Genomic DNA, 70,425 nt, shown 5'->3' with positions numbered 1-70,425 from the left:
ATTTACCTTTTTTGGTCTTGTCTTTGCTGCTTGATATTAACAACCTTCTTTTTCCTTTCTCTCCAGACCTCTTTGATTTAATGGGTCCAATTATTGGGATGTCACCAGATAAGAAAACGGAAATTCCGGGTATGCAAGAGGAGCGGGCAGGGCTCAGAGGTGTCTGCGGTGTAGGAACGCTGCCCGAGGCGGAGTGCGCATCCAGTCCGCTGGCAACTAGCGTGGATCGTACCGGAGGTACCGAGGATGAGGAGCTTACTAACCTCAACTGGCTCCACGAGAACCTGCTTCAGAACTTTACTCTCGGGGGCCCCGAAGCTCAGACGAGCGGCAGCCCCCTCTTTGACATAGAAGGAGACTACGGGTCGAACCAGGGCCCGTCATCCTCTTCCTCATCTTCGTCACACAACAGAGGCAGGGAGAGGGATTCGATGAAGTCGAAACCGCCTTTCTCATTTTCCCTGCTCATCTACATGGCCATCGAGCAGTCTCCCAGCAAGTCGTTGCCTGTCAAAGAAATCTACGGCTGGATACTCGAGCACTTCCCGTATTTCTCCAACGCTCCCACTGGCTGGAAGAACTCAGTTCGTCACAACTTGTCCCTGAACAAATGCTTCCGCAAGGTCGAAAGGAGTTTGGGAAAGGTAGGTCTCAAAGTGACTTCAAACTTTTATCCTTCTGTAGTTGTCAGCATGCATCTGTTTGATGATGTGACATTTACAGTTACAGTGGCTTTGTTTAGCACTGTTAGCAAACAGTGTGCTAGAGTGTGAAGCTGCCACATGGCTCATGTGACACACAGCTGCACAGACCTCTGACTCGGCTATGATAAGGGTGGAATCCAGTCAAGGTCAAAGATCCTCCTCCTCCAGAGGATATGCAAACACCACACACCGAGATAGGACAATATCTTTAGAAACACTTCAAGGTAGTGCAGCTAGAGAGAAGCCTCCCACAGTCTGAACCCACACTGCACAAAGGAAGCAAACGCAACCTTAAGTCCTGAAAGTGCACAAAGAACAATCTTTGTCTACCTGGTCCTGGCAGACATGCACATCATTTATGGTAGCTTGTGTTTCTACAAGTAGTGGCGACAAATAACAAGTGGAAAAAAAAGAGAAGCTGGCCTACTCATGTTCACATGCTTGTAACAAAGGGAAGAACACGTACTGCATATAGTGTGCACACATTTCTGTGAATTTGTAAAGTTAGTAAAGCTGTGAATTTACTCACTAACGGCTGTTATTACGGTTTTAGTCTGAAAGGGTGTGTGTGTGTGTGTGTGTGTGTGTGTGTGTGTGTGTGTGTGTGTGTGTGTGTGTGTGTGTGTGTGTGTGTGTGTGTGTGTGTGTGTGTGTGTGTAAAAAGTGTGGAGAAGTAGATTCCTGGATTCTTCTGTGTAACGGTAAACGGTGGCGGTGGCACAATACCCTCTAAACACCCAAGAAGTCTGTGTATCATGAGATTTTAATATTGTGAGAGGATGTGGTTTGAAGCCCCATGTCATGGCTGTATCTGGCTAAAACCTGATATTTGCCCATCTAGGGTGGGAATGGCAGTTTCTGCTCGGTGTGTAGCAATACGATGCAGTATAGTCCGCTTAGCATGCAGGTGCATAGCATGAGCCCTCCGTCTGCTGAGACACTAGCACCAGTTTCACATGACACTGGCTGGTGGTTTCCGTTGCTATGGAGACATTTCCTTCTTCCTGCATCAGGGCTGGTTGGTAATCTGAGTCAAGGTTATTCTCCTCGCTCTATTCTCCCAGACTGGGCAAGAATACGCCACCATCAGATAAAGTGACACATGCACACATCACCAGCAGATACAATTATTCTTCACAGGGAGCTGTTGAGTAAAAATTTCCTCTCATTGTAAAAGCTGTTATATTGCAAAGTTTGGTATTTGCTATTTTTCACTGTGGGGCTGTAATGAAATTTGAATCATTGCTGCGGTCACTATAGTCCTACCAGCTCTGACAGCGAAACATTTCAGGAATTCTCATCATTTTTTCAATATTGCCATTTGAGCGTGTTGTGTCTAAAAGGCGCTGTGAAGCTTATAATTGAAAAGTGATTTGGAAATGAAGTGCATTTCCACAGTGACTAATCTCTAAAAGGTTTGAGTCACACTTGACTTTTTTTCCCTGATAAATGATGATCTTGTCATTTGTAGTTCTGTGCAATTACTCAGCTGTACAGATCACCCAAATTGATTTTCAAGTCCTCATTAAGTCTTTAAAGGTACCCTGTGGATTATTATCTCCACTAGTTGCGGGCCCTGTTTTGTTTACATCTTGCATGAGGATACACATACCAGCCACATGTGGGATACATGGCCACACTGTTCTGCAGCAAAGCGGTGAAAAGGATTGTGAGCTACCAAACAGAAATATGAACAAAGCTTGCATTAAAATAATGATTATGTAAAATTTGCTGAGGTGGGAATTGCATGCAAATTGTTTGTAAGGCTGCAGTGATTCAAAATTAAAATCGTGTACATTACTTACAGTTTTAATTGAACTCATGTGATCAAATATTTACTCATACAAAGTGACAAAGCATGTTATTTTGACTAAAGACCTAACTCACAAACCTTTATAGCCTGTTTTCGCTCTGATTTCTATTTATTTATTTGGATTTTTTTTCTGAAAAGCCAGACCGAACATATTGTGTTTTTGGTGTTTCTTTCAGGGTAATGTTCTGCCTGCTGCTTTTCTTTTGTCAGTTTTGTTCTCTTGCGTTGAACAAAATAAATGACGTAACAGCTTTTGCTTAGTTCATGGGGACTGGGAATGTTTGGGCAACAGGATAAGACGCCTGAAATAATCCTCTGAAAAGAAGATCATATGACAGGGTTTTTATTGTGCAACATCAACAGATCACCTCCCTCCTGACCTCTGCTGTGAAATGTTGAATTAAAAAAAAAAAAAAGTGAACTCCACAGGGTGCCTTTCAATTTTATTTTAATGAAATATTATTGGGTAACCAATTTCTTGTAATAATAATTATTATAACAGCACCTATGACAAACATCTCAACAAAACTAATGCTCTTGAATCCTTGTTTTCCACTTAGATTTATTGTAAATCAGAATTGAGCTCACAGTTTCTTATGTGAACTTTCTGGCAGCTTCATTACTTTGTAACAGGGGTTTAGAGATTTGACTGTCCCTGCTTTGTCCTACAGGCCAATGGAAAAGGGTCGCTCTGGTGTGTTGACCCTGAGTACCGCCCCAACCTAATTCAAGCTCTTAAGAAGCAGCACTTCCCAGCCGCACATGCCTTCTGCACACCACCCGCCTCCCCACCCAGGTGAGCGGTCATCACTTTAATCATTCAATTCAATTTGTTGCTTATGATGGTCAAGGGAATTATTATGTCTCAAATATATTTTGCAGGGATTTGTTTTGGACGTAAAAGGAAATACCTGAACTGCAAAAGACAGTGAGCCTTTATTTAGAGCAGGCTTGTATTAGCGATTGGCTTTCAGTATGATTAGAAAAAGTGAGCTTGGTCACATACCAACTCCAATATGCTTCCATTAGCTCCTTTAGACTTACAGCAATACACTTAGTGTACCATGGTGAGTGATGACTCACCCGTGACAGGTAGGAGCACAACAGTTTGAAACTCTCTGTTGTTAGTTTAACAACAAGAAGAGCATTATTCTCCTCACACTCGTATGTATATCAAACCAGCTACTCCCTATGGTCACAATGGCACAGCTTTGCCAAATGTAACTCACACATAAGACGAGCAATTGAACGGTAAACATAATGGGGAAAAACTGAGAACAATTCATTTTGACAGAAACATGATAATGCCCAGAAGCTACTGCAAACCCAGAACTTCCCCAATACTCACGCTTCTGGGAAGCTACAGTACAAACACTTCATGTAACAGTTTCATATACACCACCATAGCATTTAGTAGACAGAACCCATATTTTCTGCTTTTATTGTGAAACATTTAGAGGTATACCATAAGGAGCAGCCAGATATATGACTTTTTCTCCTGACTTTGAAATCACTTTTTTTTTAAGCTGAGGAAATATTTTATCTTAACAGGTTTGTAGTCATTTGTAATTATTTGATAAATAATCCTTAATAAAAACACAGTTTTGAAAGGGCAGAATTTGGCTTTTCTGTCTTCTCGTCAAACGTATCATCTGACTCTTAGTGTCCTTTGTTTACTTTCTGCAGTGCCTCCTCACCCCCTCGTCATCTCTTTCTACAAGGTTGCTCATTTAAAGGTGAGAGAAAAGCAAATTGATCAAAGTTTTCATATTTGTAAGCTGTTTTCCCAGCAATGTGCAGATGTGTAGTGCAGTTTTGTTAGCTTGTGTTTGTGCACTGTTTTGATTATGTTGCCTTTGCACATTTCAGTCCCAGAACATTCAGCATCACTGTGCTTTTATGCTCAGCTCTTGGTTTGATTTGTTGCTTTCAAGTCATTGATGCCTCATGTTGACCATAATGTTGACAGCTCCCGTCGATGTCTCAGTCCCCCCCCCACCCTTGCCTCTTGGATTTGTAACCTTGACGACAAGCAGAGGTTCTGCTGGTGCTCAGTATCGAGCACTCAGTCTCACTGTAATCATTAATAATTTAGAGCCCTAGAAGTGAGCTGTGAGGCTTTCAGACACTTTGTCAGATCTCAAGAGATCAGATGCATTCTGAAAATCATGGGCTTATATTTACTCTCTGATTTGTTTTTGCGAGTCCTCTGCATATCCCGTTCGTTCAGTAAGCACTGATTGGATCGCCGAGTGTGTAGCTTAAAAATAATGGAGCCCAGTCGGTCATGCCAGTCCTAGTAGGGATGTCATGCTACCATGCTTTCACACCGTAGGACTGACCATCGTGCATGTTCTCTCCTCTTCCAGAGTCTGACATTGATGCTGCCACTGCCATGATGCTCTTAAACTCTGCCCCTGGGCACCACGTTGACCCATGTAAGACAACCTACAAGTAGCCATACTTTCACCTCTTCTTTTAGCTTTGTGTCCAACCCCTGACATACCACCCGTCATTGCTTAAATTTTCTTTGATGTTGTGTGTGTTCAATTCTGATGTACACAGCTGCAAGAAGAAGTTTGAATGTCTTTGAGTCATCAGAATATCTGCTTTGTCTAATGATAGACAATGTGGTTTTTTATCTTCATCCAAGCTGCAGTAATAGACAGACAAAATCTCACCAAACTAAAACCACACAAATAGTTGTAGTTCACACTTTACACACTTAGTAATGAAAAATTAACAATGAAGCAAAATGGATTCATCCGTGTTTCCAAGATGTCTTGATTGAATGGCCCTCTTTAGGTCATGTCAGTGTGTTTCAGATGGGCTAAAGTTAGGAATCAAAAGGTAAAAACATTTGTATATAAAGAAAAGGTAGATGAAGAATAAGGGTTTTGTTAAATTTTAAAAAGGCTTTCTGTAAAAATAAGTTCTGAGAAGTGATTTAAAATTGGATATACTGATTTTGGTAAGTTCCTCTGGTAAATAGTTCAACACTGTGAGAGGAAATCAGAAAATTTTGATTTCTTTTTGTAATGACGCAGGCTATAGGGCGGGTTAGGAGGCTCTGACCTGAAGAGCATAACCAGCAGCTTGGTTTATAAAGTCATTCGAAATCTGATGTAGGTAGGAGCAAGCCTGGGTAAGGCTTTAAAAGTAATGAATAAGTTTTTAAAATCAATTCAGTATCTAACAGGAAGCCAGTGCAGTGTAGCCAGGATAGGAGTGATGTAGTCTGGTCTCTTTGATTTTGTTAAGAATCTGGCAGCTGAATTTTGAACAAGCTGGGGGCGGGAGATGAACCTTTGGCTGAGACCCGAGTTGAGGGAATTACAGTAGTCTAAACATGATGAGATGGTGGCATGGATGACTTTTTCAAAGGCCGCTTGAGATAGAAACAAAAAAATGTGTAAACTTTTGTAACGTTTCTTAATTGTAGAAAGCAGGATTTTGGTGATTTGTGAGTCAAAAGAAAACTTTCATTAGAACCAGGTTTTGAGTGGAATTCTTGAAGTTGTAGGACAGATTTAAGTCGCTTTAATTCAAACTTTATATTTAAATAGCACCAAATCACAATGGTCATTTCAAGGCTCTTTATATTGTAAGGTAAAGATCCTGCAATATTAAGAGAGCAGAGGGCACTAAGAAAGAGGGCCAGTGTTGAATAATTCAGAATGATTAAATGCAATAGTGGTGTACAAATGGGAAGTGAAGAAGAAACACATGGGAATCATGGGAAGCCCCCAGCTGCCCGGTTCTATTGTAGCATAACTATGGGTGGGCTAGGGTCACCTGATCCAGCCCGAACTATAAGCTTTAAAAAAAAAAGGAAAGTTTCAAGTCTGATCCTAAAAGTAGAGATAGTGTCTGTCTCCCAAACTGTCATAGGCTCTTTAGAAACTCTAGCAAACGGAAGCAAGTCAGCAGTCTGAGAGCAAAGTGCTCTGTTAGGATCGTAAGGTACTAAGACGTCATTAAGATATAATCAGGTCTGATTATTCAAGATTTTAGATGTGAGTAGAAGGCTTTTAAATTAAATTCTGGATTTTACAGGTAATGACAGGGAACATAGTTCCTGTATTGTGACATCTATGATTTAACGTCAGAGAGGCTTCTTAAGATTTGAGACTGTATTTATGTTGATACTTAGTAGAACAAACAACTGTGTATTATCTACGTACATGAGGGGAAAAAAGCTTTATTTATGGATTACCTGACCCAATGGAAGCATGTAGATGGGGAATAAAAAAGGATCAAGAACAGACCCAGTGGAAAGCCACATAAGAGGTGGACTGAGAATTCTTCCATTACAACAGAAAAAGGATCTGTTTAATAAATAGGAGTGAAACCTGGACATTACAGTTTTCAACATACAACTGTTTGTGCTATTAGTTCATTGTTTGTCTATAACAAACAATCAACTAACTCAACTGAACCTCTAACTCTGAGGCTCATTGAGTTTCTAACTCAATGAACTGCATTTTATGGGAAAAGGAAATCAATGCAGAAATGCCTATTTTCAAATTCAGAAAGCTTGTTAATTTTTTTTGGTCATTTTCTCTGATTCTTACAGGTTCTCTTTTGGCAAAAAGAATTCTTGTGTTTGCGTCTTCAAAATATGGGATTTGGGTAGTTTGTTATCATTTGGAAAATGCAAGAGCCACCAGTTGTTTGGCTTATTTTGCTCAGTACAAAGACTGAAAATTGGAGGAAACAGTTAGCCTCTCTGTGGCTTAAGTTCACCTATTGGGAACTGCAGTCCATCTGGAGTTACATATTCTTTGTGTAATCTATGTAAACACAAGGTGTACAAATCGAAGTTCAGTGTTTTGGCTACAAAAGGTTACATGTGGGACTATTTGTTGTTTAAGGTTCTAGTTCTTGATATTGGACCGCTAGAGAGGACCTTTTTTCCCAAAAGTTGATTTTTTTTTCTTTAAAATATATAGCAAGACAGCTTTAGAAAGTGCTTTTAGTGCTTGATCTTTCAACAGGGCAAAAAATACCACAACAAATAATTTCATGTATTTATTAAGGTGTATTTATTGAAATCACCGTTAATTTTAAAGTCTCTAGTTTAGATTTTGATTTATTTTCTCAATGCAAAGTTTATTTTTCTTCTTGCAAAGGTTCCCACAGAATCATTACATTTTTACTTTTTTTTTTTCCCCCCCCACGAGTTTTAATTCTGCTTTCACATTCATGCAGCAAGCTATTTTAAAACTACGTTTTCACTGCAGGTCCTAGACAAATCTTAGTTCTGCTTTAAACTTGTAAACAAAACAAGTTAAAGCCCCCGAGTGTCTTAATGATGGTGTCGCTTTTTTTTTTCTTTTTTTCAGAAATCTTATTTCAAACCAGTCATTTATCTCTCTGTAACAAGACATCCTCATGCACTGAATGGTCACTTATCATGCTTTCATCCTCTCCTCAGGCAATTCTGACAGCCCTCTGGACCTCTCTCGGCCCGACTCTGTCTTGGTGAGCAGCGATCCAAAACAGGACCACAACTACAGCAGCGCAGCCCTGCAACGCTGCTCCTCTCGCTCCTCCTCTTCTTCTCTTTCCTCCCTGGACGAAGGCGGCTGCGAACGTAGGCAGTCTCGCCGCGCCGGCAGCGAGGGTTTCCACAGCGACGAGGACTCCGACCTCTGGGACGAGAGGGGCGTTCACCAGACTTCTCGCCGTCCGCTCGCCGTCAAGTGGCCCCTTAGCAAGAGGGCGCGACGTGAGGTCAAGCCAGAGCTGGACGAGGAGCTGAAGGAAGCCGCGGGCTCCTTGCTGCACCTCGCCGGTATACGCAGCTGCACGGAGGGCTCCAAACGCACTGTCAAGAGCACAAAACTTAGCAGGAAATGAATTTTCTTTTACCCCCATAAGACCCTGGACCCAGTGAAACCCTAACCTCTGACCCCCTGTGTCCCAGTGTGCCTCCTTCTCCTAATCTGATCGTTCACTGGCCATTTTGAGCCTTTTTTCTTTTCCTTTTTTTTTTTTGGTTTGTTTGTTTGTTTGGGAGTATCTCTGTCCAACAAAACAAATGGCAATAGTATCGTTCACACAGGAGAACAAAGCCATATACAGTAACTCGGGGGTAACTTTTGAGGGTGGGTGTTTGGGCTTATGGAGAACCATCAAGATACCTATCCAAAACGACCTGCCTGCTTTCTGTTGGATTAGAGGACTGTGATTCAAGAAGTTTCCTCTCAAAGACAAAAAGTGACACAAGAAGAAAAAAAAATAAAACAAAAAAAAAAAAGCTGAAAGCTGGTTTTATAACTCAAAGCGTTGCATGCTTCCTCTTCAAACCCGTATCCTCTTCCAAGTGAATCTATTTATGAAGCGAACGAGTGCATGTTTGTAACAGATGAAATCTAACCTCCTGGTGTTGACATTTTCTCCTTTTATTTTTCCTTTTTTGTTGTTTTTGTGCTAAAGGAAAAAAAATTACCACTGTTTGGAAAGGAGTTCCTGCTCTTGTAGAAGAAAAAAGAAAGAGATGCAATAATTAATCCTCAACCTTAACTTTCTGACATTATTCCATGGTGGCATTTGTCAGTCAAGTATGCTAGTTAAACTTTACAATTAAGCGAATGAACGGAGTAGTATTATGATCTTGTTATGCGATAAACTTACTACACGCGAGCTGCGTCTCGTTTTCAGGATTAGCAAAATGTGGATATAGTATTACTCTGCCACTGCCAAATTGAGTTGCAAAGTTAGCTAGGACTTTGCTTGATTTTGTGCGGCCATTACAGCACAGCTGTTTTCTTTCTGTTTGTTTTTGTTTGTTTGTTTTCTTCCCAGTCCACTGCTAATAGGACATCTTTTCTCATGTTTGGCGACAGCCTATGCAAAGGGAACATCTGCCTTGTTTTGCCAGTTGTTCGCTGCGTGTTCATAGGTTATCCTCCATAAATTTTATTTTTTGTGTGCACGTACACGTGTGTATCACAGTGCATGCCGACATCAGCTCGACCCTTGGATGACAGTCACGAGAAAAAGAGTTTAAAAATTTTTTTTTAATCCTTCTACTGACAAATACGATGAATATAATGTACTATCATAATGACACATCTCCCTGCTACTGCTGTACTGTAAAAGCTGCTCGGTGCTCTGCTTGCTTTGGGCTTTCTGAATGCAGAGTTGGCTAATAGTGAGGCGGGGGGTGGGGGGGGAGCGAATGGTAAATGACCGCCACGTCTCACACCAATATTTGGATTTGCAGTTTGATTATATCTCTGGTCTTGTTTATGATACCTTGTACTTTAGAAAATTACTAAGTTATACAGGTAATTTTGAGTTGGCTGATCTTGTGGCCAAGTTAATTCGCATCTTGAAGGAAGGTGTGTGTGTGTGTTTTTTGTTTTGGGGGTTTTTTTTCTGTTCTGAGACCCACAGCATAGAGCATCCAAATGTAAATAACAAGAAGGGGGACAGTATAGTCACAAAGAAGTCAACTCTGTACACGCAGTTGCTCGCAGGCGAGATGCTGTTTGTGCTCTGTGCTGTGCCCTCGGTTTTGGCTGGCTGCTAGTTTTTCGTCCTTGCTCTTCCTCCTAGAACAAAATAAGGAAGTGCACGTTCTCTTCTCAAGCTGTGAAATGGAGTGTTTATTGTCAGTTGATTGCACGCGGTTCTCTTAGGGGAAGTTGCGAGCCACTTGCATAGAAGGCCACAGTTTTCTGTTTTTTAAAAAACAAACAAACAAACAAAAAAAAACCCAAATAGAAGCAGCGTACAGTCAACAGTAGCATAGATGAGTGCTAGGATAACAAGCTGGAAAATGTTTTTTTTTTTCCCCCACTGTACTGGATCACATGGTGTCACTGTGACTGGTAGTATAGCGTGCATGGTCGGTGCCAAACATTTTGTCGTGCCACTGATGCAAAACTGCAAACTGGCTGCTTTGTTTTTTTTTGGTTTTTTTGTTAATATCTATAAACCCCTCCTACTGCCACGCTGTAATTGTGATCTGGAGTTTTTGAATCAGGAAACGGGCGATGACTCTGGTCAGTACGGTGACATAACCAATCTTTTGGTTTACATTTGTCGCTTTTGAGTGGGAACTGCTCTTTGCAGACTAAGCCGCAGTTCTCAGCTGATAACTGAGTGCATACACTGGTCTTGTTTAGCTGTGAAAAAAAAAAAGAACAAATTGTTGTTCATTAATCATCACCTTATTTATGACTTTAATTTATGGGATTTTTTTTTTTCGAACGCATCAGACACTGGTTATTTAAAATAAATGACTAGGCACAGTAATTTTTTTCCCTTCATTCTGTGAACTTCCTTTAATAAGTATTTTTGTTTTTCTCCTTGTTTATTTTCAGCAACACACCTTTTTTCCCCCCCTCTTTTTCTGTCTTGTTACAGTGATTAAGTATTTTGCCAATGTCTGTTGTCTTTAGAGCGGGTGTGTTTTCAATTTAACCATGACTGCCAGGTTTTCTTGATGTTTTTGTTTTGCTTTTTGTTAGGCTGGATAGAAAACAGTTAATTAACATTGATCCTGAAACCTTTTTTTGTTGCCAAATCGATGTACAGCTGGGGTGTAGATAAATTTAAGATTGATGCACCCAATCCCCCCCCCCCCCCCCCCCCCCCCCCCCTCCACACACGCGCACACACACACACCACCCCATGCGCTGTAGAAGTTCTTCTGGGCTCATTTAATCATATGGTTTTGTTTAGGTATTATGACTTAAGTAGTCAAAGAAACTGAAGATTAGCTGTAAGACTCTTTTATAAAAGTACTGCCACCCCATAACTCATGCTTCCAGGTTTTGTTATTGAATGTTTTTGAATATCACTGTAAAACTGGATCTGAGTAACTCAGTCTTCAAGCAGCTGCTGTGTAGTTTTCAGACCTACTCTTGAGTGTCGGGACAGCCGCAGAGAAGTTTTGGAGGGGCTGGTAGAGATAAAAGGAATAAAAAAATCACCCTCATCCTTTCTGTAGCACTTGAGAAATAAAAGAAATGTTTGTCTCAAGGTGACACCGAGCCAGTCGAGCCGATCTGTGGGTGAGCTACCAAAACATTTCTGGGTCCCAGGACTTGCACAATTCCAAACCCAGTTCCCTTATTGCTCAACAGCTGTTATTAAATATTAATTATGTGATTCTGTTGCATTTCCTAATTTCTTATGGGTGTGTTGAGCATTTTTTTTTCTTGCATTTGACAAAGCTGCCAACCCAGTATGAGTTTGTGTCAGTTGTCTGCCATGTCCATTGGACCGACACACCTTTTTGGTTTTTGTATGCTAACCTCTGTTGATAAAATGTTTATAAGATTTATTTTCGCCAAAGATATGCAATTGCATTATATATGGTATTACAAAAATATTAATAAAAACCTGTTCTTGTTTATCGCCGTGTGCATCTTTTGGTTTCTTTGTGGAAAATGGGGCTTGACTTGAGCGTTTTTTCGCCTGAGTGGGGGTTTTTTTGGTTGATTTTTTTCTTTTTTTCCTTCTTTCTTTTTTTTTCTGTAAGAATTTTTTGGATCGATCTTGTCACCTGCTGCGAAACCCACAAGATCAGCGATCCTTGACTCTGTGGTTCTCGGTTTTCACATAACAGTGCTACAGCTGGGAGATATTTCCCACCAAGTCCAGCAGTTTCTTTTGACTGCACAGGCTTTGCTCAGCACTAAGTGTGGCAGCACCACGACACTTTCCCTTTTTGTCTTCTCCTTCATGTTCTTTTTTTCCCTTTTTTTTCTTTTTTTTAAATGGCCGGCTGCCAGAAGTGCACCTCGCATTAATGTAAATTCCAGGGCTGCGCCAGTGATGGATGCATCATCAGATGTGCTAACGACACTCTTTGCTGTAAGTTAATTAGTCATGGAGGACTGTGGGATGAACACAGTGTGACCCTGAACAAGGGCTTGTCTGACTAGCCTCAGGCCCACTGGCACAGCTCTATTGTTCAATAGAGTCCTGTGTGTCGATGGGGAAGGGGAGGGGATGGGGATATTGGAAGGAGGGGGGACTTCTCCCTACTGACTGCCTCAATTCAGCTGGAAATCAGAGCAGCATCACCTCCCCTTCCCCTCTCCCACACGCCCCTAGCAACCACGCCACGCCGACAGTTGCCAGGCAACCAGACAATGCTGGAGCCACTGGCTGTGGTGTGGTGTGGTGTGCGTGTGAGAGAGTTTGTGTTTGTGGCCGTATACATACATTTAAGATCGCTGATGGCGGAGACGACGGCAGAGGAAAATAAAGAAATAGTATGCGGCCGAAAATCTAAAAGAGATTATTATGGATTAGGTGAAATTAATCGTGTAGGATTTGCGCAATGATGGGTGCATTAGCAACATGTCATTTCACTTCTAGTCTAAATGAGGTCATGTGCGTTTTAAGGGGGGAAATCACATCCTTGACAGTGCTACAACCCGCTTGTGATTTCTGACCTTGTTTCTGTTAATGCGACACACACGGAGCTGGGAAAAAACCAAAACAAAGCGAAACCGAGCAGTAAATAATTTATCACATCATTTTTATTGTAAATGGCATTAGGTCTCCTAATGGGAAAGCTAAGAGGAGAGGAAAGGATGTCTTAATAATGGAAAGTGTCTGTGTGTAGGCTACAGTAGGGAGAAAGGAAATGTATCCTATTGAAATAAATGATATTTAAAAAGAAAATACACCTAAATACACATTTGTACCCTTATAAATGAAAGCTTATAGTTATACACCATTCTGAATTTAATCATTAGTTATTATTAAACTCTGGCTCTCTTCCACAGCGTGTCTTTTGTCCTGTCTTCCTTCCATCACCCCAACCGGTTGCTATACATGGCTGCCCCTCTACTGTTTCTGACCGAGGTCTCTTCCTGTTACAAGGGAGTTTTCGTTCTCACTGTCACCAACTGCTTGTTCATATGGGTTTGTCTGATTGTTGGGGATTTCTCTGTATTATTGTACGGTCTCTACTTTACAACATAAAGAGCTTTAAGACAATTGTTGCTGTGGTTTGGCACTATATAAGTAAAATTGAATTGAATTGAAGAGAAAGGTGGTTTAAACATACTACATCTACTTACCTACATAGGTGTAACAACCCTGTGCTATGTATCAGAAGAATCATAACTTCTCTCCCTCTTTCACTCAAACATACTCACACATACATAAAGCAATAACCACTGGTATCAATTCCAGCTTTTGATCAGCTCCATGGACAACAGCTAAAGTCAGACATCAGGGGAATTAACACTTTTATTTAGGTTTTTGCTATAAACTCACACCATCTTTCTCAACTAGACTACCACACACCCCAATCAGATTTAAACGGCTTGGTAAAGTAACATAACGACAACTCTGATGTATATAAGCACGGAACAAAGAAGACAAGCCCGTTAGCCACAGGTCTTCACAAACTGATTGGATTGGGAGACTCATTTCTAGAATTCCTCATCATTTCCAGAGGACCAACTTCCAGACATGTCACATACACAGTATTATAGTAAGAGTATCTAATTTCAATGTTTGAAAAGTAACAATATTTTAGTCCTTTACAAAAACACTAAACACAGTTTCATCATTCGGGCTATGTGATCAGCTGCTGATACCCAAAGAACTGGCAGTATGCTGATTCTGTTCTCTCTATCCTTCCTCTTTCGAGCACCACTTTTTTTCCCACTTTGCTTGCTAAACACAATTTAAAAAGCTGCTGCACCAGCTAATTACTTTTTAAGACACCAAAAAACATACTGTTGCATTGTTGATGTCAACTGGTTCACAGTCATTTTGCGAGCTGACAGGAAGTAAGGTCAGGAAGTACAACTAATTCATTTGCCTGCATGCTCCTTTGTCATCAATACTTTTCACTAAAGAAGTCTAGTTTAATCAATGGAGTGTGAAATGACTGAGAAAATCTTTGAAGAGCAATAATCAAATTCAAATTCATTCAAATATATACTGTATAACAAAAAGAACAGAAAAAATAAAGATACAGTGTGCAACAATTTAAATGACAGTAAGTACATGATAAGTATCTATCTATCTATCTATCTATCTATTCAAACGCTAGGTGGCGCCCTGCTTTCTCCTTCTCCCTTTTTCTCTGTTTTCTGCACTTTGACCTCGGTGCTCGCCTCTCTTGTTGGCTCAGACTTCAGGAGGATTTTGCGGGTTAGCTAGAAAATGAAAGTATTCCTTCAAATGAATGGGGATTTAGGGCTGTTTTGCTAGCCGAGCAGCCGCTACCTTTACTCTCTAATAGGATTTGCTTACGCCGCGGGTCACCGGCTCCTGTCAGATAAAACCACATACATGTGTCGCTCCTCGTCGGGGTTTGTTTTGCTACATAGCCTCTTCGCTTCGCTTAGCTAACAGGCTCTGTCGGCGTTACTGGTGCTAACTTGAAAAAAAGGGGATATTACTGTTAGATCGGAATAAACACGTGTTTTTGGAAATGAACTGTTGACCACTGTCCGTTTTATTTTCCGGGACTGATGACAGACCTACTGTCACAATGTACCCGAGGTCAGTTCTCACAGGTAGCGGAAGAAGCCTTGTTGGATTAGGAAATTTTACCAGTGGGCTAACCGACCTGAGTTAGCCAGGTTACAGCTCACCGTGTCCGACGTCAACCTTGCAAGTAACTGACACCGTGAACTACACACTAAGCTAACCGGACAGCCTTTGGCCAGCCCGGCTACTGAGGATTAACGTTTCCTAGCATCACCGGTTGGCGACTAGATAGCGTCGCCATGGCTAACGTTACAGACCTGCAGACAAAATACAGCAAACTGGCACAGGAGTATTCAAAGGTAAAACACCGCCTCTGTTTACTGCTAACGATCTTACCTGTTATTGCTAACAAGGCTACTACACAGAACCTGTCAGTGAGCTATCAGCGTCAGCTACCCGGTGTTTTCTGCCTTGCGTGAACTTGAACTCAATGGAAAACAACACCTGAGATATTTATGATTAGTGAAGTGAAGCAGATCAGCTTGTCAAAGACATACACATAACTTAGACCATAGAACTTACTTTGTTGGGTATAGCAGAAACTAATACAGTTCACCTGGAATAAGGTAGATTATCACAGATGTAGGCTAGCCACCGAGGCTACACACACAGGTGTCATTATCAGCCTGTGTGTAGCTTTAATGATTTGTTTGGTGCATTTTCCTTAGGCTGCGTGGGAAAATGTCTTGCATACTGCATTAGACGTTATAAGTAACCAAAATAAGCGGTGTTCAAAGGATGTAAACTATTGTTTAATGGTTAAACAGTTTAGTGACAGTAAAGCCTGTGTGGCCTTTGTTTCTGTGTCAGCTGACAGCTCCGGGAGCGTTATAGCTGTTTCCTGTTAAACTCTGATCCTCCCCACCAGCAGCCAAACAGTGTATGATCCTCAGGAAATGCTGACTGTGTGATTGTTGCACAGACTCTTGCTGTAATAAGCATGTCTTTAGAGGCTAATGATCATACAGTAAAAAGCACTGAGTTCGGGTTTCTCCAGTAATCACAGTTGGTCAGTACTCATAATTCATTACTTATAAATGTGGAAACGTCACTCAGTAAGCAAACTTTTCTTGACTTGAACTTGAAGTATATTAAAAAAGAACTGACACAAGCATGCCACAGTCTGACAGACAATACGTTTCTTCTTCATATTTATCTCAAACGTAATATTTTGGGCTTATAGAGAACGGTAAAAGTCACATGATTTATAACAGAAGGCAAAATGAGAGCAACACTGAAACACACTAATGGATTCATCTCAATTTTCTTGTTTTTGGAGTCATTAGGAGGCAAAATTGCAGCGGAGACTATTATTTGATTACCTGCTCTGATCTTGTCTACATAGAATTGAATAAAAAGTCAAAACTACGCATAATTATAGAGCAGAGATTTGCCGTGTACTCTTTATTTTAAAATTGCATTTGCATCTCAAACAGCGGTTTGTACTTTTTACATCTGAATGTTTTTTTTTCCTCTGTGTGTGTACTTCACAGCTACGTGCCCAGAACCAAGTGCTGAAGAAGGGGGTTGTGGATGAACAGGCCAACTCTGCCTCACTAAAGGTACAATGATGTGTATTTAAAAAAGAAAGCAAAGTATTGAGAAAGCAAGCACTGAAATGACATTGTAAGCAACTCTGTTTTTCATATTTGCAAACCAAATGTGATCACCAAGTCTGACCTGTACTTGTTGCAGTGTTTCCATGAGTTATGTTGCTGTCGCACAATGACAACAGAATGACTTCATGTTGTTTTAAAGGCTGTGATTTGCTTGCATGTGTTATTCATCAAAGTCATTATTTTTTTCTGCCATTAGGAGCAGCTGAAGCAGAGAGACCAGAGCCTGAGGAAGCAGGAGCAGGAGATGGACAGTCTCAGCTTCAGGAACCAGCAGCTGGCCAAGAGGGTGGAGCTGCTACAAGAGGAACTGGCTGCTAGTGAAGCTAAGGGCAAAAAGGGGAAGGTGAACATGAGGGGAAAGGGGGAAATGTGGGAGTGGCTACACGGTGGACTAGAGGGAGCAGCATATATTTATTTCTTTTTTTGTAGTGGTCTTAAAGTTATGGTAGTTACACAGTAATGTTTGTCTGACAAGTTGATAGTTAACAGCCCCCCCAATCTCCTCCAGAGTAAAGGAGACTCTCCTTCACAGCACGGCCTGCAAACCCAGAGTGTTTTTGATGAGGACCTGCAGAAAAAGATTGAAGAAAATGAGCGACTTCATATCCAAGTAGGCAGCCACGCGGTGCTTAGAGTGCATGTTTAAAATACAAATTTTACAGTGAATGTGTCTGGATACGAGGGGAGGTCACGTATGTGACAGCTGTGCTTCCTGCTGTGTCTTTGTCAGTTTTACGAAGCAGACGAGCAGCACAAGAAGACGGAGGCCGAGCTGAGGGAGCGATTAGAAAAGCTGGATAAGGATGCAGAGCAGCACCAGGCCATCGTGGACGGGCTCACCACAAAGTATGCAGAAACGATCGAGCGGCTGCAGAGTGACAAAGCACGTTTAGAGGTGAGGGCTCAGTGGGAGAAACACTGAAGTTGTTCACACAATTGCCAATTTTTATAACATTTAATTTTAAAAAAATGATTTTTTTCCCCCTGTTTTTACAGGTGAAAGCACAAACTCTGGAACGAGAAGCAAAAGAGTGCAGAATGCGAACAGAAGACTGGTAAATATACATTTTATTCGTAGTTTGAATGATTTAATTCTTCAGTGTTATAACATTGTTCAGCATAGTAACTGTAAGTAACCGTATCAATGTGAGTGTTAAACTGACTTTGACAAATACAAGATATGTACATAATACATTTTCATAGAGCTATGATGCAAATCTAGCAGTACACATTTCTGCACATTGCATTTTTAAACTGAATTACACCAAACTTGAAATGCATGTTGGGAGCAGCTCAACACTTCTTCGATCTCCCTCTGCAGCCAGCAGCAGCTGAGGCAGTGCCAGTCGGAGCTGAACAGACAGGTGAAACAAAGCAGCAGTGTTATCCAGGAGAAAGTGCCCTTTAATGACACCAGTGAGTATCTGGTACTATTTGAGAACATTTCCATCCTTGTCAGTGATACTATAACTACACGCTACCCTGGAGTAAGCACTGTAACGCTACACATGACTGTAACACTGCGCCGACGCAACCAATTAAACTGTGTTTGCAAAGTTAATAAAAGTTCATTGCGGGGGTTGAAGTTCTGCTCTAGTTTACATGCTTCTTTTTTTTCTCCTTCATCTCTGCAGAATTTAGTGACTACAACAGCCTAAACGTGCCATCACACAATCGAAGGCACCAGGTAAGTGAGAAAACAAACACATTCGGGTGTATTGCAAGTACAGATTCACATCTCAAGTAACCACCTTTAAAAATATTACCTGTACAGCAATGTAGGGATAACACACTGAGTTGCCTTTAGTTAGAAAGGGTAGTAAAATAGCAATCTGTGAACTGTGCTGCCTTTCAGCTGAAGGCCCGGGATGTGGCAGGCCAGGCCATGAGCTTCATCCAGGATTTGGTGGCTGCTCTGTTGAACTTCCACTCCTACACAGAGCAGAGAGTACACATATATCCCCTGGACTCCTCTATTGAGACCATCTCCCCTCTCAACCAGAAGGTGAGGCAGCCAATACAATGCATGCTGGTGTTCAAAGCCATTATAGTTTTGCATTTTCTAATCAGCTCTTATTTTTTATTTCATTTTGACTTTTTATTTGAATTCGGTCGGTTTCCCGAGTGGGTTCCTTTGTTTCAGTTTAGTTGTCATTGTTTGAAAATATTTAGTTTTAGTTGAGTTTTTATTAGTTAGGTGTTGATTTTGGGTTTTTTAAATGACTTTTTAATGATTATTTTATTGAGGGTGTATGTCAGAGGGAAGATTTTAGGAAAATCAGTCTAGGTATTACAATAAAAAAGCGGTCTTGCAAACATACAAGATGTCAGTAAACACATCCATCAGTGTCTCATCTAGTAAGTTGCAATAAAATTTCTACCAAACTAACAAAGACTTTTCACATCTAGTTTTAGTTAACTATACTAGCCTTATTGGTGCCACATAAGGAGGCGCATTTCGTTTAATGTATATTCCTTCTCTTAACCCAGTTTTCTCAGTATCTGCATGAGAATGCAGCCTATGTGCGCCCCCTGGAGGACAGCTTTCTTCAGTTATACCAAAGCATCACAGAGGACACTGTCACAGTACTGGTGCGTTTTGGATGGAGGGTGTGTGGAGGTCATACGTTTGTTTAGAGACAGAAAAAAATTGACACTAATTGTGCTTTTCTGTTTTGAATGAAAGGAAACTGTGGTCAAGCTGAAAAATTTCGCTGACAACTTCTCGTCATACACCCACTTTCTCCAAAAGATTCTTCCCTACCAGTTAAAAAGGTCAGCAGTGTGTGTGTACACGTGTGTGAGATAGACAAATAGAGTGGAGGAGGCTATTGTGATGGGTGTATTCTGCTTTCAGCCTCGAAGAAGAGTGCGAGGCACCTCTTTGTACTGCTGCCCTTAGTGCGAAAAACCAGGAGCTGCAGAGTGACATCAAGCGAGTGACATCTGTGTTTGAGAAACTGCAGAACTACATTAACCTTTTGGCCTTACCCAGTAGGTTATCACACAGCATTTGAGCTCTTTTTGTCTAAAAGCTCTCAGTCTGTACTGTGCCAGAATAATTATATACATGCATATTCATTTAAATGCTGTTTTTCCTGAAGGAATAGGGGAATTTGGTAATATGTAAATACAGCAGAGGGTTTATGAAGTGACGAGCAGACATGTCTGACGAATGTGCGCGATGTGTCTCAGGTGTTCAGCAGGATGCCATGCCACAGAGCAACACGTCAGCCGTCTTCACCCAGCTGGCCGCCTGCCTGCACAGTCTTCATGATGCCATTAAAGGTGGGTGGATCTGTTAGACGTGGCTTTTCGTACACAAGGTGAAGATTTCTTTATGTACTTCATTCATAAATAGTACAGCAAAAGCAGCTTTTTAAGGACTAAATATCCAGAAGGTTCAGTGTAAAGTTTATTCAAATGAATCAGCAGACGGAAGCATCATTTTTTGCTCTTTGGAGAAGAGTCACTTTTGTAGGCAATTAGCTGTGAGAATGGGTTTCTGTAACAAGCGCCTTTGTTTGGGTATTTTAGTTAAATGTTCACTCAAATCCTGCAGTTTTAGTGTATGAGAATATTGTGAAAATCTGTAGGTTATTGTTAAAAAAACACCGGTCAGGGAGCGAGGCACTGATTGAGTTAAAGTTGAAACATAAAGCTAATCCTGCTGTTCTTTTTTGCTCCTTGTGTGTCCAGAGATGTCAAAGCATTACAACCAGAAGGCCGTCATTGAGCGGGAGCTCCCCACCGTCACCCAAAAGCTCTGTACCACCACAGAGTGCCTCCTGGGATCTCTGGGCTCTTTAACTAGCTGCACCGGCAAGGTATGGCCAACAGGGGGCAGGCAGCAGCCAGGTTTATATTTCCTGTAGTGCATGTTTAGCTGCAATACATAAAGGCTTAATTGTAAGTAGCAGTGAGTTGTCTCTGCAACTGGATCACATTGGTAAATTGCCACAAATGGAAGAGCACAGAAGTGCGGGACTCAGGTGGGCAGCGGTTAAACGTTGAAAGCCACAGTCCAAATTGCAGTCTGTACAGCTGCTCCCCAGCAAGAGCACGAGGATGAATGATTTTTGTGAATCGAGCGAATTGTCGGCTGAAGTGTGTGTGTGCCGATTGGATGACACTCCACTGGGTTGCAGCACAGCCCACGACATGTGGAGTGAGCTGCGTTTTGCAAGCAGGCAGAGGCTTAATTGCTCCAACATTTATCTTCCTCAACACTTGGTGGTGGAATTGGCTCTCTGCTGTAAACACAGCGGCTAATCTCAGGGTAAACAGAATGCTGAGTGTCAGGGTTTCTTCAGCTGAGGAAGCTGCAGAGATATCCGTTTTGTTTGAGAGATCTGACACGTGATGTCGCTGTAACTTGCTGCAGATTGCCACCTTCTTCAGCAACAACTTGGATTTCTTCACGTCATCGGGCTATAGTCCGAGAGGCAGCACGGCAGCTCTTAACCCCATGCAAGCAGAGAGTATGCTGGCCAACAAAAAGAAGGCAACAGCCTATATCCAAGCTGTCAAAAAGGTTAGTATGTGTAGCATGCTGTTCCCAACTTTCTTCCCTTTTCCCTTAAATAGACTTTACTTGGGCTGGCTGACATCTTTCAACTACTTTTAGTATTTATTATGCTTTAAAATTCATATTTCATGTTTTTCCTACTGGCTGGACTGTTGCAAGTGCTTAATATCATTTAGCCGCTTCCCAAAAGGGGATCTGGACTTGCGTTCGGAGTCTAGCTCCTCCGTCTTGTCCTGCAGCTGGCAGCACAGGAGCAGTAGTCCCCTCCCTCTCACCTGCTCTGGAGAGCCGCCCTGAGTTGGAGGGCCGCTCTAATCGACACCTGCAGCAGGTGGAGAACTGGTTCACGCTCCTCTGCGCTGACTTGCAGAGTAGAGCGAGGGCTACCGTCACCAGCTGCAGTCCGAAACGGTGGAGTTGGAGTTGATTTGCAGGAGAAACCCTCATCGGAGCAGCAGCTGATTATATTGCTGAGTTATTTACTTGTCACAGAGTACTTGGCAAATAAAATATATGCAGAGGGGGGACGAAATGAAGCACATATATGCATGCACACGTCTCCCAACCACAAACAGGATTTGAATCAGTAGGAAACACTGAAGCCTTTCAACTTACAGCTCACAGACTTTAGATCAGTGTGCTCAGTGAGATTAAAAACACTGATTTGTAATATCTTTTCAAAAACATTAAGAAAGTCTTTGTAAGTGTTTTATCTCTCAGAGAGTCTCTAATCTACATTTTACATCTTATAAATGTTTTGATCTGCTTTTACATTGTTTTTATATTTTATAATTCCATTTTTTTTAATTTACCCTTTAATCAATTTGAGTTTTATTTTAAGCCTACTTCTGCAGAATTCAAATTCTTTATAAATATTACATGGATTTTTTTAATGATAAATAAATGACTAAAATACATGTTTTATTCACCCATTTAGGCCAAGCCCCAGTCTGTTCCATACAGAGAAGCCCTGTCAAACCGTCGCATACTAACCAGCTCCACTGAGAGCAGAGAAGGTCTCACTCAGCAGGTAAAAATACAGAGATATGGATAAATTGGTGATAAAAGTAGAGAAAAAAACTGTCCTGTCTTAACACAGTGGTGTCATGTATTATCTGAGGTGTAGACAGCTAGCAAAGTTGTTGATGTTTTACTTTTTAAAGTGCCCAGTGTTTCACATAAATCTGTCACTTTATCAAAGTGCGAAGCCATATAATAAAACCCAGTGAGGATTATTATATAGTTTCCTTCTTACAACTCCCAACCTTTGCTCATCTCCGTATCCACAAGCTCACTGTCCACTTCTCTCCTTCTCCCCATTGGCCTCCTGCAGGTGCAGCAGAGCCAAGAGAAGATTGCTCGTCTGGAGCAGGAGAAGGAGCACTGGCTGCTGGAGGCCCAGTTAGGGAAGGTGCGGCTGGAAAAGGAGAACCAGCGCATTGCGGAACTGGAAGCGCAGCTAGCAGCAGCTCTCGGGGGAAGTCCGAACTCGCAAACGGCTGCAGCCGGCACACTCACGCGGGGCCCCGAAGAAGCAGCGGCAGAACTGAAAGCGGCTGGAAAAGAGCCGACGCTGTGCACGAGCCTGGTACTTCTCCGTGACCGCTCGGTCTGCTGTTTGCTTTCACTTTGCAGGGGAAATTTTGTGTCCTTGGCACTGATTTGTTTCAACAAAGGGAGTATTATTGTTGTTTTCTTCTGGCTTCCACAGTAAGCCAGTTAATAAAACACAGACGTCCAAGAGCTGATGTGGCAGAGTAGGAGAATGCTGTTGTTATTCAGTGCTGAGATTGCTCTCATAATGTTTGTTTCAAGTAGCTGTAACACGTGTGTTGTAGTTTTTTTGTTTTGTTTTTTATTGCTATATCCTGCATGTCTGTTTTTTTTGTTTTTTTAATATATTTTACATCTGTCTTACTTTTCTTTTTTTTGTCACCAGGTTGGAATGTTGTGCACAACACCTACAGATGAGCATGTGAGTGTCCGTACATTTAATTAAAATATTTAAGTGCAGAATTTGTACCCATGTCATAATGCTCCCTCCAAGGACAACAAAATCTTCTGTAGCTGGATGTTGTGTCTGTCTTTGCAGGTGGGAGACGAGGAGTCTAGGGAGCAGCTGATAAAGAGCCACTACATGGCCAGAGTAGGAGAGCTCACCACCCAACTCCAGATTTCAGATAGCAAAGCTGTGCACTTTCACTCTGAGGTGAAGATCTTACTGAAAGTTGTTTATCAAAGTAACTGTGTGTCGTAAGAAAGACCGTTAGTTTGCCTATCAAGTATATATTCTCTTTGTGCTTTGAAAATGGTTCTCGAGTCGGGGTTATTACCATCTCCACTGAAAAACTGACACTAAATATTTTAAGTAATATGTTGAGTCTTACCCTCGATGTAAATGACTTGTTAAAGTTACTGTCACTTGCCTTAGTTTGGCATTATAGCAACAGAAATGCACCTGATGTCGAGTTAGACGTGACGGTTTAGCAGCAGAGACTTTAATATTGTGGATTTCCTGTAACTTTGACACTGTTCTTAAATATACCTACTTTTCAAAGAAATCCCTCCTGTTATTGCAGCTTTTGAAACCGATCTGTAAAGCGTGCCAGACATGCTTTAAAATCATCATGGCACAGCAAGTTGTTTACTTTACTCTTTCCCTTTGTAGTGTCGAGCTTTGGCTAAGAGATTAGCCATTGCAGAGAAGTCGCGGGAGACTTTCAGTGAGGAGGTCAAACTGGCTAATCAGAATATCACACGCTTGCAGGTATGATGCACTGCCAAAGAGCTTCCAGTTATAGCATAAAGCGTAAACATTAGCGTCCTTTCAAGTCAAAAAGCATTCACTTTGTAACTGTTTGGGCCTGACACGCAGGATGAGCTGGCTACGACTAAGAGGAGCTACGAAGACCAGCTTAGCATGATGAGCGACCATCTGTGCAGCATGAACGAGACTTTGAGCAAGCAGCGAGAGGAAATCGACACGCTCAAAATGGGCAGCAAGGTATAACCTTTTGAATTCCAGCTTCTTTTGTAATATTTGCTTTTTAAAATCTTGGTTCACTCTCAGGGTTTGCTTTCAGCTGTGAGGTACTGCCAGTGTCCAGTTAGGTCTCTGAAATGTTTGGCAGTGATATCATTTGAATGCGTATGTAAACGCAACAACAGTTAAGACAACATTAATGTGTAGACTTTAATTACGTATACACATTCAATTTAGCATTAATTAAGCAAGTAAAAGTTCTGGAGTTGATTCTAGTTCACGCTGGCATTTGCACTTTTCTGTGAACACAAAAATGTGTGGTCAATGTCAGCTGGTCCAAGTGAAGAAGGTCATCGTTACAATGAGAAAACAACACAAATCCACCAGCCGAATAAACAATTTGATATATTTTTGAGAGGTTAAATGGTGAATGATCACAGGATCATTTCCATAAGCAGAGAAAAAACCCTTTAAACATCCTGCTGAGTGAAAAACACTCTTCCAGGAGGTAGGCGTATCGTTTTCAAAGTCTGCCATAATGAGAGTAAAAGGGTTCACCACAAGGAGCAAACCAGTGATTAGCCTCAACAGTAGAAGGTGCAGATTAGACTGCCAAAACACATCTATAAAAGGCAGACCAGCTCAGGAACAATATTCTTTGGACAGATGAAGCTAAAATCAACTTGTAGCAGAATTAAGTGGAGAAGAATGTAACGGGGTGGGCTGGGATCAGCTCATAATTCAAAGCATTAATGTGTGATGGTGTGGTCACGCTCGGCTTACAGTAACGATGGGTCACTCTGGTTTATTGGCGATGTGACAGAAGGTAGAAACAGCTGGGTGGATTACGGAGTGTATCGAGCTATACTCTCTGCTCAGATTCACACAGATGAAGCAGAGTTGATTAGATGGTGCTCCTCACTACACATGGACAGTGACCCAAAACATACAGGAGTTTTTTAAGGTAAACAAGTGGAATATTCTGCAGTGGAAATCCCTCACCTGATCTCTACGAAAGTGAGCGTTCATGTCAGCGAAGCAAATGTGTTTGGCACGTGAATAAAGCTGACTGTAATTCCTCGTTGAACATTTACAGACCAAACTGTACCACCACCCTGTCCCTCCAAATCTCGAAAGAGAAGTGATACGGCCACGTGGAGTGTGAAGGATCAGCCGCTAGTGAAGTGTGACATTGTAAAGTCTCTCAGTTATGAGGTGAAGTGGGAGGTCAGCGGTGGCGTTGCGGTTGTTGCGAGGTTTAATGGGAAAAGCACCTGCCGCAGACATCTGAAAAAGCCATTAAGCTACAGGCGCAGTAAAGGAGAGGGCTGTTTTTTAAAGAAGAAGAAAAAACGTGCATGCCCTTGCATGTGCGCACACAGATGGCTGCATGCTGGGAAGTTTCAGGACCCGGCATGTTTGTGATTTAAAGGTGGTGATTTTTCTCTTGAAGGCCAGCACACCAGCCTCAGCATGTTTTTCAGTTTTTGAAACGGAATATGAATTTTGTCTGTCTTAGTCACTGTACTGAAATGCAACGCAGAGCGTTAGCTTTTGCACCAACCCTGGATATGGTTTGTTTTGAGTTTAGAGGACTGAGCTCACTTTTGTGTGTGTGTGTGTGTGTGTGTGTGTGTGTGTGTTATTTCTTTAGGGAAATGCCAAAAAGAACAAAGGCCGCTAGTGCTGCTCCTCAAAACTCAAGCTCCATTTGACGCCACTATAAAGGCACCCTGGGAGAAGACTGAACCTCGGAGCCTCCCTGCAGCGTCTTGGTACCAACACTGTCACCAAACCACAGGATAACCACCTGAGCCTGCAGTTCCTCCACTTGCAGGCAGTACAAAACTGTTTGGAGGCTCAAACACATTTGACTGAAAATGCTTTGTTTTTCCTTCCCCCCCTTTCCTCGTCACAGAAGTACATGAAACATAACAATTTGCTTAAAAAAAAAACAAAAGCTTTCCAAAACTGGACCAGAAGTTACTGCTTGACCTCTGCGTCAAACCACGCTGCTTTCCCAACAGAAGGAGCGGAAAAAGATAAACAGCTGCAGCAGCTGAAGTTTTTAATACTCACTGAAGTCAAGACTTGAAGACCAAACCCTGTTAATCAGTGTGTGTAGTCGTCCAGCTTAATGTGCGTATGAGAGACGGTGGAACTGTGCATTCTTATTGCTTATCTGTGACAGTACGTGTGTGCGCTCAGACTGTTGTGTCCTCGTGTGACTGTAGCACCAGGCTTTACAACGTGAGTAATGTTTTACAACTACCTTTTATTTTGTTTCTTAGATCAAATTTGAGATAATAATGCCCCCCCGTCCCTTCTGACACTAGCATATAACACAAGCTTCTGAAAAGAACGGCTTTAAAATCCCAACCGTAACAAAGACGTGCTTAAATTCATTCCTCATTTTTAAGAAATCTTCAGTCGTCTAGGAGTGGAGGAAAAAAAAGATGTCTGCCTCGAAGCACTGATTAACCATGTTTATTTTAATCGGAAGGGACGGACAAGTTGGAGCTTGTGAAATGATGTCAATTTCTCTCTGTGAAATTATGCCGTAACAAGTCATTTTTATCACCAAAGTAAGTGTGGATGTGCACTCAGAAGCCTGGCGGGGAACGGCAGTCTCTCGACGTTGTACGACGTGTGGATAAAAAAGGGTTTATGTGAATATAACCTCATTTAAAATCATGATGTAATTGTACTGTACAATGAGTAAAAAAAAATGATATAGGCGTATATACAAGAGGCATTTATTCAGAGGTTAAAAAAACTTTTATTTTCCACAAATTTTACAAACTGACATCTGTGGCTAGTTTAGTGTGTGTCTCGTCTAAGGCTACAATACAGAGATGTATGGCAGAGGGATCGGCCCACACTTGTAACTGGTGCTCAGAAAACTTTTGAGTCATGGTAGAGGGCAGTTAAAGTTTACACTAAACTTGTACTTACATGAGGTAAAAGGAAGAAAAGCCCAGAAGTGATTGTGAGCAGTTCATTTAAATCCTTTTGTTTGCCAGTCTACAGCTGCCAGCAGACCAGCAGACCTTTGATCTGACAGGTTTGCCAACGCCCTCTAAACACATAAAAAAAAAGAAGCAAGAAACTTGTATTCTCACATTGTAACTTGTTGAAAAGCACACATAAAATATGTGACGCAAAATAAAGAGCTTGCTCAAAACATAAATGTGTCATGTATTTAGAGTCACTTGGTTATTAATCACTCCTAAAATTGACCTAACTTTACCTGCTGCGTTTATGGGAGGTGAGGGAGACTGGGAATTTTAAGTTGTGTATAATTTAAAAAGGCGAAAAAGCAGCCGCTAACACACCCAAACTACTGGGAAATGACATGTGAGGACTAGAAGAGCAGTTTCTGATGCCGTCACTTGTTTTGAAAGGAAAAACGTGTCGTTTTATAGATATTCGCGATGCTTTCAAGTACTCTTGGTACATGACTGAAGAGTACAGTAGCTCTAATAAGAAGTTTGTGTAGGCTGCAGAATTACTATACGTACATAATACAAAAGGCATTTACATTACTGTAAAGTTAGGCGATTTAAACATCCTGCTTGAAGTTGTGTGTTTTATACAACTTGTTTTTACGTGCTTTTGTTTTGTAAACAGCGGTGAAAGGGCAGACGAGATTCTCTTTTTTTGTGTGATGAAATAATGATCCACTTGTCTTTTCTTCTTTTTTAAAATTAATTTTTTAATCTTTTGCTAAACTGAATAAACGCTACCACAAGGCCAAAGGTTGTAATGACACACTTTATATAAATGTGGCAGTTGAGTGCTATGTTTATGGTTAGCTTTGAAACAATGACAACCGTATCTGAACTCTGATACTTACTGAGTGAGCATATTAACATTAATTTGTGGAAACATGAACTTAGTAAGTTAACGTATGTCCAGAAATAGCCAATGTTCTGATGTGTCCCACTGCAGTGAACGCAGCACTGCTGTGTTCAGTCTCACAGTGTCCCGTCGGAGGACAACCATCAGTCTGAACTCGGGAGGGGGAAGCGCTAGGCTGTGCAAACTCCCAGGATTTACACTCTGCCATTTTGATCAGGACCGGGCCGACGTCGGAGTTCAGACGTGTCCATCAAAAACAAAACAAAACAAAGCAACAAAAAGTCATGGCCTGAATTAGTCACTGTTGCTGCTAAGTTTGTGAGTATGTTTTCCTTTTCGCTTGCACTCAGGGAGCTGTGTTTAGTTCAGGTCACGTTGTAAAAACCAAATAAACTGTTTTGGTGTACTTTTTTTGTAAGTGTCGACCCGGTGTGCTGTCGTGTCGTCGCTCGGTCGAGAGTGACTGGCGCGTGTGGTGCTCACTTAAAAGTGCGCAAAGTCAGAGCACGATAAAAGTAAACTCAAGGTGACAACTTCACTCCTTCGAGCTCGTGCGTCAAAACAAAAGGCGCGGAGCTTCATCCCAGGAGTGGGCCTCTCTGTCCGGGACGCGGGCCTGGCTCTGTTGTGGATGACAGCATGCTTGGTACTGTTTTGTGTGTCCAGTCTCGAGTTGCCATGGGGCGAAAAGAAATGTTGTTTTCCAGCAACTAGTGTTTGTGTCTGGCAGCCAACTGACCGCACGCTGGGTGTGACAATGAAATAGTGTATCAAATAAGTGTGATTTAACAGGAGGCATACCGTTTATCTGCGCATGTAGATGATATTAATAGGAAATGTGTAGCCTTTTTTTAATACAGGAAACTTTTAATAAGTATGGCTAAATGTGGGATTTTGTAACTTTTGCTGGACTGTAGCCACTTTAGCAGTGAAGGGACCAGTGCGAGAGTCATGAAGTCAGTAAAGTAGCCCAATCTTAGTCAACTAACATTAGATAACAGCCTCTAGTAGCAATCAAAGCTGCTACAGCAGGAATGTTAAACTCATTTTACAAGTATTTTGATTACATGTAAATCTTCCCGTTTAATTTTGTTACATAAGTACAATTTATAAAAATAAATGCATTTAAAGGAATTTGGACAAGTGAAATGTACTTGATACAGGGATTTCCAACTCATTTTACAATGTAAGCCACATACAGCCCACTTTGATTTGAAGGGGAAAGAAACTGTTTAACTATACATTTAATCTCTGAGATATTTTAATGTAAGAATAAGAAGTGCAGTTTAAACAGGACATGCCAGATTGAGGAAAAAAAAATGCTGCTCTAGTTAACGAAAGGGATCTGTTAGCATGTCTTTTTGGGCTTACTTGTAAGAAATGAAGGTGTAAAATTAAATAAAAGGTTTTGGTTGCTTTTGCTCAGAAAGTTTTTGTTAATTCACAGTATTTGTTTCCTTGTGGACTCACTCTGAAATTTCTATAGTAGATTGTGGGGGGGGGGGGAATGGGGTTTTTCCTTTATTGAGTGGTTTATTCATTACTTAGGAGTAATGGAGGGGGTCATTATCAGTAGGAAAAGCTGTAAAACCAATGAAAATGCAGTAAAAAAAAAAGTTCAAAATTTATGCTGTCTTTTACATTTTCCAAAGCAGTTCAGTGGGATGGATTTGAGTCTTTTCCAGGCCAATTCTGGCCTGTGGGGCTTATGTTTGTCAACCCTGTACTAGAGACTGCAGCTTAAACCCCCTGTGTACTAGAACTAATATCTATACATTTTAATTTATTCTATTATTTGTTTTCATACTTTAAGCACAAGTTTATAATAGTTTATCCCTTCATTCCAGATGAAAGGAAAGCATAATTAAATGAGTAAACTACATCCACAAACATCCCCCCATTCATTCCTCCTCATTCTGTTCCCAGTCATGCTTGTCTGAACTGGAACAAATCTCCACAATAAATGCGGCAGGGAATCCCGGGATTAAAGTGTATAACTAACATAACACCGATTCATTCAACGTGTGAGGAGACAAAGAGCTGCGGCACCCACACTCGCTCCTGTGCTTTGTGTTAATGGGAGCTCACTTTGTACACGATGCCACTGCTGCCACTGGAAATGGGTCATCACATTTTCAGCTCTGCAGTAGTCCATGCTCTCATTGTGGTTACAATGGTAGCAGCCTGCCCTCTCATTTTAAAGTGTCTTATTTTGTTTATTTATATATACACGTTTTATTTCGAAGGAAAAATATTCCAGGCTGTGGTGTGAATGTACAGGAAGTGGCCAGAGAATCCAGCAGGAAAATGTCTTCTTTAATCAGGAAGCATCTGTCTGCTGAGTTCAAGCCCTGGTGTGTGTGTGTGTGTGTGTGTGTGTGTGTGTGTGTGTGTGTGTGTGTGTGTGTGTGTGTGTGTGTGTGTGTGTGTGTGTGTTATTTTTTTTCCAAATTCAGCATTTTTATTGTTGAACCACAAGACTTTCCACTCAGTCATCATTTATCAGTAATTAACCATATAAGCAACACTATTTTCAGTAGTTTCATGGCTGTTCCCCTTTGTGGATTGCATGTTCTCATGCTCCATGCTTAATTTTTCCACTATCTGCCAGCTGATCTGTTAGCGCGTGTATTCATCCTCCCATGCAGCTTTGAAAAAACCAATATCAAAATGCTCTGCACGACTGGCGCCTTTTAAAGCTTACATTTAAGCAACTAGCGAGGCCAAATAGCTGTGGTTAAGCAGCATTAGACCTTGTTAATGTCCGTGAGGTGTGCAAGTTTTTTTTTTTTTTTTGCACCTACCCTTGGTTTAGCAAGCAATTTAAATAACTACAGTAATGATCAGTAATGATAAACTTGAGAAGCCGGATGGTCTTTGCTGGCTGTTTGTCATAACTGCAGGGCTGTAATTTAACTGCAAACCAACCTGTACAGGGAGCCTGACGTTGCCCTGCAGAATTACAGGTCTTAACTTTGCATTGGTTTTTAGCTGGTAGAAATCTGATGAGGTCATCTTAAGTCTCGAGACAATAATAAATCAGTGTAAAAATCCTCATAGTAGTTCCGACTTGTTTTTATATGTTTTTAAAGTACATAATTAGTTTCATAAGGCTCTCTTAATCCCCAGTCTCTTTCTTTTCGCCGCGCTTTGGCAGTAATAAATAATCAGACCAATCCAAATTTACGACCTGTAGAACTGGTGCATTTTTGAAGTGTGATAAACTGACATTAAGATAATATTTGTTGTCAGTTCACACGAATACAGCAGCCTGCTATTTCCTGTGTGCAAAGCGGCTTGTCCCAGAGGAATGTGTGGAATGTATTCTTTTGTCCTCTGTTGATTTAGCAGAGTCTCATTTCTGTATTGCCTGCTGGAGAGCCCAGGAAGAGATGGCTGGCTTGGAAATGAGTCTGAAAGACTGTCAGTAACCCCCTGTGGAGATTTCCTCCTCCTCTGTGAATCGAAGCAGATGGATTCTATAAGTTGGAGAGACAGATGAGCTCGTGGAAACGTCTGCGTAAAACCTCGCAAACATCCTCTCATTAGAAAGATGTTCTTCACTGTTTGACTGAAGAGTTGTCAGTCCACTCCTCTGAATCAGAACGCCCTCCCTTACTCACACACACACACTTCCCTGTTTATTTGTAGCAAGAGGAACTTTCCACTCAATGTCTCCTCCATGCAAGTCATGGCTGCGTCTTGGAGCGAGGAGGGAGCCTGTAATTGAGGCTTTCTGTCCCCCTTTTTTTTATGGGAAGATGAAGCGTCTGTATTTTGTAAGGGGGCTTCACTGAGCCGGATATTACTGAGAGCTGAACTGCCAGCACATCAAAAGGCAGATTGTGATTGAGTAGCTGGAAAATTAACTGCGAGATCGTATAAAGATTAAAACATGTTTACTCTCTAACCGCTAGCAGATTAGCCTGAACGTCATTCCTGTTTAGCAATATTGCCATACTTTTTCAATATCTCATTCATATATTAAAATACCATCCACCATAAAGATGCCATGCACACTTTGTCCCTTTTTGAGGCCTCCTGTGGAACTAGATGAGCCCCAATGTACCTGCTTCTCTCATCTGACCTCATGGTTTTTTAACGAGGCTGGACTTTTTCTGCCATGGCTAACTTTTCTCCCACGCAATTTGGAGCACGCTGGCTTTGAAATATTTAGACAGCACAGCAGGACTAAAATACACCTTTTTACATTGCAGCAGCTTTGAACTGCCACATCTCTGAAGTCTTTTTTGCTTTATCCTCTATGCATTAAAAAAAAAATTCTGTGCTACAGAGAGAGAGAGAGATTCTAAAAGTTCTTTGAGAAACTGCGATGCAGTGTTTGGTTTGCATCGGCAGCTTTCCAAAGTCTTGCTATTTTGACTAAGAAGAACAGATTTCTTCACCCATTTCTCAGGCTGACACTTTGTATTGGGATATTGTTAGAAGAATAAAGACTGTATCATTTCTTGTATTGCTTGCACAAGTGATCTAAATGAAGGAGGTGGTGTGTGTGTGAGAGTGAGTGAGTTTATTAAAGTTGCATAAACATGCATGAAATCCCTGTTATAATTACTGGTGTAAAGACGAATCTGTCAGTGCAAGAATTCCCTGCAGTCTCCTGTCACCATTTAGTTCTCATCTTTATAGCTAAAAGATAAAACTCTGGGAACGAGTGTCCATGTGCTATGATGGAATGACTTCTGAGAGTTTTCAGTTAATAAATGTCTATAAAAAAAATTAATCTGTGGTGTGAGAAATTCGACTCCCTCTTCGCCAACACTGGGCTGCAGAATGCTTATTCAGCTGTCACGTCAGCGAACCTTAGGTAATTGTAATGGAGAAAACAGAAACGGAAATAACTTGTTCCGGGTCAGGTGTTGATTAAGCTTTAATGGAGTACTTTAAAGACATGTTTTATTTATGTCCTCGAGGGCTCTCTCTTGTACTGATAGCAAAGGTTTCTGTTGTTCGTCCTTTGAGATGGGAGCTGACTTTAGAGATTTGATCTAAATTAGTTTTACATTTGAACTTGGGTCAATAGTGTCTCATTCTTCTCTTTCTTTTTCTTCTAACAGAGAAGAAGACTTTTGAATTTGGGGACAGTTAATCCAACAAAGGAGGAGCTGTCGTTTTGAACCGGTCTGCAGACCTCTTTGGCCATGTGCTCCACAAATCACTCAAACTGGGTCACGTTTGAAGATGACAGCACGCCGCACTCGTCACCTCAGAAGCCTCTGCAGTCCCCAGGACTTATCAAAGCATCAGTGCCGCGTCCCAACGGCCTGAAATTAGTGCTTCCTCCAATCAAAGATACTTCCTGGAGCTTCAGTAGTTCCCTGGAATCGCCTCAAAGTCACTCAAGTCTTAGCGGAAGTTCCTGTGCACCATGTAGCACACCGTTTTGCACTCCTGAAGGTGGGGTTCCTAGCAGCTCGTCCCCATTTTACTCCAAAACATGGGACAAGAAGGACTTCTCAAGGAGTTTTTCCAGCCCAGCTACCAACTCTGTTTTCTCTCCCGCACCACAGGCCCTGAATCAAACATCAGATGGGCCAAGCCCTTTCCCTTCTTTCAAGGGGAATTCAGGACACTTTAACCCGTTCTGGGATGGACCTAGACTAAATACGGATGTGGGTAGCTCCTCCTCAGACTCTGAATCGGACAACAGCCTTCCACGTTTCTTTATACGGACCAAAGATGGCAGTGAGCCTCAGCGTGACCAGCTTTCCTTCTCTGTTGTTTGCAACAAACTGGAAGGCCTACATACAGAAACCGACAGCCAGATAGAGACAGACAAAGAAGGTCAGAGGCGGCTAAGTTGCAAAAGTGAGGTGTTCAGTGAAGGTACATCTCAGTTTGCGCCTCGCGGTTTGTTTCGTAGTCAGAAGAGAGACGGTTGGTCTATCATGCTCAGGATTCCTGAAAAAAAGAACCGCATGTCCTCGCGTCAGTGGGGACCGATCTATCTCCGCTTGTTGCCGGGAGGTGTGCTACAGATGTTCTATGAGAAAGGGCTTGAGAAGCCATTCAAGGAATTTCAGCTTCTCCCTCACTGCAGGCTCTCGGATCTTAAACTGGAAAGCTACAGCGAGCCCCGCAAAGTCCTCACAGTCAAGGTGGAACATTTCTCCTACACAGAAAAGAAGCGCTTTCACCCAAAGTTTGAGGTTAGTCACGAAGCTGAGGTAGAGCAGCTCCTCAAGTTTGGCTCCACGGTGCACGATGAGATAGAGGACCTGGTGGTCTCCATGGAGGAGGAGATCTTCAAACTGAGTGTCCCCCACCAGCAGAGGCGGCACTACGAGGAACAGGAGCTGTCGCTGCAGATCACCGATCACATCTGGATACAGCTAGATAAGTGTGGGGGCGTAATGGAGCAAACAGCCTTCACCCAGATTCACTGTCTTGCTTTTCTGAACGGACTAGGAGACTGTTTTCTTGCCCTTAATGACCTCGGGTTGCTGCACTTTGACTCCAGCTACGGCTCAGAGGAGGGCAGTGAACTCTGGATGGAGATTGCAGGCTACCATTTCCACAAATGCGTGAACGAGACGGAGTTTCAGAGGTCGCGACTGATCAAGTTTTTGCCTCCTGATGCATGCAGAGTGGAGCTGATGCGCTACAAAACAAGGGTCCTGGGTTGCACTGAAATTCCCTTCTCAATCAAAGCTACGGTAACGGTTCAAGGTGCCTACGTGGAGCTCCAGGCCTTTCTCAACATGTCAACCACATTCCTTTCTTGCATGAGGGAGTCTGACACTCACTACCCGCTGTGTGAGAACGTTGTGATCCGCGTTCCGGTGCCAGGCGACTGGGTCAAGGTGACACAGACGGTGGCCTTACTGCGACAGAGGTCTTTAAAGGCCCGCATGAACAGAAATGCCTGCTTGGGCTCAGTCACTGCTGCAGATTCACAGCCTGTCATGCAGGTGTCGATCGGCACCGTCAAGTACGAGAATGTATATTCGGCAATCATGTGGAGGATCGACAGACTGCCTGCAAAGAATATGGGTAACGCTTATGACAGGTCAAAAAGGAACCTGTTGCACTTTTCCAGCTGTATATAGTTTTAAGCTCTGTCAATTTGAATAGTTTTCTGTGATTACATGCTTCATTGGTGCAAGGTCTGAAACAAGCTGTTTCTGACCCTTTTAGCTAGCTTTCTTATGATTGGCTGCTCCTTGTAAACAGAAGGTTTGAACAGCAGCTTCAGCTTTAATGATCACAGCCAGGGCTCTGTGAGACAAAAGACATGACAACAGTTAAAAGGAGTATCTGGTGCAGTCTGAAGCTTTACACATACATTCACCTCATTATTTGAAAGTGTAGCCATGTTTAATCTGAGACTGCTGTAACAGTACATAAGTGACAGAAATAATGAGGAGCATGATAGGTCCCCCTTAACATTTAGCCTTACACATCGCTTTCTCATACTGCTTTTTACTCTTGCCTCCTTCTGCCTATGCACAGTATGTTTGTTGTGCTGTGATGTAAGACGACAGCTGCAAGTGACCTTTCTTTCCTGCTTTGCAGCCTTGGATCATCCCCACTCGTTTTCCTGCAAACTGGAGCTGGGATCTGATCAGGAGATCCCAAATGACTGGTACCCTTTTGTCACGATGGAATGTGAAATTGTGGGCGCGGTTGTGTCACAGACCAGGGTTAAATCCTTGGGCACTGTGAATGACATCCAGCCGCAGAAACATGTGACCAGTTGGACGCGCTATCACTGTCAGGTGAGATGCTTCAGCGGAAAAATATCTTCATCTGTGCTTAATTGTGGATAGATTTTTTTTTTTTTAATTTATTGCAACTAACTTTTTTTTTCTTTTTTAGGTGGAAGTGGAAAAGAAATGGATTGAAACAGAGTCACAGAGGCAGTCTGGCTGTATGACGCAATGATGATTAAAGACACTTAGTAGAGGAAGTTATTCCTTTGGTCTAAAATGTTTTTCAACATCTTCTTAAAGGTGAAGGGATATTAAAAATAACAGGGTGAAGAGAGACTTTCTGCTTATATCTGGTGTCAGAATTCATAAAATCACGCAGCCTGGTAGCATTTCTGATGGAAGTTCTATGATTTTTTTTATATCCTTTAACTGAGACTGAACTTGTCTAGCCCTAATAAACAATTTAACACAGTCCTTATACCTAGCACTTTACATTTAATAGATTTATAAATTGTATGAGATTTACAGCTTATACGATTACGCTTGCATCTGCAATATCTGCACTGTCCTCCAGAATTATCAACATCAATTAATGAATGCACGCCAAACACGTTGTGTAATATAAGCAACTTAAGTAATGGCCTTTTGAGATCATTACTTTAGAGAGAGGTTAAATATCAACCGATGCTACGGGTGGTGCTACTGTGTTGTCCATCTATATTTAAAGTTGGCACACTTTGAATTTTTTTATTTGTACAAAATCTGTGTGGAAATGGCACGGAAATGTTGGATTGTTGTGTTTAAAGAATGGTGATGTTTAGGTAACATCACAACATATATTGGGTACTGATAATATATAAAGTGAGATTTCCTGCTTGAGACAAAAAGAAAAGTATTGCTTATCTTGAGCTGACCCTTTGACTTTATACCGAGGTTGTGTTGTGTTGGAGGACTGTAATTTTATTTAAACAAATCAATTCTGTATCGTTCTGCTCTCTGGGTTGTGAATCAGGTTTATATATGATAATAAAAAAAGGGGGTGAAGGGCCATAGTGAACAAAAAGGTGTTCATTGATAACTTTTATGTATGAAGTACCTGGCTTAAGCTGGATATTATATACATCAAAAGTATAAAGAAAAAGTAATTAAACCAGAATGAGTCATGGTAGTACTTCTTTCACTGTTATCTCGCACTCGTTTTTTCTCCACACTTGGTAATTTACTCAACACGGGGGCAGAGCAGTTATAAACCTGCACCTCACTAAGATTCAAAACAGTGTGAAAATTAAATGCTTCCCATCACTGCAGACTTTTGCTGAGACGTATGATTTGTAGGGCATGATAAACTGCTGCAGGCAGCTGCATGAAGTTGCTCAGAACGCCAGTACAGACAGAGAGAAGTCAGTAAGTTTCAGTATTGTTTCACTACACTGCTGGTGTTTTATTGTGCAGTATGTTTTATAAGGGCATCTGTGTTTATGAGTCATTCTCAACCAATGCCTCAACATGCAATCTATTAAGTCTCTCCCTCTTTAAAAGAAAACATGTTCTTCTTAAATCTGTAAAATGAGTTTTACTGCCCTTTAGCAACACTTAAAGTCCAGTTATGATTTTTTTTCTTTTTACAAATTTTGTCACTGACAATTTCTAAACTTTTAAGTATAGTCTTAAAATATACACTCTCTTTGTTAGGTACATTTGTTCTACTCTTTAATGCAAATGTCTAAGCCAATCACATGACAGCAACTCAGTGTGCTGAGGCATGTTCACACTAAGCATCAGAATGGGGAAGCAAGGTGTTTTATGTGACTTTGAATGTGGTATGGTTGTTGGTGCCAGATGAGCTGCTCTGAATAGTTCACAAACTGCTGATCTAGTGGGATTTTTCTATAAAACCATCTCTGGAGTTCATAGAAAATGGTCTAAAAAGAAAAAGTGAGTCAGTATGGTCAGTATGGTTTGTTGATACCACAGGTCAAGGAAGAATTGCCCCATTCTTTGATAGGAAGGCAACAGCATCTAAATTAACAACTATTTACAACCAAGGTGTGCAGAAGAATGGTGAATGGACTGGATCTTAAACTGTGCTTTTCTACTTTGCCTGCGCTTCAAAGCACTTTATATCATCCACCCATTTTATTAAGCTCATTCACATGCTGATGAACACGTGGAGAACAACCTGGGCTTAAGTATCTCACACTGGATCAGCCATGGATCAAACTACCAAGCTCCTTGCAATTAGTGGATGACCGCAGAAGACCATACCAGGTACTACTCCTGTCAGCTAAGGGCAGGAAGTTGAGAGGACAATTTGCACAGGCTCAACAGAAGATTGGAAAAACTTTGCATGATCTGACGAGTCTGCATGGGTGCAGAGGAGGTGTTGGTGGTGTAATGGTATGTTTTTATTTCATTGGCACACTTTGGATCCCTTAGTACCAACTGAGCATTGTTTAACCATCACAACACGGCCTGCCTGAATAGAGGTTTTCCACTGAATAAATCCAGTCTCAAGTTTAAATTACCCCATATTTTCTTTGTCTAAGGTAAAAAAGAAAGCTCATCAGAGAGCTAATGCAGCACTACCTCATATCAATGTGGAAACAGGGCTTTTATTTTCTTACAGTTCAGGTGAGGGCTCTATGTGAGTCCACAGTAGCTTTGTAGTGAAGTGACAGCTAAACCGCCTGTTTACTTCCAGCAACTGCAGTATCCACAAGGGTGTCTCGTGTTGCTGCTTTTCAGCTGCATCGCTCTCATCCTCATCAGAGCTGTCAACCAACAGTGTTGAAAGAGTCCCAGCATCGCCAAAACAGACAACTTGCAAGAAGCAGGGGTCACGGCTCCCGCTGCTGCTCTGAATCTATTGAACACCAAGTTCAAACAGTGTTTTGTAAAGGGTGGAATATTTTTAACTACCGGCATTGTGCACTCCTGGGATCAGCAAAAGTGCACTGATTTCCCAGCACTGTGCCAGCTGTGTAACTTCTCTACTGAAAGTAATCAGGAAACTAGAGAAAGAAGAGGGTATTAGTGCTGGACAGGGATATTTAAGGGACTGCTGACAAGTTAAGTCACCTCTCCCATTTAATCTTAGATCAGGACTTGTGTGCTCAGATTTTGGAGTTGTTGCCATAAAACATGCTATTTGAGGTCCACCAGCCACCAGCCCCTCAACCCAAACCTCCACTGAAATAAACCTCTAATATGACAAGTGCACTTAGGAAGCCCTGAAACTTCATCTTGTTTGAAGCAAGAAACTGAAATCACATTTTTAAATCAATCACTTTCCCCTCCTGGAAAAAACAAAAAAGAAGCCTCACGTGCTAACGCACCTGTCTGCGCGCCTGATGCTGATTGCGGTCACCTGCGCGTGTATGCCTCCTGCAAAACAATGCGACTTAATCACAGTTAATTGTCTATTATGTTTCCAAATGGGTTGAAGTCTAGTGTCAAAGTTCCCCAGTCATTTTTTCTCCAAGGATGCTGACCGACACAGGCCCAGTGGTAAGAAACGGAACCGTTTTAGTTAATTAGGTCAAACTGATCGCAAAACTGAGTTAGATTAATGCGCTCAACAAACAAAAGGCAGTAAGATCAGCTAGGTTTTTGTCCAATAAGAAGCCTGCTCATAATATTGTTTGACTATTTTTTTACTTGAATATATCTGCAGGGATGCACAGTAAGGTGTGCAATAGTGCGTTTGTTATGACAAATGGCAGATTTATCTCGCCTGTTTATGTCACCCGGAATGAAGAGTGGCGTTGATATGCTTAGAAAACCACCTCGGGTCTATATATTTCAGCACTGAGGCACAGAAAACGGTGTTTAAATCGCTTTTGACTTGTTATGAAAACATCCATAACTAGTTTCTGTGAAGGATTTTTAACCACCGACACCTTCTGACTTGCTCTTTCGTAAACAACTTCAGGCCAAGCTCTACTTGTCCATAATCGATGACGTGATTGACAGCGTGAGAGAGCTCTTCTTGGATGAAGGAGTTGAAGACCGCGTCCTGGATGATTTAAGACATGTGAGTTTAAATAACCCTGCACTATTACTGCAATTTATTTTTTCCTAAAAGCATAAATATAATGCACCTCTTGACTCAAGTTGTCAGTGACAGCAAAGTTAATCCATCTAGTGAGGGAGTGTGCACCATACCTGGAAGACATACTGCTGTGTCTTCTGCTGTTCAGCTCTGGGAGTCAAAAGTGATGCAGTCAAAAGCAATGGAAAGCTTAAGGAAAAACACCAACCCATCCAACTTTGTGCTCCAGCTTCCTGCCAGCTACACTCAGACTGATCAGGAGCTCACCGGTAAGCTTAAATTGCTCACCAACAAAAGAAGCACCTTCACTCTTCTTGTAATTAATACAGCTGCAAGATTTGCGCCTTGAATATTACAGGTAGGGGGGGATCTTAAATGAAGACAAAGCACAATAAATTTAATTTGAATGGCTTTTTGTCTAATATGTACACAATAGCCAAAATTACTCACTTTTTTGGTAATATTTCTTTCAGCCTCAGTTGTCATCCCTGGAAATCAGAATATCCGCAGCTTCCCGGTCAAGGCAAGTGTGCTTGAGATTTACATCACCTCCATAACGTGTAATAATTATCTGCATGAGGGATGCACATGACTGGAAAGGCACTCAGAGAGGCAGTCCTCCAAGGTCTTATCTTGCACCATGAAAGAAGGCAATCATACTGGGACCAATATTTAGCTTGTTCTTCTGCTGCCTATCTCCACCTTTTATAACATGATTCTGCAGACACACCCTAAAATATTTTTAGTTTGACAGCCTCTGAATATAGTTTTCTCATTTGGATGACATGTTTGGTGTTTCATAGTAAAGTTCTATTAATTTAATGTATCTAAATTGTAATGATTGAATTGTTATTTTTCTTAAGCTGAATTCTTTGATTTTATGTCTAAATTTGAAAACCAAAAAAACCCTTCTCATTAGTTATCACAGTTCCTCTTTTCGAGTATTAAAAACGATTTATTTGATATCACTCACTCCACTGACAAATTCTCAGAAAAGTCCAAGGAACTCAGTAAAGATCTAAAAAAGAGAACTGTAGATTTACACAAGATGGGGAAAGTCTGAAGGTCTCCTGGAGCTGTTTCTCAACAATGTCAGATTCCAAGATCATCAGTTCAAACAATTGTACGCAAATACAAGTTACCTGGATGCATCACCACTTTTCCAAGGCCTGAAATAAGACCCAAACTGTCACAGTCAGATAGGAAAAACTCCTAAGAACTCCATGTGAGCTGTCAAGCGTGGTGGTGGTATCATGCTCTGGGACTGTTTTGCTGGACCCTGTGTGCGACCCTGCTGTTCAATCATTCTACACTGGAAAAAGAACAGTTCATAGAAATCACTGAAAGCCCTGAATTACTATATTTATGCCCATGATGAGTGTTGGTAAACTTTTGACCACAACTGCAGGTGGTTTTATAATGAGGCAAACCTCAGTATTCGTTAGTTACTTCAAGAGATAAGACTCACAGTGTATAATTATTAAGTTTTGGAGGTGATTGTACAAAAGCTGCTATTTAATATACTTAGTATTGTATTTTCCACACAACATAATGTTTTATTTCAGAACAATTCAGAGACACTTGCTACCTTTTCCCTCCCTGCTGGATTGGCTTACCCCGTGCAGATACCAGCAGGAGTCACTCTACAAACAGCCTCTGGTATGGAATGACTTTACAGTTTAAATCAGTTTTTATTTCCAGCCTGGCCAGGCTTCTCAAAATAACATTTCACTCTTTTGTATCACCTCACTAAGGTCAACTTTACAAGGTCAATGTTCCTGTTGTGGTTACGCAGGCCCCAGTGGGTCAGCAGCCTGCAACCCAAGCCATGCAGAAAGTCACTGAATGGAGGGAGGCTTCTGCCCCCCAGCCCGCTGCAATCCCACCAAATCCTATTGCTCCCCACGAGGTAGAAACATCCTCTGTTCCAGCTCAGTCTGTCACACAGCCAAAGACCATTTTACCCTCCAGTCAGGAGGGCAGCCTTCCCCTGCAGTCTACAGAGCCAGATTTCCCACAGGAAGAAAATGAGCCAAATCCACAACCTAACCTCAGCACGACCGCCTCACCTTGCACTCAGTTATTAGACTTCCAGATCAGAAGAGAGGAGGCTCTGGCACAGATGGCTCAGAGCAGAGACATTGATGACATCCTGAAAGAAGTTATTGAGGAGGAGAGAGAAAAAGCAGAAAGGGCAAGGAAGCTAGCTCCTGTGGAGTCTGACAGCCAGTCTGAAGCAACTCTTGGGGTAATTTGGAAAGAATTCTCAGTCTAATATAGCAAATATCACTTTAAGGCATAGAAAAGATCAGGTCATTGAAGTGTGCATGTGTATTGTCTAAAGAGTAGTTCTGCATTTTGGGAAATGCACTCATCACTCTGTATGCTGGATAAGGCATATAGGCTTGACGTAAAGACTCCAGCTGCAGCTTTATGCTGTTTTTATATAACATTTAATGGGCTGGCACAAAGTACTGCCACATTAAATCAAAAAGGGGGGAATGTGTACAAAATATCAGACTCTTAGGAGCACTTTAAGTGATTTAACAAAATGGTGAAAAGTTTATAAGATATAGCTGTTTATAAGCTGGAGAGGGTCGTAACGGTTGTAGTATTTGGGATGCTTGACCCACAAGGGAGACTCAAACAAATGTTTTTCTGTTAGATCTGATCAATATTTTGAACTTTTAAAAGACAGATTTTGGAGTGCCATTTTCCTTAATTTGAAATAACTGTTTACCTCTTGTTTTAACATCTGGATTCAGGTAGCATCAAGTTTATCAGCCTCTCCCCAAAGCTTTTAAATCATCAACGTAGTCTGCATTCAAATCTTAAATTCCTTAGCGGTACAAAACAGATTGCTGTGCTGTCAATTTGAGACATTTTATGTTTCTGATATTAAATTACTGAAGCAATAGTCATTTTATTAGGACAGTTGGTCCCTTTTATAAGCTTGATTTCTCTGAATTCATAACTGTGATGTTTCTTCTTGCAATTCTTGCTCAGTTGGATCTGGACTACAGCTACAGCCAGTTCTCAGACATCGTTCAGCTCGATGGTCCTGCAGGCAACTCTGACCTCGAGGAGGAAGAGGAGGTTCCCCTGGAAGAGAATGACTTTCTGGGTATAATCAATGCAGAGGCCATGAAGGCCCTGCAGGAAGGAAATGAAAGCAGTGATGGTAACAGCATCTCCTCCAGCAGCGACGGTGAAGGTGTAGATGACCTCGCTAACATAGAGGAGGAGGTGAGAGAGTGAGTTTGAAATGCATTTTCATGAGTCATGGCTTATTTCTTTCCATTAAAAGAAAACTTTCTTTGGAGAGCTCCAGAAGATTGGTGCATTTCTCCCTAAAATTACATTTTTCAGTTATATTTTTGCAGGTGGTCTTCCAAAGAGCATATCTTGATTGCATAACTTAACTATTTGTTTCCTCCATTGCGCACTCTGTTGATTAGGACCCTCTGAATTCAGGTGACGACGTGATTGAGCAAGACATCCCGGACCTTTTTGACACTGACAATGTCATTGTTTGCCAGTATGACAAAGTAAGAACCGCTGTCTTTTTATTAGCCATTATTTTCACCTCCTCAAAGCCCAGTGCTGAATTTTAACTGAATATTGTACACACTGCTTTTGCATTTGCAGATTCACCGCAGTAAGAACCGTTGGAAGTTTCACCTGAAGGACGGAGTGATGTGCTACGGCGGCAGGGACTATGTGTTTTCGAAAGCAGTTGGGGAAGCAGAGTGGTAATGAACCTTAGTCCCCCTGAACAGATCAGGGAAAGAGAAACTGTCATTTAAAAAGGAATTTAAAATTCTTAGTTATAGTAATGTGGCTCACAGAGCAGTTTGTGACTACTGTGCCAGATTGGTGATAATCATCAGAGCAATGCTACAAGTCACTTATATCATCCAGTTGTATAAAGCATTCCTTATAAATACTGTTTACTGAGTCAAACAGCGTGGATTTATGTTGTATTGCACTTTGTGAAAATATTCTTTACAAGCAGAGTAAACCTTTTATTTGACCTCCAATTATTGTTTGAGGATAACAAACGTGCTGTTTGATTTTCAAACATTGTAACGTCTCTTTAATTATGCTCCAAATATACTGACCTGTACTGTTGTGTTGCGTTTAATGAGCCCTCTTCTTTCTGTGAAAACCACTTCAAAGCCCGTGACACCTTTTTTATTAATTTTTTTTTAAAGCAATTGTGTTTTTTTTTTTTTTGTTTTTTTTTTATATTGACAACCGATTATGTACAACAAGATGAGGAAACAGAATTTTGGAAGACTGTGTGGGGTTTTTGGTTTGTTTTGTTTTTTTCAGGCTCTGTAAGTAAAGATTGCTCATAGGCATATATTACAAAGCCCATACTCTTACAATCTAACATGAAGTGGTTAAAATTCACAGTAGTGGTTAAAAAAACAGACAAGTCCAGTATTTATTTATTTTCTTTCTTTTTAAATCATGTAAAATATCAGAAAGAAATACAAAGTGGAAAAATATACAGAAAAGTTTGCAATGATTATAACAAAAACCCATTTGTGTACCATTGATTTTGTTTCAGTCATAAAAGCCAGATAAAGAAACATATTCAAGTTTTCTTAAAACATGAACAGAAAGGGTGATCTGACATTTAATATTCTTAACTAGTAGGCGTAACAGTTGTTGCTAAATCAAGAAAAAATGAAAAAGATTTTTTAAAAAAAGCACACATTTTTCACATGATGATTTAAACTATTGTAAAATTATTTTACATATTAAATATCAGTACCATTTATTTGGTCTTGGCTCTAGGTTCAACTGAGTTGCTCCTGCATGTGTGCAGTCTTTTAACTTTCCAATCCAAATCTGTCCTGAGTACAACAAACCAAAAGGTGGCACCAAAACTCATCTCTGACAAAATCAGTCTTCATTTAATTACTTTCTAATAACTTGAAACCTCAGTCTTTTATAGAAAGCAAACAATAAATATTTTTCATTTTTAATATTATTAAATATAGAGTAGCTTTGCAAATAAATTAGCTTATTTTGCCATCCTTGCTCCATCTGTCTTCTTTAATGTACCATAATACATTTGCAGAAATGAAGGCTGCAGCACCTGTTATGTTTGTCTGATGCAGTTTTTAGTTTGCAAACTAAACACGATCAAGTTTGATCTGACGCTTGCCATGCACACAACTGACAATCTTTTCATGAGATCTACATTATGAAGAAATGCTACATTTTTAGTAAGGCGGCAGATGTTGCCTTTCAGTGCATTACGCAGTTGTGTATGTGGTTGGTCATGTGGTTCCCTTATTTAGAAAGCAGCCCTTCATCTTGATGTGATAGGCATAAAAGCCGAGCGAGTGAGGTTCTCTTTTGGACATTTTCTGGGTACAAGTCAGGTGTGAACCCAGAGTCTGTGACCTGTAGAAGTCAGCGTGGGAATTGCAGTAGCCACAGCGACTCAGCAGCAGACACACATCTTTCCTGAAAGCTTGTGTGAAGATGGTGTACAAGAAAGGATTGCAGAGGGAGTTGATAGGGTAGAAGAGAATGAGCAGGATTTTGGAGTGAGACACGGTTATGAGGGGCATATGCAGGGCTGCAGAGATAGCGAAGAAAGAGATCGGTGCCATGCAGAGAAAGTCAGTGAAAATGAGCACAGCCATGCGCTTGGCAATCTTGGTGTCTCCACGCCGTGTGGAGTGCTCTGGGTTGTGAACACTGAGATATATGCATATGTAACAGTAACAAACCACCAGGAAAGCAACAACATTGAGAATGAGCACAGCCACCACATAAACCTGAGCGCCGAGTGTGTCGATATCCATGGGCAGACAGATGCTCACTTTGCTGTAACTACTGACCCCCACAAGAGGGAGCAGGGCAACCAGCAGAGAGAAAGCCCAGCCTCCTACCATCATGGCTGTGACATGATGCATCCGCAGCCTCTTGTTGACATGCATGGCATTGGTAATGGTATGCCAGCGTTCAAGGCTAATCACAGTCAACGTGTATACGGATAGCTCGCTGGCAAACACAGTCAGAAACCCTGCTATGCCACATCCAGGACCGGTCTGCCAGTCTGTGGCATGATTGTAGTACTCATGACGGGAATGGTAGTCCATGAAGGCAATTAGGATGAGATAAAGCCCCATGCACAGGTCGGCGAAGGCCAGATTACACATGAGGAATCTGGAGACTGTGAGCTTATGGTGGCCAATTAGCAGGATGACCAAAACAGCCAGGTTACCGGCCACAGCGAAAACCATAATGATCCAGGTGAGACAGCGCAGGAAGGAAAAGCCCAGTAGGTCCTCACAAGGATTAAAAGCATCTGGCTTTGGGGAGCATTTGACAAAAGGGTTGCTAAGACAGTCAAATTCCAGGTCTGGATACTGAAAGTTGATGTCATTGATAAGACTCGTGTCATCAGCAGTTGGATCTCTGAAGAATACACATGTTAAAATTTGCATCAAAATCCTAGAATAACAGACATAAATGTGCTTAGAGACAGTACGTGTGGTACAGTGGGATCAGACGTTTACATACACTCATCGTGGGTGTGAATATCATGGTAATTTTGCCAGAGTGGAATGATTGAACAGCATCTTTAATGACAGGTTTGAATTTATTTAGGATTTTCTGTAATCCACCCAGACTATATACATACACCCGAAATAATAGCTGTCTGTCTTTTAAGCATAGTCCACATATTTTCAATAGGGCTGTGGGAATGCCATTTCAGAAGCGTATCGTTAGCCTGTTTTATCCATTCAAAAACCTGTTTTGATGTGCATTTGGGATTGTTGTCCTGTTGGGATACCCAATTCTGTCCATGTTTCAACCATCTAGCTGTTGATTTGATGGGATGCTGAATGGCTCCAGAGCGTGATGCTACCATCACCATGTTTGACAGTTACTGCAGTGTTCTTAGGTTTGAAACCTTCACCTTTAGTACTCCAAACATACGTCTTGTCATTGTGGACAAATAGTCCCATCTGATTACAAACCTGTCTAGAAGGCATTTGGCTACAAATTTCAGCCAACCTTGAAAGTGCTGATTTTGGAGCAAGACCTTTTTTTTTCTTGTTCGACACACTCTGTGTTTGTGGTGATGTGAAACTTGCTTGATTGTGGAGAGTGACACTGGTGTTCCAGTGTTTTTCCAGTGTTTCCGGAGTTTCAAGTTCATGGTCGGCCTGAGCCTTGTTGGTTTCTGAGTTGTTCCTGAACATCCTAATCAATTTCCTTTCATTTGAGGGTGACATTTTGGATTTTCTTCCAGACTTTGGCAAAACAGTGACACATCTGAATAACTTGTATTTACGTACAATAGTTTGAACTAATGAACTTAGAACAAAGGGAAATTCTTAGGACATTCCCTTTGTTCTCAGTATTGGTCAATCTATTGAGTGCTGTCAAATTACTTTTGTGCTGGCAAAGAAAAACGACCAGTTGGAGTCGATCATGATTACTAACAATAAGTTAATTAGCCTCGTCAGGTTAAAAGACATTGTAAAACAATCGGCAACACTTGTTTAAAGATTTAGGTGGGAGTATTTATATATTGAGCCTGTATATATACTTTTGACCCTTTTAATTTATTTTGGATTTTCTCAAATGCTCAAACTTGTGCACCAAATTATTATTATTTTTAAGTCATTAAATATGTATGCTGTAGAATCATTTAACCTTGGAAAAGGAACAGTTGAAAGAAATAATTAAAAATCCAAAACAACCATCATATTCTATTCTAAAAACAAAAGGAACAAAAGAACAAAACAAAAAAACAAAATTTTGTTGTACATGTACAATGACAATAAAGGGCTACTGTATTCTATTTTATTCTGTTCTATGCTGTATTCACCCATGATGAGTGCCTGTAAACCTCTGACCACCAACTGTATAATGGGGACATTTCTGGGAGAACAGAAGCAAGCTGTTGCTCTTGTTCTTCCCAGACTTGTGGACTGTTTTTAAAAAATAAAGCACACTGACTTAATTGGGCTGCTGGCATATTAAGGGAGCATCTTCACACACAAAATGTGTAGTAACCAGTAAGATCAAGGTTTAAGAAACAAAATAGAAAGTCCCCAAGTGACTAGGGAAAAACTTACATTTCTGTATTCATCAGATCGCAAAACTTTGTCAAGTTCTTTAAGGCACTTTCCCTAAAGAAGAGAAAGGAATAAAATGGTTAAACTCCTCAAAATGCAAGTGCAAATGATCCACCTACTGATAATCTGTATTCACTGGACAGAGCTTTCGACTGTTTATGCAGATGTGAATGGATTTGTTGAATCTCTGGGAGCATCTGTCGGTTACCTTTGTTTCCGCCGCCATGTGTGGAAGGCGCAGCAGTGGCTCGGGTACGTGAGCTCAGCTTCCAGCAGTTCAGCCAGACTTTCCAGTGGAGGGAGGCTCTTTAGAGCATAGGCATGGCTGGCTTTCAGAAATTTAACGTGCCTCAATCCATTAGGGGGGAGAGACCTCAGAGCCGTGGAGGAAACATCCCTGAAAGACGCACACGGAGAGAATGCAGACATACATTTCAACGATGATTAGTAAAACAACTATGATTAAAATTCATTGAACTACTAGCAGGCACTAGAAAAGCTTTCGTCTGTCTCATTGTCTTTCATGGGTCATTTAAACTCTGCCGAGGGCTACAAAGCAACTCGATCCAACAAGAGAAGCCGTTTGTTGATGTAGACAGTGGAAGACATGCTTTCTGGCAAATTCAATGAATCATCCACAGGTGTTCACAGAGTTCTGGAGACTGTGGCAACAAAGCCCTAATTCATTTTCATATTTATCAGCCAATGAGTAAATCATGCTGCCTCTGAAGAGATGCGCTTTCACCAGAAAGCAGCTTTATATGGGAATAGAGGTTGCAATTACTGTCTGAATACATTTTTATCTTTAGCAAAAAGACATTCAGGATCTCCTTCCCGTCATTCATTTGACTGCATTACCTTTACCCAAATATTTATTACATCTATAGAACCCAAAAGATCCAAAAATCATGAAAAAAGGAGACCTTTAATTAGTTCCTGTGTGAGTGAATATTACAAGCACTTATTCAAAAGAAAGTTCTTTTTTTAAACATCAACCACACAGAGTTGGTTGCAATCAGAGACCTTGCAAGCTGCATGCACGGCAGATTTAGCTATTTGCTTGCTAATCAGTATTCAGCAGTCCTGCCTGCCTTGTTGGTTGTTTACACAGACAGACTGTCACTACCCTAATGTTTATACAATAAAATAAGCATTGTTATGAATATCAATCTCGCTTTGTGACCTAGCTGAAATATAATCACTTTAACTCTCTTTAATTCTGTTGATTGAACACAGCAGTGAAAAGTAAATACACTAACTCAAGTGCAATTTTTGAGGTTTTTATGCAATTTCAGTATTTTCCACAGGGAGATAGGACTTTTTTTGCACGATTGTTGTACATCCAGTTGCAACTTGCAGCTTAAACTGCAAAACAGTGTATAAAATACATCAAATTAGCCATGTGATGATGAATGGCAACATTAAACATAAATGGATTTGCATGCTAACCCCATTAAATTGCTACTTCTCTGCTTAATCGTGTCTAAAAAAGAAAAAAAATGACTGAAAATAAAGTAAAAGTGGTGATATTAATATTGATATATTTTTAAAGATGTCATAGCACTATGTCACTCAAATAGAGCGCTTCTCCCTGACCGCTGGCTTACATGTGGTTCCAAGAATATTTAAAAGTAGAATGGGAGACAGAGCCTTCAGCTTTCAGGGCCCTCTTCTGTGAAACCAACTCCCAGTTTGGATTTGGGAGACAGACGCCCCCTCTGCTTTCAAGATTAGGCTTAAAGTTTTCTTATAGTAAGGGCTGGATCAAGTGACCCTGAACCCTTCCTCTGTTACACAGCTGGGAGCTTCTCATGATACACTGAGTGTTTCACTCACCTCGTTTCACTCTATGTTGCTAACACACCACTACTGCATTTAATCGTTAGTTATTATTAATCCCTGGTGCTTTTCTGCGGCGTGTCCTTTATTTTGTCTTCCTCGGCTTACCCCAAACAGCTGAAACAGATTGCTGCCCCTCCCTGAGCCTGGTTCTGCTGAAGCTTTCTTCCTGTTAACAAGGAGTTTTTCCTTCCCACTGTCACCAAGTACTTGCTAATAGGGGGTCGTCTGATTGTTGGAGTTTTCTCTCTATTAAAGTACAGCAGGGTCTTTACCCAACAATATAAAGCGACTATTGTTGTGATTGGGCACCATATAAATAAAGCTGAATTGATATATTAAAACAAGACATCAAAACAATGCACTGAAAGACACTTTAAGGCTTAGCTGAGATGAGCTGCAGTCTATGGAGATAATTTTGTGTGGAACTGTCACTACCAATCCACTTGTGGGGAGTTTCATGAACTCAAATTACTTACAGAACAGTTGGACCTGTGGCTCCTTTAAAGGCATCTTCTTGAATGTTACGGAGATACCAGTTGTCTCTCAAAACTCTACAAAAGACAAAGAAACAGTATAATGCACACAACACTGAGTGAAAACTTTCCGAAACAAAACTTTTTGTTTGCTCAGCTTCACACTGACAGTGATGAGCATTGGGTTTATAATAAGGGTGCCTGCGCATATCTCATCAACAACAACATTCAGCATTACTGGGGCAAAGAAAACAAGGGAACGTAATCTTTGTTTAGTCTTACATTGTGTTTGTTTACTGGTACATTCAGTTTTCATGATTGAGGGGGAAAGGAAAGGCCTCAATCTAAACATTGCACTCCCCAACAGCGTACTGTCAAGCTCAGGTGTTTTTGTTTGCTTAAATATTGATGATCAAAATGCTTACAGCGTGTTGAGCTTTGTCCCATTGAATGCGTGCGATTTTATTTCCTTTAAGCCATTTCTAACCAGGTTCCTGTCAAGGACACAACGTTTTGAATTTATTTAGCTGTCAGAAGCACCCATCACCAAGGTCAGATAAATGAACATGAAATTTCAGAGACTTATAAATATGCATCAAGAAACATTCCTAGAAAATAGTAACAAATAGTTCCTTTTAGCTTTGATGTGGGGAAAAAAAAGGACTTTAGTTCCCTTACTCACATGTCAACATACTCCTCTGTGATACCCTGGAAGGAATTGGCAGGAATGATGTCAATCTCCATGTTGTCTGCCATTTCTCTGCACACAGAGAAGATAACGCTCATTCAGGCTGTTGGGTTTAATTATCAGTTAGAAAAAAAATATGTATATTCATAGAAGAAGAAGAAGAAGAAAAAAGAGAGCAGTATGATGAAGTGTGACAGAGTTGAAGGATTTGTTACAGGGTTGGTGGCATCGCGATATCGACGGAATAAAAGTAAAACCGGGCTCGGAACAAACAGAGCTAATGACGTGAAGCACCTGCGGTTTTGCAGCATGCAGAAAGACGCTAATCCAGTTTGGAAACACACTATTTCTTTAAACAGGATTACTTACAGGATAATATTTGGCGACAGGGAAGAGATGGTTGTGAAGTCTGGGAAGTGTGCAATGCCCGTGTTAGAGATGCTCCTGTGATGACAAACAGCAGAGACAGATGATCATGAGCAGATAAGAGGAAATCTTCAAAGCAAAAAAAAAAAAAAAAAAAAAAAGACAGGGCGGGAGGGAGGAAGAGTTGCAACATTTCAGAAGACTCTTCTAGAAAACATATCACTGTCTGTCCATGACCTTTGACAAGTTTCCTTGCATTTAATTTGCGGCAGTGAATGCCAAATAAATGAAAAATATCTCCAGATTGACCTTTTATTGGATAGAATAGTAATAGCAAAGCATAATAGAGGTCATGAGAGCTTCAAGATTAAAAAAACACAAGTATAATGGTGGTTTGTAGGTAACAAGAAAGTGTCACAATCATAAAAACCAAAAATTACAAAGTAGGGATGTATGAACAATATAGACAAATGCTCTAATATGTATTCAGTGCAGCTGTATTATGTTCAGACTTACAAAGAGAAATATTTGCAATTAAGGGGAACCCCCCCCCCCCCCCCAAAATGCTTTCATAAAATTGAACAAGTTGAAGTGAAAGACTCAAAACTGAATTTTGCAAATCTATTATTTCCTTCCATAGTCAATAGTGGATTTTAGTGTCTTGTCCACCTCTTAGCCATAATTCTGTTTCTCACTGACAGCAGCAACATTTTCTACCCTCCCAACCTCCCCTAGCTTATAACCTCAATAAATTGAAATTTACGCAGGAAGTGACAAACAAAACTTGTGTAGTTTCCCACTATACTGCTAGAAAAGCTTTATATTCTATATCCTGTGCTGCCTTGTGAATAACAATATTTTCCTGTCACAGTAAATAGTCTGATCTGGATACAAATTCAGTCCTGTGTTTATCAACCTGCCAGCACTTACACAGGACTTGCAGTTGCCTGTTCGGACAGTAATATTTGGATTATGTCTCAGAAGCCTGGTCACCCACCATGACAAACAAAACAATCATCTGACTGCTGCTTGGAAGTCATCGGGACTGAACAAAGATCAAACTTTTCTTCCTGCCTTCCTTGAAACACAACTTTTTAAATTGGTCTACAGTAGAATTATTTTCAGCGTTAACAGTGCCGTTACCACAACATATTGTTTTTTTGTGCAACCTATTTTGGTTTGTTCTGTGATCCTGTAGGAGTGAATGTGCTTCTGTAGGAGTCTGCAGTCGGTCAAGTGGATTATTTTTCTTCTTATTTGTTTTGCAAATGTTGATTCCGCTTCGGTTGAGCCTTCAACCTGTGTGTAGGTGTGTACCTACATGTATGCAAGGCTGCGCTTATACACAATGCAAACAAGCCGGATGCTTAGCAGGTACAATGTTTACCATGTGCAGAATCTTAGCAAAGCTGGTTTGGAGGCTAACATTTGCTAATTAGGATGCAACGAAGGTGCAGATCAGTCAAAAGGGAACATTATTAGATATTTTCTCATGGATTTAGGCATTATGATTTTGCTAATTGCAACAGGAACAACATAGTATTATCCTGAGGCAAACATGAGTGTGTTAATCTAACCAGCAGCTGTTCAGCCCCTCCCCAAATCAAAACAAAAACAACAAAAATTTAATGGAAAAAAAATGCCTGGCCATTAAGTCATTGGATTCAACATTCTCAACTTTCTATAAAGTTTATATTAAAGTACCCAGAAAATGTACAGTGTCATGCAAAGTCTTGAGCCACCCGTTTTCTTTCTAGGTGCAGTGAATTGTAGAGGCATGTGAAAACATACAAATACAGAATGTAAGGAAAAAACAGAGTTTGCACAATTCTAATGAGCTTGAAAGTCACTATCGGGTATGACCACCTTTATTCTTCAAGCCTGAACTGTCTTTAGAAATCCTTCTTGTAATTTCTTTAAGTAGTCTTCAAAAAGGACATTCAAAACTCTCCTTTGGATGCTGTCTTTTGTTCTGTTTTCTGTCAAGGTGATCCCAAACTGCTTCAGTCATGTTGGTGTCCGGGCTCCGGGGAGGCCAAATCATGACTGATGGTGTTCCACTGTGTATTTTTCTATTCAGTTATGCTTTTACTGCATTGGCAGTGTGCTTGGGATTATCGTCATGCTCAAAAATCAAGCTGTTGCCAATCAAATGCTTTCCAGATGGCACTGCATGGTAGATCAAAGTCTGATGGTACTTTTCTGTGTTTATAAGTCCATCAATTTCGACAAGCCCTCCAACACCACTGGCTGATATGTGGCCCAGAACCATGGCAGAGCCTCCACCGTGTTTTACAGATGGCTGTTGGATCTCTCTCCAGACCTCTTATGTACATACTGACAACAATTTGAACCAGAAATTTCAAATTTGAATGCATCACTCCATTAGACCTGTTGCAAATGACTTTCATTCCAGTTCTTGCATAATTTGGCACATCGCAGCCTTTTCTCCTTCTTTATGAATGACTCCTCAACAGCCACTCCTTCACTAACACTATTTCTGATGAGGCTTGAGTGAACAGTAGATGGAATAGATGCATATCCCTGCGTGAGGGCTTTGCTGGATTTTTTCATATTTTGTAAGGAAATGACTTTCAAATACCATTCATCGGCTATAGATATATTGTTAGGCATGCCACTTTGGGAATCACTTTGTTGGTTAAAAAATATTTTTTTTGTAGACTGAATGATTGTAGAACTATTGCTCAAGACTACTTTAAAAAAATACAAGACAGTCTGGCTCCTTGGAAGCAAAATATAAAGAAAAGGGGTGGCATGAGACTTTTTCACAGTACTGTAGAGTCATATGAAGTTCTTCTTAGGTAGGGGATCTGTGGTATGGTTGGTTTCATAGCCAGTCATCTGTGAATTCGCATTAATTTTCCTCACATCACTCAAGTTTGATTTATACTGTTGATAACTGCACTCTTCCTTAATCTGAACAGTCCTCACACCTGAACTAGCACCATGTCACTTCTAATTAAGGCTTGGTAACGTTTGTGTATCACTTTCAACATGAAGTAATTAGGAGCTACATGCCATTATTCTGCTGCCTCTTTGTGAGTTGCTCTGCTCACTAAATCACAATTGTTTTTATCAATAACATTTATGTAACATTATAGTATCTCATTAGCTCTGTTCCTAGTTTGCAGCATTAAGCCATTTGCTAATTGTGCATTTATGGTATTACAAGGTGAGGGAGCATCACTTGCTGCAACACAAACAGGCACAGACTTTAACAGGTAAACTCAGCAATGATATAAATCCCATGTCTGGTTCATATTTAACCACCTGCTAAGTTTATATGAAATGTGCACATAAAAATCAAGCGACTTACAAATATTCCAGCTTGGGCAGGTCAGTGAAGGCGCCTTTTTCAATAAATCTCAGGCTGTTGATATTCTGCACTGAGCTACAGGAAACATATCAGTAATCACAATTTTCTTGTCAGTGGCTGTCAACAAACAAGCATGGAAAAAAACCCCTCATTCATACGTCAGCTGCTCAAAAAGTCAAGGATTAAACACGTCGCTTTATAATGACAGACTAATCTCGTGAAACCTAAAGGAAATGCAAATCATTTACCAGCTGCTCAAATGAGTAATTGCTTTCATCGTGTTTGAATGGGACATGTGGTGGAGGGTAAAGTGTGACTTACATTTGTGCCAGGCTGTAGAGGGAGAGGAAGGCATGTGTCTGTATATGTGTGATGCAGTCGCTCTGGGAGATCTCACTGTAGCACACACACAAGAAAGGCTCTACATCCATCAACATATTAACAATATTTTTAGTTATGCAAAGTGACACAAGTGCTTGTTACGTTAGAAATGGGACAGAGATGATTGATAGGGCAAAACAGAATTACCACCAAGAGCTTCAGACATACATCAGTGATGCATCTAGGCCAGGAAGACTAAGTGAAGATCTTTAAAAAGCAGGACAAAACAAAAGCGTTCCGAGACAAACAAAGTCAACAAGTCTTCCCAATTTGTCCTTGAACACTTTGTTTTCTGATGGCTGACTTCTTTTTACGAGACGCTCTCCATCTTCCTTTTGCAATCATCGTTTTACTCTGCGGCCCTACTGTAATCAGCCTGCGCTTTTCTTAAAATAACGTCGCTCGGCTTCCATTTCGAGTCGAGAAACAATTAAAGGACTCCATCTGTACCGCATATTATTTGTTTTCTTTTATCCCCTCTCCTGATTGCATTATGTATAGTGTTGTAATTACTGCTTACAGCTCTGAAAAAAAGGCCTCTGCGCATGATCATCTACATGAAGTGGTGCTGTGATTTCAAGGATGCGTCATCGGTGACAAAGGACGAGCGGGTCCTCGTGTCATTCCACCTTGACACGGGTTTTGACAGCTTTTACGACTAACTTCGTTCAGTCTCAAATTTATTTTATCACCAAAGACTACAGTATTTTGCGATGGAGGTTAAACTGAACATGAACCTATCACATGCGAGTACTTTATGTATCTGAGACCGATAAGGCTTGTCCCTGAGCAGCAGAGCAAAGTCAAACGCCCTCAACACCAGCCGGCTCACCCACTGAGCGCTATCATTAGCAGCTAAAAATGTTTTTTACTTACTCATCAGACTGTTGTGAAATAAATAATAAAGCTCAGTCTGTGAACAACTCGGGATAATGCTACGGTTTTGAGACTGAGTGTCTAGCTGTAAATATGATCAAGTTGAGCCCCGACTGATGAGAAATAAATTCCCACCTCTGTAGCAGACATCAGAACCTCTATTCTTCTATACCCACCTATATGCCCATCTTTAGGAAAAAGCAAGTTAAACTCAGTTAATGATTTTTAATAAACATTTGAGTATCTTCGACAGATCGTACCAGTAAAGGTGGTATATATGAGCTTTTTCAGTCAGCAAACAAATATTCTTTTGGAGAAAAAGTAAGTATACCCGTTAGAACCTGCTGTTGTCATTTAGAAGAAAAAACTTATTTGGTTAGTTGTCTACTGTTTTGTTTTGTTGTTGGCAAATTTCGTTACCCCCCTTATACTGCTGGACACCCTGTGCTGTCACCCGTGGATGAACTCCCTCTGGTGTGAGTGGGTATGATTTGTGGTAAGAGATTTTGGTTGTTTTTTCTAGAGCTGGATTATTTAGCGTTGTAGGTGCAACGCTAAATATGAATTTATACAGATCTGGATCTACTGTGCAAACTGATCGGTGTCGTAGGTATAGTTGACGTTTTACCATTATTTTACACTGTTTTTATTACGTTGCATTATTTTTTTTAAATTGATAACTTTTTTGTGTTTTACAGCTGTTATCGACTGTCTCCAGCTCTCCTTCTTTTTAAATTTAGTTGTAGTTTTGTTTTTGTTAGTCCACCCAGACGTGCAGGCTTATAGATGTAAACGATTGGGACGTTGTCTTGTGAGGATGGAATAACTTCTTTAATTGTTTTTTGTGTTTGTTTGTGCCACTTCAGTGCATGGCACACAGGTGAAATGACTGCAGTGTTTCTGAAATAGGGTGTGACTATACTTGTAGTGCCATTTGTTTGCACTTTTGGTCAGGTAGGTCTCAAGTTACAGCTGGGATATTAGTAGAATATTTGATTTGTCCTGTCTGGGAATGCATGGGGAAGTTTACGTGATTTATTGCTGAAATAAATGTTGCTTGGAAATTTATTTCCTTTGGGTATTTTTATTTTATATTTTACCAGCGCCAGAACATGTCTACATTTACGCTTGCCAAACAGCTATCTTTGATTTGTCTCTATAGATCATGTTAAAAAGAACCCTCATCTTTGTGTATGCAAACTGTACTTTTTGCTCTTATGTTGTTTTTATACATCAAAGGGTTTTTCCTCCCATTCAGATTCAATTTTTACAGCATAATAGTAGATGGATGCACTTTGACACGAACAAGAGAAGCATGGTTCTTTGTGCACTAAAATGGGAACTTTTTTGTACTACATTAAGGCATCTACTACATCTACATTAAGGCATCTACATTAGGATAATACGCATGGCACCACATGACATGAGCATGTGGTGGATGAACACTTTAGCTTAGAGGTTGCTGAAAACACTGATCTCTTCCCTCAAAAGTTTTCACTCTCAATAAACATGAAGCAATAATTTTGAGTAAAGTGTAACTGAAACATATAAAATCAAAGGTTTATTTATTCAAATACTTAATCTCTAAGGAAAATGTGCTTGGCGTAAACTTTCATTTGATCAGACTCCAATAAATGTTATAAATAAATTATACATTACACATTTTACATTGTATTTATGTAAAAAAAATTACATGGGAAATTTGAATGTAATTACTTGTGCTGATTTTTTTAATGAGTGTGGTACATGTAGTAAACTCAACAACAACAGATCAAAGTGAAGCAGTTATATTAGGAAATAACAAAGAGTCATAAACAGATGTTAATTTTTTCCAAATTAGCCTCCATTAACCTGGTAAACATGAAAACATCTGTTGATTACCTGATAAAGAAATGATCCAAAGGATTAAACACATCATAATTATTCTATCTTTATTTCCAAACAAAAGGCATTTGAGTCATTTTGACGTTAAAAAAAAGAAAAGAAAAAAATCATGGATGTAATTGTCCTGTAGAACTAACACTGCTCTAGTCCTTCATTAAGTAAAGTACATAAATTTGCCCACCTATAATACTTCTGTATGAGAGGGAAAAAAAAACTTACATTATTGTAATGTTGAACAACTCCTTGAAGGCGTGAGAGGGAACTTTTTTCAAGGGCAGATGAGTGAGCCTTCTGCAAAAGTCATTGGCAGTTAAATCCACATTTTATATGGCTAAGTATAAAAGAAAATGAGAAAACACAAAACTGTCTCTTTAGGTTATCCTTCAAAATTACACCCATTATAAACAAGTCCTTGGAGAAATATTACAGTAACAGTAAGGGGAAGATATGCAAGTAAGTGAGAGGTCAGAGCCAATAAGTCTCAAAAAAAGAGGAAAAAAGTTAATAAAGTAGCATAATGGCACTGGTGGGGTCACGCCACAGACCCTCTGCAGGTGGATTACAGTGATTTTAGACTCGCGTGGACGCTAGAGCATAAAGTTGGGTTACTTACAGTCGAAGCACGGATGTTTGTCCTGTGCGGGAGGCCAGCTGAGTCTCTTTGCTGCACTGAAACGAGTCGGCGGTGCACCGGCAGATGGCCGGACAGGTATAAGCGCAGCAGGAGCGCGCATTCAGGACACCGGACAGCGCGAACAGGAGCCAGACCGCCCGGAGAGCCATGTGTGACACCGGGCTACTCTCCACGGGATTTAAGCAATATGTATACACTCTGCTGAATTTTCTCACAGTTGAAGAGCAAACACCGCGCTGCACAGTTTCATGCTGGTACAAAGAGAAGAAAGGCTAAATAATGTGCGCTTTTAGCGAGCTTCACGATCCACTGCTCACTTCAGGTGCTGTTTTAATTGCGACTTACTGTCCGCGTGGAAGACCCAACAAAGTGAAGCACAGGCGAAACTGTGTTTAACAGCCCCAGCCACAGAGATGTGACGTTTAGTGGGTGGGGGATCGTAAAAGCTCCGACAAATGTTAGCATTAAAAGTGATGCGGTGAAGTCACGCTGCCACTCGTGTCGAACTAATCCGTTTATAACAGCGCGAGGACGATGACGTTTGGGTTTTCTGTTGTGAGCCAGGTAAAGGTTTCTTTATCTCCGTCTTCCTTTTAAAAATTAAAAAATTGTTTTCACTAAAAACATTATTAAAAGTTTTCTCTCTCTTTCTCACTCAGGCACACAGGCACACACACCCACTGGACCCTTGCAACACTAAAAATCAACATTTATATAGCGCCAAATAACAGGAGCAGTCATCTAAAGGTGAAGACCGTATAATTATACAGAGAAACCCCAACAATCAAAAGTTCCCCTTTGAGAGAGCATTTGGCGACACTGGGAAGGAAAAACTCCTTTTTGACCGGATGAAACCTCAAATTCAAACGTGTTAATGGGAGAATCAGCTCCCATTGCATAACTTGAATGTAAAGTATAATAACGACCTGTAAAGCACATGTTTAGAGTGTATTTGTACTTATTTAATACAATTTTGAATGATAAATATGGAAATGGAGCATGCAGCATGTTCTACGCTGTCCTCTTTAAATACTTGGGGCAAAGACTCAGTTCTTGGAGTTTTTCCTGTGTATGATACCACAGACGATTATAAATCAAAGTAATCCATATGTGGTCAGTTTGCAGACTTCATTAATTGGACAACTGACTGACACGCAATTTCATGTCCAGGTAAGGCCGGCACCTTGTTATTTCTTGATAAATAAAGCAGATATAACACTGGAAATGTATTCAAAGTGATGAACTTGTATTTCATAGCTTTTCTTGTATTTTTAAATATGAGGGTGAAAGAGAAGTTAGTGGCTGTCAGGGAGGCCATCATCAGGCTGAAAAACCCAAACAAACCTATCAGACAGGCAGCAAGAAATTTAGAAGTGTGTTGTTAAAAAGAATGAATGTATTGACCAGCTCAGCAACATGAAACGCCCTGAAAGACCCCAGAAGACACTCAGTGTGCATAATGCCAGAAGTGTTTTCATGGTTAAGAAAAAGAGCATTATTGAGGAAGCAGATGGATCACAGTGAAAGTCTACAAGAGAGACACCTTCATCAATAGAAATACAGAAGGTTTACAACAAAGTGGAAATCACTGATTAGACCTGGAGCCAGCGTAGTTCTGGAAATTAGACAAATTAAACTAAGGAATGATGGGAAAGAGAAAAGTATGAAAAATTAGAGAAACAGCTCACGATCTGAGCCAAACCCCATCATCTGGCATCGTGAAGGTAAAGGTATGGCATGAGCATGTATGACTGGTAGTGGAACCAGTTTACAAGTGTTTATTGATGATGTGATTGCTGATAGAAGTAGCATGATGAACTGTGAAGTGCCTCACAGTGCAAATTTTAATGAGACAAACCAAGCAATCTATCTATACACTAGAGTTGGATGTCTCGAGACCGGTCTTGATCTTGAGACCACTTTTACGTGGTTTTGGTCTTGTCTTGGTCTCGCTGTCTCGGTCTTGCTGTCTCAGATCAACATAGTGGTCGGGAGATTTGGAGTCAACAGTATCCATGACACACAACGTAACGTTCGATAATGTGTCATGTGCAAAAGCATCAGCTCTAAGAGCCATGCTTAGAGAGTGCTTTGTAGTGAATCAGAAGAGTCGACTCCCATTGAGCGAGAGCCGGCTCCTCACTTAATTTCCTTTCGCTGCTTAGCTCTCACACAGTGGCTCAGCTATGCTCCACTCCCTCCATATTGTGGCCAATCACATGCGAGGATATAGGATAATATCATTATGTGAAAAACAGAGAGGGTGAGAGACGCGACAGTCAAGTGGAGCGTGCGTCTGTCCTCTCAGTAAGTGAGTGAGACAGTAGACAGCGGTGAGGGGGGCTGTGCAAGTGCATTGCAAAAACACATAAATATGCCTCACACCCGTAAACGAAGCAGCATCTGGCTGCAGTTTAAAGACTTTTTTGTCTCGGTCTCGGTCTTGGTCTCGTCTCGACTTTGTCTTGGTCTTGACTCGGTCTTGGATTAGGCGGTCTTGACTACAAGTCTACTATACACTAGTACAGGGGTGGGCAATCTCAGTCCACGAGGGCTGGTGTCCATGCAGGTTTTAGATCTCACCTTGGGTCAACACACCTGAATCACATGATTAGTTTGTTACCAGGCCTCTGGAGAACTTCAGGACATGTTGAGGAGCTAATTTAGCCATTTAAATCAGCTGTGTTGGTTCGAGGACACATCTAAAACCTGCAGGGACACCGGCCCTTGTGGACTGAGATTGCCCACCCCTGCACTAGTACCAACTTATTTAAACATACCTGAGTATTGTTGCTGACTATGTCACAACAGCAGTGAACACATTAATGATAGCTGCTTCCAGCAGAGAAACATACTTCCTCAAAAAGCTCAAATAATCTCAGACTGGTTTCTTAAACATGACAGCGGGTTTACTGTACTGAAATGACCTCCACAGTTATACAGATATTAATCCAACAGAGCACCTTTGGGAAGTGGTGGGGATTGGAAGATTCACATCATGGATGTACAGCCAACAAATCCACAACAACTGTGTGGAGCCGGCATGTCAATATGGACCAAAATCTCTGAGGAATGTTTCCAGCACCTGTACTAGCAAGGTTTACCCAACACAATGTCTGTGAGTGTGTATATAAAGAGGTATGGAACCGAATATGTGGCAGAGCTGTTGTATTAATATGTACTTCAATTGTAGAGATGTACCCAGTAAAAGTAATCAGGCTACACAGCTTGAATGCAATTTATCTGAGGAGAAGTAAAAATATGAGTTCATACTTACTTGAAGGCAACATAACACACTTTCAGTGAAACTGTAAATAGCGCCAGGACCACTGGCTTTCATTTACACATAAATGAAGGGTGAAAAAAATACAAAAATCAAATTTGATGGGAAGTCAACTCTGCTCAGGCTGTGATTGTGCACACTTTGGCATAAAGTAATTTTATATTGACTCATACACTTCTGAACAGGAAATATGAGATACCTGATGTTTTCTACAGTAAAGTGTCTTGGTTGGTTATAAACTGTAACAAGTATGACACTCAGGCTCCATTTGCAGGATCGATGATTTCTTAAGCAGGATGCTTCTGTTTGTTTTACCCTTTGTAAACGCTTTTCACTGGGTGGCATGTCAACCTGGGAGATGGAGAGTTAAATACAATGGCTAAATACAGCTAAGTACATTACAACTCTTACTACACAAATGGACTTTTACAGCACCTTGCACAGAATAACACAGCAGCTATCCCAAATCCCATTTATGCTGGCGTGTCAAACAAAAACCCTTGTGTCACCAACACTGTTAGCTGACTCTCCTCTGCTGTCAGTGACCCTGACCCCAGTTACGTCTTTCTCATCCTGCTTCTCCAACCTGCCACTGTGACCCATGTCAGCAGAGCAGCAGCGGTTTCTGTGTGTGAAAACCGCACTCACACATGCACATCCCTCGAGAGGTTACTGCCCAGCACTGTTTATCAAGACTCTTGCATTCTCTGCAAGCCTATCGACTGAGAACAGGGTCAAGCACCACTAACCCTGTTGAAAAAAAATATGACAGGGAGGGAGCTGGACTAATTTATGCAAGTGGACTTGAATCTGCCCACATCTTCATGCTAACCACCATGCTGTGAATCACTTCACACCAAGAAGGTCATGCACAGCAGGGAGAAACTTTCTGGAAAAGGCGTACAGACATAATTTAGAAATTACAGAGAATGTTGCAAATAAGCAGTTGCGTGTCTTCTAATAGCTGCACCGAGTCAATTGTTAGATTAAAGCTGCTTTTCAGGGCTTTAGCTGTGCTTTAATGTCCAGACCTTTGCCTGCTTTATTGGGTTTATTAGAATAGCTGGAGAAGCTAACACTGGCATGCCTCCTTTTTGGATAACATGCTGGTAAAATCTAATTGAAGTAGTTCATACTACATATTTTTGTGGTAAGGGCACTGGACTTTTTACTCTAGTACTGCCTACACTGAGTACCCTTGGGTCTCTTCTGGCCCCATCGCTGTTAAGCTGTAATTTTCTTTATATATACAAATATAGTGTCAGCAGACAGTAGAAGCACTCAAAAAAGACACAATCTGACACACTCTACCTCGTTTAAATTCATGTACCCGCACTAGTAAGCACATAATAGACATAGCGTGCCACATGGACATGTACAAATGAAAGGATCTGCATTGGACAGACACATTATTATTGTAACAGACTGTTCAATTAACAGTCTGAGAGCAATTTTAAAAATTAAAAAAAAACTTCTGCATAAATACGACTTTTCATCAGATATTAATGCAAATCAGAAATGTCGATACAAAGCATCCAATTTAGCAAACGAGGTAAAAGACAAAATATTAGGCTTGGTTATTCAGTTACAGAGAAAACTCTATAAGCAAACGTATGTGAACCTTTAGGACTGGCAGTTCATTTGAAAGTAAAACCGCAGTCATTATTTTTCCATTAGTAAATTGACTTTCAGGTATGAGTGGGCACCATGTTTTTATTTAAACAGCAGGACAACAGGCATCTATCAAAGCCTGTTCTTCACAACGCATGTCAGAGGAAGTGAATCGTGGCACTACAAAGGAGCTGCTGATACTCACCAGGGTGAAAAAAAAAAGTAAAAAGAGCTTCAGTACCAAAAACCCACAGTCAGACAGATTCTGAACTAATAGAGGAAATTCAGATCCACTGCTAACCTCTGCAGAAATTATAACAAAGGAGACATGTAAACCAACATCAGCAGTACAGTGAGTAACAATGGCCTACATGGCAGGGCTGAAAGAAGAAAGCCAATGCTCTTCAAAAAGAACACCGCTGCTCCTTTGCAGTTTGTTAAATATCACATGAAAAATACAGAAGGCTGTGAATGAGACCAAAATAGAACTTTTTTTTTTTTTTTAGTTTAAATAGGCACAGCTCTGTTTAGAGAAAAGAAAACAACCCATTTCAACAGAAGACCCTTTTCCCATCTGTGTGTGCCTCTATGGTGTTGTGAGTTACACATTTGCTTGGCAAGTGAGGGGTTGCTGGTTCAATTCCAGCTGGAAACACAAATCCCTTTGTGTCAGGAAGGGCGTCTGGTGTTAAAAATTCTGCCACATCAAACATACAGAGCTACCCCCTTTGGTGGAGTAGGTATCTGCCACCCTTATTCCATCTGTGAAACAATATGGTGGTAGTTAAACATGGAAAAGCCATTTGGAATTTATTTAAAGGAAAGAGTTTGTCATTAATGGGCAGGTGGACACTTGGTTGAAGATGTCTGACTGACCAGGAGAAAATGGGTCACATGCATGAGAGTCTGAAAGGCAGAGGAACACTCGGACAAGGGCTCACTGACTCACAGAAAGTGGGTAAGAAAATGAACTGAGGAAACAGAACTGAGTTTGACAGCCTGGTATAAAGTGCATGTGATGTAAAGATCAGGCTAGCAACTCAAACACCAAGGAAAGCAGGAAAATGAGTGATTATAGCTTTACAGAACTTACACACACAGCAAGCTTCATTGTCTTTGTTTGGACCTGTTTAACAGCAAATTCTACAGAAAAATGTCAGGACATTGATCCATGAAGTCAAGAGAAAGCAGATGATGTTGCCAGAAATCTAAATTCACCCTTATCGCTGCACAAACAGCCAGTGAAAGCAAAAGTTCATGCTTTTGCAGACATTTCATAAATAAAAAAAAGGATGAGTATTATTGTTTCATGTTCTCTTTGTACTCAGAATTAAAACCACAATGATGTCTTAGATCATATTTATGCAGAAATATAGAAAAGTCTACAGGCTTTACAGCTTTTCAAGCGCCCATTGTAAACGTGATCACATAGTCTGCTGCAGCCACCGCTTGCTCTCTCACTGCTGCTTGAGGCCTCTTTTTTAGAGACATGACTCTTTTTTTTTATCTTTGGTTGGGAGGCTGTTGACCTGTCAGCATCCTGCTGGTTACCAGAGAACAAAAAGAAAGTGCAAGAACACAACGATGGCTCGACATAAAGTGACGCAGTTTAGCAGCAGCTAGCACGAAACAATAGAATGCAATATAAAGCAAAATGTAAAAATACATAACAATGAGTAACGGCGCAACATAGACGTGCACAAGCATCAGTGAAACCCATCTGGGCTGAGTTGGAACAAGGCTGCAGTCATTACTGAAAGTGGCAAAAGCAGCAATCGGTGTCAAATGCTGTTTACTTGCTATTTCCACATAAAGTGACATTTTCAGGGAGAAAGTTCAAGAGTGAACACACATCAGTGTGGCATTTGAGGTAATTGGCACTGAGTGTGTTCTGAGAGTGCCTTTTGTCTTATTCCTAACTGTAGCTGCAGCTCAGGAGTGAAGAAGGAGAATGACTTCTTTCCATCACTGTCAGACCGAACAGACTTACATCTCTGAAATTGAATGGGGGTTTCCAAATGCAGCTAATAACATCCAGGCGCTCAGCACTGCTAATATTCTCCCCTCATTGCAGTCGTTATTACTCTGCTGATACAGCTATGTCGGTGCTGAGTGCTGCTGCAGCTCCTTTGACCATCCTAACTGCTTTCCTCAAGCGGTAAGCTTTCTGCTACTTTGCAGAAACTGATTTCATCTAAAACTCATGTTTTCTTTTAAATAGCAGAGTTGAGACTTTTCTTAATAATAAATAATAACTTAACTTTAAAACAGTTTTATTATTACTGATTATGATTCTAAATTAACCAAAGGGGACCCTATAATAAAGTTAAAGGTGCAGTTTGTAAAATCTCACCACTAGATGTCAGTAGGTTGCAGATTGCAGTCAGCTGAATTCAGCTCTCTCACACGCTGCAAATCAAGTGCATAATCTTAACTCCGGATCCTGCAGTAGGACAAACAAACCTGTAGACCGTGTGGCCTGGCTGCTTGTTGTTTACCTCAGCTGTCAATATTGCCGAATATCCAGGTCTATTTACTCTTTAGGAGGATGTAAAACTCCAATATGAGTCGTTGTGTCAGTGAAGCTAACTTCTGTCCAATGACAGTGATACTGACGTGAAATGTTGAAAATATCTTTAACTTTTCTCTTACTAACTGCTGCTGTTTTGTCACTGTTAGCTGACGTTAGCCAGTGTTAGTGCAACATTCTTTGAAATGAATCTAACACTGTTCGAATAAGACGCTTAGCGAATAAGTTCTTTTACGATGTGAGAATGTAATCAAACTGTTTATGGTCATATGTGTAATCTACAGATGGACTGGCATATTTATTTTTGTGGGTTAGAGCTCTGACTTCAGTTTAGGAGATGAGGCTTGAAGTGAGAAAGAAGAGAATTAGGTGGAAATGAGGGAGGAGAGAGACATAATGAGAAAGAGATGATACAATGCACGAATGTTAAATGGTCTTATATAGGTTGAAAGAGCTATTTCAGAGCTTTAAATTAAAAGTAACTTACTACTACCTATGCAGCTGGTCTTTGGCCATCTACATTAAAACGCAAATACATCGAGCGGTGATGTTCATCTCGGATGCTATAGTCAACATTGTGGGTGACCGCTTCTGTGTATTTTTAATGGATTCATTCTAAGTTAATGAAACTGCATTATTTTGTTGAAAAATGTCACACTAATCAATGTATATTTATGCAAGAGTGCAACATCCTTATTTTCTAATAAATAGCCTAAAAAATTACTTGCGCTACCTTTGAGGCACAGCAGTTCACCAGTATGTTTTGACTTTCCTAAATTCCTACACTCAAGGTTGAAACCCACTTCTTTCCTTTTGGTCATTTAGCTTCTGCATTCAGTCAGCAGAGTTGCACAGGGACTTCAGGTTATATACTTTTGTGAATATGTGTGTGCTGTTGCTTAACTAATCTTCAGTCTGAGCATAGATTTGGAGCCTGTGACATTTTTAATGAGGAAACTGACTAGGAATACATTAATATTCCAGCCTCTTGATACAGCAAGTGATGATGAATTGTTTGGAATTCATTTGGGATTTAAGATGCAGAACATGTATCCACAATGTAATGGGTTCAAATCTGGCTGGCGACCTTTGATTCATTGCATTGCTACTTTCTCCTTCCTCATTTCCTGTCACCTTTACACTGGACAAATTTTAAAATCAAATCCAAAACAGAGCGAGACCTGTTCATTTCATACATATTTCTTGTCAGCATGTTCTTGTTGGATTCTGCTGGAATATGCTTAATTCATAGTTGAAAATAATCCTTATTTATTTTATACTAGGCCTTAGTGCAGCCCCTCGGTTCATCCGCTGTATGAATGTTCAGCTCGAATTTCTTCTGATTTACTGGCCCCTGAAAACTGTGCCCATAGTAAGAATTTTTCCTTTCTTTATCATCGTACAGTGACAATAGTGGAGAAACCCAACTGAAGGGGAATGTTTAGAGCAGTTTTAATCATAAACTATGCGTGCAGAGGGACTACATGGACATATGTTGATCTTATTCTTTAAAACCTTGGCCATGTTTAACATAAAGTTCCTCACTTGTAACGGCATATACACTTACTGGTCACTTTCTTAGGTTCACCTAGCTTGTACCGAGTTGGAACCTCTTTTGCCCTCAGAACTACTTTAATTCTTTGTGGCACAGATTCAACAAGGTGCTGGAAACGTTCCTCAGAGATTTGGATCATTATTGACTCGATGGCATCACACAGTGTTTTTCTGCTGCACACCTGTGATGCGAATCTTCCCTCCCACCACATCTCAAAAGTGCTCTCTTAGATTTAGATCTGGTGACTGTGGAGACCATTTGAGTACAGTGAACTCAGTGTCATGTTCAAGAAACCAAGAAGTCACATAAAGAGTGGCATGCACTTCAATGACTGCTAAGTTGAGCAAAGAGTCCAAAATTTGTTTTCCACTGGCCTTCATGCTCTGCCTGGACTTATCACTTGTTCTGGCTGCTCATGGTCTTTCTGTTTATTATGTGCTCCTGCTTCCTGTCGTTCTGTATTTCTGTTAGTTGCATGAATATACATTCCACTGTCCTGAGAACAGTGCAACCCTTAGAGTTTAACTTTGACTGTGGCATGCACAAGTGCCCCCCAGCCTGCTGCACTTTGCTCGATGCAAGAGGAAACCATTATTACACGGTACAAACCATAGAAAAGAACGTAATGGTGCCCTTGCGATGATTTGAGCTTTCTAAGATGGTGAAATGGTGCATTATTCCTCTCCCACCACAAGATTTGTACACTATAGTCATAAAGGAATAGACATGGTCAGCAACAATACTTGAATTGACTGACATTTAATAATGCTTAACTGGAACTAAGTGCACCGAGTAACTATCCCCCCCTGACCTGTTGATACAAGGGAGGATGGATCCATCGTTGAATGCTTTTTATGCCAAATTCTAACTCTATCATCCAAATGTAGCAGCAGAAATTGAGAAATATCAGACCAGGTAGAATTTCTCAGACCTTCTGTTATCCATCCTTGTTTTGCAAACTGTAACCTCAGTTTCCTGTTTTAGCTGATAGACCCGGCACCTGGTATGGTCTTCCGCTGCTGTAGCTCATCTGTTTCAAACTGGGCTGCAGACATGCTCTTCTGCATACCTTTGTTGTAACAAGTGGTTATTTGAGTCACTGCTGCCTTACTAAGCAGCTCAAAGCAGTCCGGCCATTCTCCTCTGACCTCTGGCATGAATCAGGCATTTCCTTCCAGAAACCTGCTGCTCACTGGATATTTTTTCAATCCCTTCTCTGTAAACTGTAAAGATCCTTCTGAGGGAAAATCCCATTAGATCAGTAGAGCAGTACAACAGCCACGACATGTTCAAAGCCATTTAATCACCTTTCCTCCTGATTCTGATCATCAATTTTAACTTCATCAGGTCATTGCACTCTCCTTTGTTAAAAAAAAATTTTAATTAATTAACAGAATTATGATAGAGGGTCATATTATTTTGTACTTCCTGAACTTGCAAAACAACACAGGTTTCATGGTCTTTGGTTAAGTTTGACTGTTTGTCTTCTGCTTTGAAACAGTAAGAAAAATGCCTCACTCTTCTTGCAATTACACTGATTATAGCATTACTGTCATTTGTAATTTTGCTACTTTATGGTGCATTCAAAAGGTGCATTTTTGGTATTTACTCAATATATAAGCAAAGGCAAAGTGATATTTAGAAAGAACTTGGAGGACAAGAATTCCTGTTTTTGGCTTCAAACAGGAAAAACCAAGGCTCTAAACTCAAGGGCACCGCAGGAGTCTCTCAGATCATGAACAAGGAAGTGACGGCCAAGGAGACTGAAAGAGAGCCAAGATAGTTGAGCGTAATGAAGCGCAGACAGTGACAGAGTCCCACACCCACAACCCACAGCGCACACACATATACAATGTACACTTTCACGAAGGACTACTTACTAATCGACTTACTTAATCCTCACTGTTCATAAGGGTATGTATATGAGTGTTGTGGATCTGGGATGCTTCCACTTCAGCAGGTTATAATCATTTCCATATGCCCTCTAATCATTTTCGCTCACTCCCACTCCTAAGACGTTTTGCAGTATGAGCACCATGAGGCTGGCATGTTAATGAATGTGGGATAAACAAGCAACCAACAAACGGGGGGTTATTATTATGAATTATTAGGCGGAATTTATGCAGTCTTGTTTTTAATAGCATATAACCTTGAGGCTGTCCGTTAGCTCTCTCAATTCCCCCACTGCACACGCACACACGCGCGTGCATAGACACACACATTCACACACAATTTGTAGACAGGGCAATGCTCTTGACAGCTTATCAGGGCAGGAATTCACGGGTCCTTGGACATCTGAAATGCATCACAGATATCACATTAAGAGAGTTAACCCTTCTGCAACTAAACAGGACACGAGTTGGGTTCACTGTCAAGCCAACAGAGAGAGTATTTCAACACAAAAGGTTCTTTATTTCTGCACGACCCCGAAAATTCCCAGAAGGCTCTCGCACTAGCATACTGCCATCTTTTCTAGTACATTTTATCACGGGTTGCATTGTTTGATGCACTTACCAAATCAATACCTCTTGTTAGACGCAGCTGTAGTTCTTTAGTTAGATCAACAGGTGTCAGAGAGCAATTCTCTTTCATATCTAGGATCGAGCTCAGGATTCCAACTGTGAAAAGCCAGCTGGTCTTTGATCACTGATTCATTCTGATCCGAAGCTAAAGAATAATCAGTGTTGTGAAAATGGGACAGGCTCGGTGGAGGCCAGCAAGCTCAAATTATAATGTCCAGGGACCAACAGATGTAGAGAAATCTTTTTGTTTTTTAGGTCTTGTTTGATTTATGTGCATGACGATTTTTACAGCTTTGGCGAGTGAGCAAAAGATATTTGATGCTAGACTTCTTTACAGCGAAATCTGGTGATAAGAATATTATTTTCCCATTGTCTTGTCACATGTTGGTGCAATCGTCTGGTTATTGTGGCCTAATTAAGCATTTTATACAAATGGAGTAGACAAAAGTCCAAAAGTGGTTTTCATGTACATTTTTATGTTAATTACATATTTTTTTTTCTACAATGGAAAGTGTCTGATGAAATAATTGGTACCAATTTGCAATCAGTGATCATTATACTGCATGTTTAATATTGCTAAATGAGTGCTGAATGTCGCAAGTCTCATTTAA

At 40.8% G+C, this 70,425-nt stretch overlaps 5 protein-coding genes across 6 annotated transcripts in view; 4 read left to right on the top strand and 1 right to left on the bottom strand.

Moving 5' to 3' along the window:
• foxn2a (forkhead box N2a) overlaps nt 1-11,104 on the top strand; it is a 21,080-nt gene extending 9,976 nt beyond the window's left edge. The window contains exons 2-6 of the mRNA XM_063491861.1: nt 67-644; nt 3,189-3,313; nt 4,204-4,253; nt 4,887-4,955; nt 7,955-11,104. Coding sequence (XP_063347931.1) covers nt 81-644; nt 3,189-3,313; nt 4,204-4,253; nt 4,887-4,955; nt 7,955-8,379 — 1,233 coding nt within the window. The 5' untranslated portion in view covers nt 67-80 and the 3' untranslated portion in view covers nt 8,380-11,104. The remainder of the gene's footprint in view (nt 1-66; nt 645-3,188; nt 3,314-4,203; nt 4,254-4,886; nt 4,956-7,954) is intronic.
• A 3,511-nt stretch (nt 11,105-14,615) lies between these two features.
• Nucleotides 14,616-27,330, top strand: ppp1r21 (protein phosphatase 1, regulatory subunit 21). 2 transcript variants are annotated; one of them, XM_063491670.1, is made up of 22 exons: nt 14,616-15,299; nt 16,494-16,562; nt 16,816-16,962; nt 17,152-17,229; nt 17,350-17,514; nt 17,616-17,674; nt 17,941-18,035; nt 18,254-18,306; nt 18,475-18,624; nt 19,110-19,211; nt 19,306-19,394; nt 19,477-19,613; nt 19,815-19,907; nt 20,319-20,446; nt 21,004-21,153; nt 22,085-22,177; nt 22,481-22,735; nt 23,087-23,122; nt 23,240-23,356; nt 23,816-23,914; nt 24,023-24,151; nt 25,785-27,330. In XM_063491670.1, the coding sequence occupies exons 1-22, from the start codon at nt 15,240-15,242 to the stop codon at nt 25,812-25,814; spliced, it is 2,334 nt and encodes a 777-aa protein (XP_063347740.1). In that variant the 5' UTR covers nt 14,616-15,239; the 3' UTR covers nt 25,815-27,330. The 2 variants fall into 2 exon arrangements, with proteins under 2 accessions (XP_063347740.1, XP_063347739.1); XM_063491669.1 differs by having other exon boundaries at nt 17,128-17,229; nt 25,785-27,329.
• An 809-nt stretch (nt 27,331-28,139) lies between these two features.
• Nucleotides 28,140-36,817, top strand: LOC134640226 (stonin-1). Its single transcript, XM_063491873.1, has 4 exons — nt 28,140-28,309; nt 33,070-35,005; nt 35,528-35,730; nt 35,831-36,817. The coding sequence occupies exons 2-4, from the start codon at nt 33,154-33,156 to the stop codon at nt 35,894-35,896; spliced, it is 2,121 nt and encodes a 706-aa protein (XP_063347943.1). The 5' UTR covers nt 28,140-28,309; nt 33,070-33,153; the 3' UTR covers nt 35,897-36,817.
• A 2,330-nt stretch (nt 36,818-39,147) lies between these two features.
• Nucleotides 39,148-43,581, top strand: gtf2a1l (general transcription factor IIA, 1-like). The gene is made up of 9 exons (XM_063491874.1): nt 39,148-39,171; nt 39,596-39,697; nt 39,864-39,984; nt 40,189-40,238; nt 41,281-41,374; nt 41,470-41,963; nt 42,722-42,961; nt 43,174-43,263; nt 43,364-43,581. Exons 1-9 carry the CDS (start codon nt 39,148-39,150, stop codon nt 43,469-43,471), a joined length of 1,323 nt encoding a protein of 440 aa, XP_063347944.1. The 3' UTR covers nt 43,472-43,581.
• Nucleotides 43,582-45,009: 1,428 nt separating this feature from the next.
• Nucleotides 45,010-58,465, bottom strand: LOC134639718 (lutropin-choriogonadotropic hormone receptor-like). The gene is made up of 11 exons (XM_063491084.1): nt 58,293-58,465; nt 57,899-57,970; nt 54,860-54,934; nt 54,539-54,613; nt 51,205-51,279; nt 50,830-50,907; nt 50,573-50,641; nt 50,151-50,225; nt 48,041-48,229; nt 47,833-47,886; nt 45,010-46,159 (listed from the first exon to the last, which is right to left on the bottom strand). Exons 1-11 carry the CDS (start codon nt 58,460-58,462, stop codon nt 45,010-45,012), a joined length of 2,082 nt encoding a protein of 693 aa, XP_063347154.1. The 5' UTR covers nt 58,463-58,465.
• Between the last annotated feature and the right edge of the window lie 11,960 nt (nt 58,466-70,425).

The sequence above is a fragment of the Pelmatolapia mariae genome, linkage group LG13 (genome assembly GCF_036321145.2).
Source record: "Pelmatolapia mariae isolate MD_Pm_ZW linkage group LG13, Pm_UMD_F_2, whole genome shotgun sequence".
Lineage (NCBI taxonomy): Eukaryota > Metazoa > Chordata > Actinopteri > Cichliformes > Cichlidae > Pelmatolapia > Pelmatolapia mariae.
Note: the sequence above shows the minus strand (reverse complement) of the source record. Positions and strands in the feature narration are given on the sequence as shown.

Coding starts and splice junctions, on each gene's coding strand:
- ppp1r21 (XM_063491669.1), top strand. CDS start 15,240: ATGGCTAACGTTACAGACCTGCAGACAAAATACAGCAAACTGGCACAG. Junction 17,230..17,349: donor ATGAGCGACTTCATATCCAA/GTAGGCAGCCAC, acceptor TGTCTTTGTCAG/TTTTACGAAGCAGACGAGCA. Junction 22,178..22,480: donor GAGAAGGTCTCACTCAGCAG/GTAAAAATACAG, acceptor GGCCTCCTGCAG/GTGCAGCAGAGCCAAGAGAA.
- LOC134639718 (XM_063491084.1), bottom strand. CDS start 58,462: ATGGCTCTCCGGGCGGTCTGGCTCCTGTTCGCGCTGTCCGGTGTCCTG. Junction 48,230..50,150: donor GCCACAGGTCCAACTGTTCT/GTAAGTAATTTG, acceptor TGCGTCTTTCAG/GGATGTTTCCTCCACGGCTC. Junction 47,887..48,040: donor ACATGGCGGCGGAAACAAAG/GTAACCGACAGA, acceptor TCTCTTCTTTAG/GGAAAGTGCCTTAAAGAACT.
- LOC134640226 (XM_063491873.1), top strand. CDS start 33,154: ATGTGCTCCACAAATCACTCAAACTGGGTCACGTTTGAAGATGACAGC. Junction 35,006..35,527: donor ACTGCCTGCAAAGAATATGG/GTAACGCTTATG, acceptor CCTGCTTTGCAG/CCTTGGATCATCCCCACTCG. Junction 35,731..35,830: donor GGACGCGCTATCACTGTCAG/GTGAGATGCTTC, acceptor TTTCTTTTTTAG/GTGGAAGTGGAAAAGAAATG.
- gtf2a1l (XM_063491874.1), top strand. CDS start 39,148: ATGCTGACCGACACAGGCCCAGTG. Junction 41,375..41,469: donor CACTCTACAAACAGCCTCTG/GTATGGAATGAC, acceptor CACCTCACTAAG/GTCAACTTTACAAGGTCAAT. Junction 41,964..42,721: donor AGTCTGAAGCAACTCTTGGG/GTAATTTGGAAA, acceptor ATTCTTGCTCAG/TTGGATCTGGACTACAGCTA.